Genomic DNA, 72,089 nt, shown 5'->3' with positions numbered 1-72,089 from the left:
GTAACCTAAGGGGTTCACGCGCCCCCTGTGCCCCCCCCCCCCTGCCTGCGCTACTGGTGTCTGGCAGGAACCATAGATGGTGGTGCTTGGAGGCTGAGGCTGATCCCTTAAGCTTTCTGACCTGTGAATATTTGCCTCACAAGGTTGACTGGAATATAATCAAAGAAATTCCTCCTCGCTTGCTCTCTCCGCAGCCTGCGCACTGCGGAATGCAATCACATTCATCATCTTTTCGGTCCGAAGTTCTCCGTTGCATCGTTTGCTTTGGTTTCCAAAACTGCCCTCTATGTGACATTTTTGGTTACTCAGAGGTAAAAAAATCGTAATCTATAACGTACCATTTATAAATGCAAGATGCAGCATCGTGCGCTCTGAACTGACAGGATTTTGGCAGCATTGCTGATAAATCCCAGTCAAATAAAACTCCCAGCCTTACCTTGAGATAATTCGTCAGAAAGTCTTGCGACCTGGAGACAAGTATGCGCCGGCCTCTCAAACCAAGGAAAGCTATTATATTTTATCCATGAATGGGTGCTCTTCCAGTGATATCACTGACCCTTAGTAATGCCAACAAAACCGTGAAATATTGTTACCTGTGCAGGAAAACATCCATAAAAACAACCAAAACTTGCAAACATAATTGTCATGAACTCTTTCTACAGTAGGCAAAAGCTGCAGATTGCGACTTACGATCTTTGACTAGTGCCTTACTGACGTCATATGTTGAGAATATGTTTTCATACAGAATTGCACACATCCACAAATACTAAAAAATGAATAAATCATACAGAACAAAGGCCTTTGTGGCAAATGTGTTTAAATACAGTAACATTCGCAGCAAGGGAAAACCATACAGTGTAAGTGCCCTGCAGTCGTGATGGTAAGCTGCATCTTCTTCAGACTTTGATAAACCAACTTTAGGCCACCACCTGTTCCAGTTTCGATAACTCTTGCACATCTGATACGCTGGTAACTAGCTGCTGGCTGTTTTGACCGGAGAGTGAGGCTGGGGCAATGATAGGCTTACAGTTTCCCATGCATTTCATTGATCATGGATATTGACTGTGATTTGTGGTAAATGTTTTTGTATGAAAACCAAGAAAGATTGAGTGCACCACACCCTTGCAACAACAGCCAAGTGCTGTTATGTGCTGCAGGTGCAAATAACAGCCGCTGTGTTTATATAAAAGTTCTTCCTTATTGTCCCTCAATGAAATCAGGCTATAGTTTTGAAAATCTAGGTTGTTATTCTTGAATTTTTTCAGTGAGGCGTTTGCTTAACACGCGCCCAGGTGACCGGTTGGATACCCTTGGCTCGGGGGGGGGGGTCAATTTTACCCTTCTCTGAGATCTCAGGAATTAAGAAAGCTAGAAATGCAAAATTTACAGAGTGTGTTGACCTGTTCGTGAACTCACTTAGGTCAAAGCTTGAGGTTCCTACGTCCCGACCTTTCGACGTACCGACCTTTCGGTTAAATACGGCCAAACAAGACAAATTCCAGGTTGGTCTCCAAAGGGCTCCTGGAACCTAGATACCTGTTCTAAGTAAAATGTCACATGTTTACTAAATGTCAGTGACCTTGCTTGACCTTCTAAAGGTCATGTTGCACAAAATCATGCAGGAATGCTTTGAGCTTTGCATTTGAATAAGCAGCAAAGAGTATGTGCCTAAAAAAAGTGTTGACCAGAGTCATTTTAGGTCAGTGACCTATTCTAACGTTTAAGAAGTCTATGGGAGGTGTACAATGTGGTTCCCGTTACCAATAAATTTGAAATGAACACCAGAAGCTACATTATACAGGAAGCCCTAGAGTAATAAAACTGGTTGGTTTTGGCCTTAATCTGATCTTCATGCCTGACCCTATGTATGTCAATGTACTTTTTGCATTCAATTGTTGTGTTGCCTAAGAAAGTATCTCAGAGATGTATGGCTTCGTCCAACACTCCGTTGTTGAATCAGATTGAACGATTCCCTAGAAATTGTCTTCGCTGAAACCATGGCCTGACTGACCTGACATAGGTCAGCGACCTTACATGCTACATCTAAATCTGTATGCCAGACGATCTGCTGTGTCATTGTTCGCAGCCATGCGAAATTTGGTGCGGCTGCGCCGTGCCGTTCAGAAGTCATTTTGGAAAAACCTTCGGAGGTCAATTTGTCCCCCACCCGGACCGCATGTTAAAGGTGTTTAATTTCGGCAACCTGATCTTCTGGTGTGTCATGTCTAGGTATGAGTTTTCTGTGACTGGTGCTCTTGCTGTAAAGAAATTAAAAATATGTTTGCTTCGTGATTCCTTTGTGTTTTGTAGCACACCGTGGTTTTGCGATGTTCAACCATGGGAAAGCCGACCATCGTCTACGAATCTGTCTGAAACGGTAAATGCATCTTCCTGATCACTATGCTGTGCTCATTGACAACGGAACAGACCGATTACCATTGCGGATCAGAATAGTCTAGCTGATGAAGTAAACAACGTATTTATAGCAACTGACTTGGTCATGCGTTGGAAGGACGTGCATTCTTTGCTAACTCAAGCAGTTCCTTGCAAGATAATCGCCGTGCATCTCTGAACAAGGTCCGAGAAGAAACGAGGCCGATGAACGAGAAAGCCGCCTGCAAGACGACCATGGCAGCTCCGTATGGGTCGTTTTGCCCTCACACAGAATTTTGGGATTGGCCAGAAAACCATTTCATTCGTATTGTGCGCTCGTCCTCTTGACAATGTCCCGGGGTTATCACACTTAAGTACTGTACTATAGTGCACCCGTGACTTCGCGCCCAATATTTGCAGCTGAACCTAGCCGGCTCAGGCCATGGACACGGACCCTCGTCCCCCACCCCCCTCCCCCTTCTCCCCGACGAGTGTACTGGCGTCACACCTTTTCAGGAGCAAGACGTTGAGGGCTGAGCCATTGTATTAGAGCCACACAGATCGTCAAGCGCTCAATGCACTTATAGCTCAACACAGAAGGAACTGCGGCTTGTGCTGGTATCGCGTAGTGCTTTAGTTATTACCCACTCGGAAGAAATTGGAGCCTAGGACTCACCATGCTAGTTTGCGTTGGCTGCTAACCAGGGATGATGGTGTGACAGTCCGAAATGGTTTCAGGGATTGAATGCAGCATCGTCTCTCGTCCAGACCCTCATAATGCAGCGGCTGATGGGAAGAGCTGAAAACCACCGGGGATATTTGACACCGAGACTCTGGCGTCAGGAGTGAACGTTGTGTCCACCAAATCGTGGTCGAGAGGGCTCCCGCGCCACCAGCAGGATCATGACCATGCCTTCCCAGACATTGCTTAACACGCCGCTGCTGGTAAGATGCAGAGGTGTACGATTGTGGTACCTGCCGCTGCGACACTCCAGAGGCAGTAGCACTGAATTAGAATCGTTGGTGGCGTGAAGTCTAAAGATAAAACGTGTGTGCGCAGATGGACGCGGAACGGTTGCAGCTTGCTGTGCTACAGCAGCTGAAGCCCTGTATGATATCCTTACTGTGCGCTACTCCAGTCGGTGGCCACTGCGGTACCCGGGCTCTGACCGTCACAGCCAGGCAAAAGTTGGGTGGCCTGTAAGGACGAGTCTATCGAAGATTTTGCAGTCGCTGTGAGAGCTATAACACTCGTGCTGCCCCAGCGTCATGGCCGAGAGCGTCTGTGGATGAGCTGTACAAGGAGTAACGACCCGAAGTTATCTCGATTAACACGCGTTCGGGTGGGGGGGGGGGGCAAATTGACCCCCCCCGAGGGCTTTTCCCGAATGGTTTTTAAACGCCACGGCGTAGCCGCGCCACATTTTGCACAGCTGTAGAAAATTGCATAGCGGATCGTTTGACATACAAACAAAAACAAGAAATTTAGATGTACCTTGTAAGGTCGCTGACATATGACAGGTCAAAGTCAGCCCATGGTTTCAGCGAAGGCAATTTCTAGGGAACCGTTCAATCTGATACAACAACGGAGTGTTTGACGAAGACATACATATCTGAGATGCTTTCTTAGGCGCCACAAATATTGAATGGGCAAATTACGTTGACCTAAGGTCAGGTATGATGTTCAGACCAATTTCAAAACCAACCTGATTTATTACTCTAGGGCTTGCTGTATGGGATAGCTTCTGGCGCTCATTTCGAATTTATTGACAGCAGAAGCTGCATTATACATTTTCAGTTGACTTCTTACAGATCAGAACAGGCCATTGACCTAAGACGACCCGGGAAGAACGTTTTGTTTTAGGAACGTACTGCCTAGCGTATTCTTTGTCGCTTATTCAAATGAAAACGCAGAGCAGTCTTGTATCATTTTGGTCACCATGACCTTCAAAGGGTCAAACAAGGTCATTGACCTCAAATGGGCTTGTGACCTCTTGCCTAGAGACAGTTGCTTAGGTTCTAGGGGCGCTTTGGAGACCAACCTGGAGTTTGACCTTGTTTGACCTTATTCGGCCTAAAGGTCATGATTTAGGAAGCTGAAACCTTAACTTAAGTGAGTTCGCGTATAGGTCAAGACACGCTGTAAATTTGGTGTCTCTAGCTTTCTTAGTTCACGAGATCTCAGAGGGCGGGGGGGGTCAAATTGACCCCCCCCCCCCCCCACACCCGAGCGAAATGTGTCTAGCCGGCCAACCGGGCGCGTGTTAAAACATTGTAATGTCATGACAGTATTATGAGTATAACAAATTCTTAACACCAATAATTTGATGCTGCACTTTTCAGTACCCTCCCACAGCACTTTTAAAACAAAACAAAGCAAAGGAATTCAATAGCAACATAACAACAGAAAATTCCACAAGCGTTAAACATTCAAACAAAAAAAATTGGACTCATACACATCAGCCCATCACCAAGTCAAACACAATAGACGTACTTCTGGCTTCTGTTAAGATAGGGTCAGGGAAAACGAACATCTTGTCACTGTTTCTCACAAAATACCAACGCTTATTTCCATGAAAGTAGCCTATGCCTAGCCTAAAGGGGCCTTACAACATCTCATCCTGTATAACCAGTTTGCATTACAGCAGCAGTTGTAAGTTACTAATTCTTGCACAATTCCTACTGCCACTTGCCATGCACTTGACCGGCTTAACCTAACTTAGAGTAGCCCATATGATGAACATCATCTCAACTCACCTATCTGTTGACAGCAGCACTTGTGATAAAAACATGATGTTTAAAGCTAGTTTTTGGCTGGATTCAACTTGCATTTTTATTCAGTTCATTTGTGCATCGCTAAAGTAGATAACATGCAAATCAAAACACTTTAAATCACTTTGAACAACTTATTTTGATTGTCATGGTTAGCCTATGACAAGGGCAATTATGGGTATGCTCCACAAAACAATCTGCTCTCCAAAAATAAGATAACTTTTAGATGACCATAACAGTATTGCTGCTTGCCTTTTCAGCTGCAGCAAATACGTTCATTTGGGCTTGCTTATTCATATTTAATGACAAAGTCTGAGATGTTGGCTTTACATTTTAAATGGGGTGGTCTGACTATCTGTTACATACCAATATCTAACTCATGTTACAAATGATATGCAGCTTAGAGTATCTCTGTGTTAAAAATATAGTGCGTATATACAGTACAGTCATTTGCCGGTCAGCAAACCATGACAACTATAGCAAACATCTGGTTAAAGCAGCCATGTGGGACCACTTTAAGAAATTTGGGGCAAATAACCAAGAATATGGAACAAAACAAGCCCATTGCATGCCTCGTGGCACCATAATTTGTCTTATGGCAAAACTCGATGCATTTAAACAGAAAATGGCTAGCTCTGGTTACCAATCATGCCTTGAAAGCAGGTAAGGTAAGCAATTACCTGGTCCACAGGAGATTTGCCGGCTTCTTCCTGCTCCCCCAAAAACAAAAATTCAGTATATTTTGCATGGTCTGCTGGGAGTCATCCGACTCCCCCCCCCCCCCCCCCAAACATAAATATCAATCATGCCCACCAATCTTCGAGATTAAAATACGAAACAAGTAAGAGATGTGCGTGATAAACATCTCCAGAGGGCAGAATTTGGCCATCAAACACTTCTGTATTAGTTGCGTCAGGTCTGTTCCAAGGCCCCCATGTGGCAGCATATTCTAATGCTGCCATACAGAGGCAGCATTCGGCAAGGCCATTCTAAGCCTTGCCAGGTAGCCTGGTAAGCCAGACACTCGAAAAGCCTGGATTTATCCTCATTGAACACCGCCATGAACAAACAAAAAAAACAGTTAACCGAAGGTTTAAGAGGGCAAAAATGGCAGTAAAAATAAAATCCGTGCTTCAAATTGTCTCCTTCATTCCCTGTGAATTGTTCACGCTTGGGTGCATATCAAACATGTTTGGGCGGCTGGCGAATTAACCCAATTTATGTACGAAATACGTACAAGCCTGCAGTTGGAGAATTATGCAGAGAAATTGGTCAACATTTTAAGCAACAGATGGTACCTCTAGAGACAATCAAAAAGAAAAAAAGAATAAAGTGGTATTACACTGGTATGATACCAAGAAAAACATAAGTAGCTAAATAAATAGAAAGACTGGTACTTTTCTCTCAAAACTTTGTGATCAGCTGATTTGGCTTGAAATCTGTTGATATAAGTACTCAAATGGTGATATTCATCTCGTAAGTTTAATTATAAAAAAACATTTCTTGAACTTTTCACTCATGCATTTCGGGAGCGATGCAGTTTAGCGGTCAAGTTTCCTCGGGAAAAAAGTACGTAGTGTAAAATTATCTACCAGGCCTTGCTCGTGTTTGCACCAGGTTCTGTTTTCGTGGTGTGGTGGTGAGACCAACAAAATAGGGGATGCGTGAAAACCTTGCATTCGGCACACAGCTGCTGATTGTGATGCATTTTGTAAACAAACCAAACTTAATGCGTGCAAGCGGCTGGGGTCGCTGGGATTCTTGGGCTTGGAGGTACCTGGCGCCCTTGCTCTGTGCATACATAGACATGATTCAGATGTAGGTGAGGCACGACATAGCCATAGATGTCCAGGTTTTGCGGAGCCTCGTTTAGGCTTGGTGGTTTCAAGTGAGCTCGGTTTTGGATGAGATCTGAAAACCTCAGAAAGGGAAATAGGGGTTTGGCATGTGCGATAAGACAATGTTAGGTGGAAGTAAAAAATTCACATAAAATGTAGGGAAAAGGAGCGAAAAATTCTTCCTCATAGGGTGTTTGTTTACACCCAAAGTCGGCAATTCTAGGACACTGCACGAGAATAACACGAGGCGGGACGGCCAAAACGTTAAGACGTCTTCGTATCGATATTAAACAAACTTTTATCAGCAGGTGCATATGATCAGAGGACTAATCGCCTAAGACTCAACGTCGATTATTATGATGTGCTTTACAAGTTTATCCAGCCAACCATTACAATTAAATCGGCGCGAAAATTAAGCACGCTTATGCGCAAACTGTTGCAGAGATGGGCGGCTGAGACATTGGACTGCCGGCATGCCGATAGTGAAGAAACTGCTGAGGGTAGAAGAACATATGGTCATCCGAGTGCGCATAACTCAATTGGCAGCATGATGAGGTGCTAATTGCATGTTGATATGTCAAGTGGTTTTAGTACCATACGCGTGAAAAGACAGTACGCTCATGCCTCAACTGTTGGAGATTGGTTGCCCGGACATGGGGTTATCTGCTCACCAGCAACGTTACGAGTGGCTTATTACTGGTAACGGCATATTTCCACGCACCAGCCAGTTAAAATCAAATGGCCAGCATGATTATGTGCTTTGTAATCCAACATTGAGCAAAGCCTTTACAATCCAGTCGATTTGGGAAGCGAATAGCCTAAACATTGGCACGGGTACAAGAGAGGGGAAGGAGCTACCCGCCCAACTTCCTTAAAATTTAGCATTCACTTCAGGGATGTTCACCGGAAAAGTTCAGAAAATTGCATTAGTCCCCGAACGCGAAGAACTTTCGTTGCTCTTGCGCCTATGCGGGAGTCTGCAAGCATGTTACGCTGAGCGTTGATCTTTTTTCGCGAGCTCGATTGGCGCATTGCTACGGGTAGCTGTATTCCACCAGGGAAGGTCATCTTTTCGTACGAGATCCAAATATTGTCACGGAGTGGTGAAGAAATGGTGCCCGACGCCAAAACAGGGCCAGTCAGCATATGTTATCATCATGTCGTGAGCCGTGCTCGAATCAGTGGATGTTTAGCGTAGCACAGAATTGGCAGCAGTCTGTAGTTCTTGCAGGGCACTTTCACCACACTTGTGGGATATTTTCCAATGTGCTTGGAATTATTCAACATCGTAATATACGCTCGTCGGAATGGTAGTTTTCCTCAGCATCTTGCAACAGACGTGATCAGTCTATACGCGGCGTTTGAAATCGTCGTGCCATTTCACGGAAGTGACTTCAAATGCTGTCGATGCAGTTGGGAGCTGTGTTTAGTGAGTTCAGGGGAGGTCGTATGCACCCAGGGTAGTGAATACCGGATAGAATGAAGTTAAGTATAAAAAACAGCAGTGCGAAGCTTGAAATACGCGATATTTGCGATACAGGCTAGACTTTTGTTCATACTAAATATTTGGTAGCCGGTAACCGAAGGTAGCTTGGCGTAGGTGCCACAATAGTGAAGGTATTTAAGTTTAAGTGAATGTTTACCCAAACTTTTTGAAAGAGATTCAAGGAGCTGTGCACTATATAACATTGACAGTATGCATTGGTTGATAGCCAACAATTCGACACATTTTGTAGGCGACATCTAGAAAGCTGTAAAGCGTCGTGTGTGAAAAGTGTGGCTTCAAACCCACGACAAAACGGTTACAAAACCACCTCGTTACTGATTGAGCCGCTGAGACCAGCATAATTACAGCGGGAGTCGGAAAATTTCCGGCGTCCCAAGCACGGGAACTTTGACTCGGTACGCCTGGGAGTTTGGTTTTTCTGGACAAAAGTGGTTATTGGATCGGCTCAAGAGAATTGAACAATCTTTCGTTTGGTGCAAGGTTCGTCAAAATTGGCCCGATAGATTTCGATTCAGAGCTCTGTGAAAAGCAGGTCTTTAATGCGTAAACCTTATGGACTAGTAGGAAAAGTACGCCGTGGAGCGGTTTTGCTACCAATATACTTCGGTGGCGGCTGGTATGTACCGCTGTGAAAGCTGTCGCTCGTTATGTACTTGTGAAAGCTCATCGGCTTGAAGGACGTAGGTAAGTTTCACAACCGGCATGACTTCAAAGCGCTGGCGCTGACATCTGGCTCTTTCTGAGAGCAGTTTTGGGGTATTTGATGATGAAAACAACCCCATCGTAACAGGAAAAACTGCAAGTGAGTCATTCTGCAGTCGTCATTCATATCCATAAGTGCTTTGCACCGTTGCACCAGTGAGCATGTCATTTGCATGGTTGTAAAGGTAACATATTTCATTACTACGTTTGCTAACACTGAAGTGAAGTCTTTTTCTGACGGCACCCCGAACGTAATTACCATTTGTATTAAGTGCAGGTTGTGAGGGATGACAGCGTAACTCAAATGCAGCCCACACTGGAAGGAAGCAATATAGCTTGTCTGATTGTGCATCATGTCAGGGGAGTTTCCATATTTCCAGTAGTTATCTGATTGTGCATCATGTCAGTCGGTTTCCATACATGGTAAGGGGAGGGGGTGGGAGTGAAGCAAGCCATGGGCCCACAACCTCCCCTTCCCCAAATGTGTTTACCAACAAATTGAGTCTGCTTGGTTTTGACTGCGGGTAATTTCTTTTCAATGGTTTTTGTTTTGTTTTATTTTTTTAAATTATTTGAGCAGCATTGCAGTCATGGCCGGTGAATAAGTCCCAAGAGGATCGGCCTTGTGCTATAGCTGCTTCTTCCTTCTATTATGTAATCTCCCAGCTAGAAGTATTGGAGGAAGAAAGACCAGCATTAAAGGGGCCCAAATCAACATTGGGGTGTGGCAGGGCCCCCCCCAAAAAAATTGAATTTGCATCCCTGCATCGTGCATGACAAGAACCACAAGAGCGCTTAGATTCTTTGCTACGTAGTGTGCAAGGAGCTATTTTGGCTTACTGATTCAATCAGTACCAATGTATGCATGCTGGTAATGTAAAGTGTCATTCTGATGTGCCAGCCAAATTGTTTACGTGGCCTAAAATCCGGATGTTTACAACAGCATGCGTAAAATGAATAAAAAAGATGGTAGTAAAAAGTGTTGAACTGTCCTTGACTCGCCGTTTTTGCTTTTTTATAACGCGGACTGAGTTGAGGGATGATACCCCCGCCATTCCCAAACTAAGTAAGGTAAAGCGTCACACAAACAAAACAAGAATGTATTGTTCTCAACGAGATCTCGCTTGCTATCATAAGTTGTATGTTGCTGCTTGACCAAGTCAATGGTAAAATGCTCCTGAAAATCAGACTAGTTCAACTTTGCATGTTCACATGTACAAAACCATACCGCGTAATTACACGAAATTCAAAACAGTGTACTCTGTTTACATTCGGTGAAATAGTATGTAGTTTTATCTGTTTTAAGCCTCCGTTTAAAACGTTGGGCTCTGATATTATAACAGTGCCAGGTCTGCACGCTCGGTCCGCAGAATCGTCGGTTGCCCGCGCTGGCCGTGGATCACTGTGCAGTGCTCCAAAAAACTGTCGTTTATCAGAAACCAAAAGTGGTAGACACACGTTTTTGTTGTCAAAGTACGTGCAATAAATGCCCCAGTGGCCACAAGAAATTGGGCGCGACTACAAAGCATGATGGACTTGTATCCTCAGAAACCTTGGAAGGGTGGGGGGTCGCATCGGTTTCCCATATGAGGCCGAGGGTTGATAGGCTGTTCAAAAAGAAGCAGCAGGTGAATGTGAGGCTGTAACAAATTTAAAGCCAATTCCCCTCTTTGTGGCAGCTGCTGCGTGACAACTTTTGGATTAGCAACATAAATACCTGTTTTAATGATGGCTGACTGGGGTAATCTGGTCTGACCTGAGCTGATTGCACGGGGTCGTTTTAGTCACCTAAACACTCGTCTGGCTATTGAGGGCTCAGCCGCCGGAGGGATTTGGTCATCTTCAAAGTGCTCTGGACACCTGTGGTCTTCCCAACTGCTCAGGACTCTTTTGGCCAGCTGGAAGGTTCCCTCCATTACTCAAGAACCCTTCTTCCTGCTCAATAAACTCCCTGACCGGTCAGAGGCACTCTGGACACTCAGAGGTTCAGTAAATGCCCAAGGCCGCGTGCCAGCTCAGTGTCCCCTCTTGCCGCTCATGGATCTTGCTCTTAAGGCGTCCTGTTTAGCCATTCAGGGACCATTTGGCCCGTCAAGCAATTTTCCAGTCACTGACATTTCTGTCTGGCTGCTCAGAGTCCCCACTGAAATAGCCGTCAGAACCACCTAACCAGAGGTCATGGCTACGATCCTGTGGGGTATGGGGGTGGGGGTGAGGGTATGGCGTCCATTTTCCCTGACGCCGTAAGACGCAAAACTTGGGGTTTGCGGAGCTGCTCGCAGGGCTGTTTTTGCTGCGTGCAGCGTGAAGAAAAATGTCCGTGCTGATTGAGAGGAGCCATCCTCTGCCTACTCACTAGGACCCATTTGGCCAGCCAGAGGCCCCTGTACAGGTACGCGAGCCTCAGCTGGTCGCCGTGTGCACTCGATCCGCTAGCTACGTCCCTCCTGCCACTCAAAAGTCCCTTCAGCACATAGAATAGCGTTGGAACTGCGCAGGCCTTTTGGACCGTTTTAGTGTGGTGGTTAAAATGCGCAGCGGGGAAGCTAGAGGTACAGGGATAGAATCTACTCTGTGCCTACCGTTTCTGCCAGGATGAGGAGCAGGTGACGCCATTTAGCATAACGTCTCAGAAGCTCCGTGCGACGTTAAGCCCAGATGGCAACATCCGTTCACGGGCCGTGCTGACCTCTCGACCCTCTGTGTATCCAGGGCCCCTCTGGTTCCTCACGAGCCGTTTTAGCTGATCAGTGCCCTTCTGGCTGCTGAGAGGCCACTCTGGCTACTGACAAGCCTCTTGTGGGTGGGATCCCTTTCTGACAGCTGAGGTACTTCACTAGTCACTCAGGCCTCCTGGTCACGAAGGGGAATTTGTGATCGTTTGTGGGCCCTTCTGGCCAGCGAAGAATCCGTTTGATTGCTGATAACCCACTGGCCTGTTCATCGACCCATTTGGCCGTTGGGGCATATATCTATGTTTAAATGAACATTTTGGCACCTGTCTTAGGGGGACGATAAGTTCTTAGGGGCTTTTCAGGCTACTGTGGGACCGCCGTCGGGCCACTCAAGAGCCCTCGAACTACTGAGACAATCTCTGAGTTCTCAGAGGCCAGGGTCCGCTCAGGACTTTATTTGGAGCTCAAAACCCTTTATATCCGCATGACCCTCTGTATACTTGCATGAGCCTTTGAATGCAGCGGGTAATAGAGGCGCAAGGATCGCCGATAGCTGGCTTTTGTCGTGTTGCTGGAAATACTTGTCATTTCATTGTGCAAACGGCAGGAAACCATTAGGCCCGAGCCCGGAATTTCTGTCACCTTCGGTTCGTCAAATCACTTGACAGTCTTGTAAAGGTGGGCTGCAGCCGTAAGTGATTGGTTTTGCGTGTATTTTGCTCAGCATGACTATAATCTGAAACAACCGACATTTGTGTTGCTCAAACATCCCTTTCATCGGACATAATCTTTTGATCATAACCTTTTTCTTTTGAAAAATTCTTTATCTGAAAAATCTCACTCTATCGGGCATGATCATGGAACCCTATGATCCCCTTTTCCGCGACTCCGATGCAGCCTTCTTCCAGCACGCCCCCACTACCTCTTGTGCAGCTCTTGCGAAGTTGCCTTCACCTCAACCTGAGCCCGACTCGGAACCCAATATATTGCCTCCTTTTCAGGCAGCCTAGAAACCCATCTTAAGCCTGTGCAACCAATTGCTGTGGCGCATCGAAGGGCGTGCACCAGGCAACACATGTCGTGCCAGGCTTGGAGCATGTCTAAGGTGTGGTGGAGAGTATGATGATGGTTGGGATCGAACTCAAAGCGCAGGCGTGGTTTCCGGAAGGAGACGTACCCTCGAGGCGGCTCGTACGTTTTACGTGATCCCTCAGTGCCGCCTGCCACCGGCTACAATTTTACCATGCACTCAGCTGCCCTGGTTGTCGAGGTCCTTCACCATGTCTTTCGCGGTCGAGGATGGCAAGTTCAGCCATAGATCGAACTTACACGTGAGGACACGGCAAGTCCTGGGGGTGAGGGAAGATTGCTCCTGTGATTGAACTATCCCATGGTGTAGGGCCGGTGTGCCTGTATGCTTTGCAGCAACAGATATGCTGGCATTAGTGGAATAATATGGTATAAATGAATGTGTCAGGTCATGTGCATGATATTGCAAGTTGCGGTGACAAAAGAGGCTTTCGGTGATACGCCGATTTCTGATTACGCTGCTGGGCAAGGAGGTCATTACCATTTATTGTCATATAGCACGCGTTGAGCTGCTGGCGACAACTTTGGTCGCAGAAATTTGGTCAGCGATACAAAATACGTTTCTACCACCCCTGTTGTCACCGACGAAATTTGGAACAGCCGAAATCATCACCTGGAGTCGCATCTATCTCGAACTGTTGCAAAATGACTTGGAGGGCCGTACACCGAGCAAAAGATCATGAAACAAAAAAATTAAATGAGCTGCGTCACAAACATAACAAACTTTAGAATGAGCACCATGTCTGTTTCGGGAGCTTCATTTGAATCAAACTGTCACTTGCTGGTCGTGTCAAAAGTCTCCGTGGTCCCGACGTCTGAGCGCGCGGCCAGCCCGCGCTGACACGTAGCTGGCGGGCTTAACGTCGATATGTACGTCAGCTTGGTTCAATCGTAGGCGTCGCCTGTACCGAGTAAGGCATGAGCACGCATAGTCAGTGGCCATACTATTACCATAAGTGGTGCGTAACAAGCCGCATGTACTATTGCATGGCATGCTGAGGCACTTCTAATGTTAGAGAAAGGGCTCTTGCAGGGTTTCATCCACATGCAAAAAGACACTCGCCACGGCTTTGCTATCAGATAGTTCACTTTTCTTTAGGTGACATCCACATTTTCCCGTTTAAGGCGTGCTGCTTTGTGTCATATTATAGCTATAGCTTGTGGTTAAAACTGCAGTGTCCGAAATCACAAATGACTGCAGTGTTCATGGTTTTCTTCACCACCCAAAGTTAATATTCCTAGCCTTTACGGTTCATCTTTGTGACAGTTTTTTTTCGCTAATCCAGAACCATCAATCTATCATCTATGTATCTATCATCTAATCATCAATCGGTCTGGGCCACACGGATGGTGAATGAATGTGAATGTGATGGTGAATGTTCGTGTAACGAGTCGTTTTAGCGAGGCTGGTTGGCTATTTCGGGTTACGGGCGCCGCAACGTTTTCGTCATATGACAATCCTGTTTAGAGTTACGCAGCATTTATGCTTTCAGCGACGTTCATGAAACAAAGTCGCATCTTTCTTAAGTAGTATTTGGGTAGCTTACACATATAATCACCCATAACATTATAAGTTGCTACCACTTGTACTAACTGTGGTTGGGTAACAAGAGGTAACGACCTAGCAGCAAAGCGAAATCTCTTTAGCACGCACGTATCTAGCCCGTCATAACTGAGCCACGCACCAGCAACGTAATACTGGAATTAATTCAGTACAGGAGCATAAGTATCAAACTTACTATTAACGGAGGCACAAATTAAGAGGATATGCTCAAACAGCATTAACTGTACATCATGGCTTTTGCAATTAACAAAAACACCTGTTCAGATGTGGTACCACCACGAGGCACGGCTTGATACAACGCGCACATGAAAGGGAAAACCGCGGGTTTCGGGAACACTTGGTTTTTGGCCTGAGTTCATGGACTCAATTATTGACTTCGCAACATAGAATTACTGCAAACACGAGACATCGTTGAAACCAATCCTTTTTTGCAAGACTCATCTCCCTTTCGTTTCAAAACAGCTCTCCCCTCCCCAATCAGTCCACGTTATGAAAAGCGTATAAGGGTGAGGGCCAAGAAATGAGCTATGACCGAACATTATCTTTGACATCCTCATTGCGTAGTTATTATTTTTACCGGTGCAGTTTATTGACATTATCATTACGCAAAGAGATAAGATGTCTAAAGGCAACCTTATAAAAAAATTACCCATTAGCTTATCGTGCATCGTATTACTACATCATTGTTTTAAAGTTACTTATGCAGAGTCAGCTTGGCTGACAACATTGCGCTTCTTCAACATTGCGTCATTGTCAATCACACCATCATCAGAGTCAGCCTTGCCGGCGCCAATGCACTCTACTGGGGTAAAGAAACCCCCATCATGTTTGCTCCCTGATGTGTTAAGGTTTCAGAGTTTGCGCCGCGGGCTTTTTGTGTGGTATGCGTCGTGCAATGCTGGAGGAGTAGGTTGGTTTCTGGATTATGTGATTGACAGGATCAGGTTGGCATGCTTGGCAATTGTTTGGCGACCAGGTGACTTCTGAGTGGCCACAACAAAGTCACTAGAGCTGGGAGTTCTTTGTGAAAGGGATAGAGCGGGGATAGAGCAGATCACAGTTTATATGTGCAAATCACAGTCTTAGGAAAAGTGCGCTCTTTGATCCTGCCTGCCACCAGTAACTCACCCTTAACCAGGCCACAAGTCAGCCTTTTCTACCGCGGAGGTTCCACGTGAACCTTTTTTCACTCTGGTTTAGCTAACCGCACGACGCTGTGGTTCTGAGCCTAGCTACGAGTGTCTGCTCCATTTTAGAATTTATCGTCGAACGTGTCGTGCGTCATTTTCAAGGCAGCTACATTGGTTGTTGTGATTACCTGTTGTGTTATTGAATTCAGTGCGCTGTGCGTGACTCCTCCTCTGTGAGCAGCTCATAGTGTCGTAGCCGGGACCGTAGCGGACGCGATCTGGGGTCCCGTGCTGCTGCTGATCTGTGGACGCTGCTGATCCCGTGTGAGCTGCTGCCGCTCCGGCGTCCGCTGCCGATGGCCCGGCGTCCTGCGCGTATCAGCTGTGTCCGCTCCACTACCCCGATGATGACGATGACGATGGATGATGATGAGGATGAGGAGGTGATGATGATGATGATGATGATGATGATGATGATGATGATTGGATTTTAGGGCGCGCCGACTTCTGTGGTCATTTTGCGTCCATGTTTTGCTGCTCGGCGCACCTGCGAGGTAACCGTTCTGTCGCCCCTGAACCAGTGCATTTCCGTGGCCCTCCGGGCTAGACTTCAGTGGCTAATGGTTGGCGACGTAGGTCGTTATTGGTATCATCGTGGGCTTGTCGCTGACGCAAGCCCATCGAAACTTACAGGTTTAGCTCCGCGTGACCAGGGGTGCATGGTGACCATGTGCACGTGTTCAAATGGTGCAATGATGCCTATTTTTTGTTATTAAATGCGTGTTCTACACTTGAAGATATTTAAGCACGCATCGACTGTGATGACATATGCTCACTTATAACTATTGGCATGTTTTTAAGTGGAAAAGACCGCTGTAGACCGCACAAGTTCTCTAGCAAATATGATGCCCAATGTGTTTTGGTTTGATTACGTCATGGTGTCTTTTACAACATTGATTAAGAGCCAGTTGACGTTCGTTAATCTGTAAATCGTTCTCACGAACGTCAGATATGAACGGCTTGACGAATGCATTTTCCTTGGCCTTGATTGCTACATGACCATTGGCATGGCAGGATTTAAATGGCACTATTATGACGTCATGGATGCCTGGATGACTTTGAAACAATCTCCTCGAAAAAGCCTTCAGATCTTCGCGGGCGTGCAGCTCAGGAACTAGAGAGGATTAGGTCTTAAGAAGGACGGGGCTGTGAACCGCACCGAATGATCTTTAAGACATCTTTTTCGGTTCAAAGCCCAATAAAAATGTTAAACACTCGCTTTAACGGTATCGCGTGCTGTATGTGACTAACTGGCGGTGGGTGCCAGCAGCTTTAGTTCTGCGGCGTTCCGCCGGATGTCATGATGGCTACGTCAACAGGTCGTGGCCGGTCAGCCGATCGCTTGCGTACGTGAACGAAAGTTACGTACGGTAGGTGAGACGTGTGGTAAAGGGTGACCTAAACTCCTCACATGTCGGCAGTGCGAGATCGCGCGCTCCACCTGGGAGGTGGGGATTCGAGCGGAAGATGTAGCCGCTGCGTGCCGGCGAGTGATGTGCCCGTGTAAGGCTACATGCCGCCGTGCCCCGCGCGTCTGTCATCAAACGTACATACAACGCGATATTTAACATGGGTTCAGATGGGACTTGCACGTAGCAGATAGACAAGAACCAGTCTAGAGATATATTTCCTGGCACTCTGATACAGCGCAAGGGAAAAAACACTCAGTTCTGCCTGGAGTAACCTACAGCATAGTGGCCATAATATCGGCACCTAAATATCTACATCAAAACTTCTGTATGGATGTTGCAAGCTTAGGTCGGGAAGACAAGCTCCGAAGTCAACAAACGTTTGCAAAATTTGTGCAGTTTTTGTGCGTGACCCTGTTACATGCAGCGGCACAGCCATATTCCCGTAAAGCGTGCTTAAATGCCCAACACGACACAAACGTGCACCACACGACTTGCCTGAAAATTGTGCGCAAAACATTAGCCATAATTCTATGGCGACGCCACGTACGCGGAGAACAGGTTGATCCTGTGTTTCTTGTTGCAAACAATGACAAAGAAGGGACGATCTGCAGTGAACTGGACGGGTGGAGGTGGCACGCCGCCCGTGCCAAAGACAACGACAGCTCCGGCTCCTGCAGCTTCCGTACCTTTCTCCGTCACTTCTATAAACACCTTGTGGATTATTTCGCTGACAGCTAGCGGCCCATCGGCAATATTACCCAGATCTGCCTGAGCCGTGAAGAGCCTTTGAATTCCCAACTGAGACATGGTTTTCTTCAGTTTGTAACTCGCTGTTATCTTGAAACGAGGCAAACTGATTTCAACGGGCGATGAACGAACCCTGTTCATGATATTGGCGACATCAAGGGAGTCAAGGGAGTCCCTTAGACGTGAAACGGCAGCCATGTTACGTGTCAGTGGACGTAGGATCAGCATAGCATAGTTTTTGTCCGTGTACGACAAGGAGATCGCATCAAAGTCAGCCATTTTCACGTACGGCACACTGGTGTTGAGCTTCATCATGTCGACCGACTTCTCCCCTGAGGCCGTCAGGAACGGCTCGGTCACGGTCTTATTGAACTGGGTCAGCCACAGGCCCTTGAAGTACAATGCGCTGACCAGGACCATGACCGCTTGCTGCAGAGCACCCGCTGACACAAGATCCTTGATGCGGTTTTTCGTTGCTTTGGCCACGTCGGAGTTTATTTCCTTTGCCGCCTTCGCCGCAGATGAAAACTTCTTGACGTCAGCGTAGTAGTAATCTCGTAAAACATCCTTAAATCCCGACTTAATGCTGAAGCCGTGTTTGATGTAAATCCGGTTAAAGACGCCGGTAGTGATGTTACTAGGACCATGGGATAGGTCACTGATTGCACGTTTGTAACTCGTCAAAAAGCTGCATCCATTGTTTGTCCTTATGTCTAGGACTGATGTCATCTGTGGGCGAGACATTGAGCCAAAATGAAGTCAGCTACTCAAATGGCATGGATGCTGCTATTAAAAAAAACAATGATCAAGACAAATGAATCATCAACGCATCCCAAAAATGAATCAATAAGACACGCCGTTGCCTAACAAGTTATCAAGTATTTATGGGATTACATATAATATAGTTGTTTAGAAGCAAAGTAAGAAAAATTGCACACACATGCCGAGCGTTACTCCCCGCTCCTGAAAAAGAAATTTATCACATAAGTTCTCACAGGTGTTCGATTGTCAGACACTGTGAAGACAAGTCAATCATGTGAAACATTCTATACGCATGCAAACTGTTTACCAAGTACATCACAACATTCAATGAATTACACAAAGGTATTTGGAGCTTTGCTTCACCGATTGGTGTACGCGGTTACATGATGTTGTATGGCAGGGGTGACAGTAGCCGCCTAAACTTTCCTCTTTAAATACATCGCGGTTAAAGACTCTCAGTCTGTTACCACCACTTTTGTCAGCATGCTCCATCCACGTACGTGCCCTGGACTAATCCAGCTGGCTAGCTAATTTGAGTTAGCAGTGCCGTGTGAAGAGCTTGTTACCCGTACACGTACCTCGTTCCTGGTGTCGCCCCTGGCTCCCAGCCAGACCTGTGTCATCAGCGTAGACATGACGAACGGGGCGATAGACTGGTTCTTGCTCAAATCAGCCGTCAATGCCTTCAGCAGCTTTAAGTCCAGACCATTTGGGACACAGGCTCCACCTAATGTAGCCACCGTCAGTAAAATTAATGTGGGTCCTGAAAACAAGATGATAAACAAGTGATGTTATTCTGTACGCAACAGGTGCTCGGTCGCCGACGCAATACAGCACCGTGAAGAGAATCTGGACAGGAATGAGATTGACGCGAAAAATCGTCACCAATATTTTGCTGGCACTGACATCAGCAAGACCCGTTCCTTACCCGTTACAGACATCTTACACGAGAGTTAGGATGCGATAAACGAGGTAGGATAAGTGTTTGTTGCCCTCGAAAGCTTAGGAAGTTCGACCGTCATGTCGCAGGATGTTTATGGCCACCTGCGTCACTATACAGGAATAGTTATGGCCACCTGCGTCACTATACAGACGCGGACATCCTGTTAACTACAATGTTGATCAACCGCCCAAACACGCCAACAACATTAGAGAAAATACCAAGTGAAGGGTCTTATTGTGGTGTTATGAGGGTGTGCCGACAATCACGCTGACGCAAACATTGCTGACAACAGACTTACGTACGCGACACGTACTATGTACGTGACATTTCTCCTAATGCAAGGTTTTCAACCTGTAAATTTGCACTAAACAACTGCAGAACTGCTAACATCTACACTACGTCATTTCTTTATGTTTATTTCTATTTTTATTTTTATTTCTATCTTTATTTCTATATTACATTCACGCGGCAAATCATTTCGGGCAAAATTTACCCCTGACCTCACTTCTAAAGCATTAACTTTTAGCGCATAAACTTCTTCGCAATACAACATCTAATACAAGGGCTTCATCACAATACTTCTACGCGACAAAACTTCTGACGCAAAAACTTCTTACGATACCACATCAAATGCAGAAACTTCTGACGTATAATGTTCTATGCAAGAAATGGTCTCATGAAAAACCTCTGCACATAATTCATTTCATACGACATATTGCCTTACGTAAAATCTTATGCGCAACATTACTTCTGATGAAAAACTTCTAAGGCCTAAAATATCATACGATTGAACTCTAAAGCAAAGCTTCTGCGCAACATTGCTTGTACGAGGCATGAGTTCTAACAAATTTAAGTTATATTACAAAACTTCGAATTAATTAGAAGGAAAATAATTACTTATCCAATAATGCATAATGTACTAACTTCCACACGACATACTCTAACGTATGAAATTTCACGCGACACGGCTTCTCGCAAGGAATGTCAATCCCCGTTTTCTCCACACTTCCGACATCCCGGGAGGAAACATTGTTATGGAACAGGGTATGACATTGATCTGTACTCATAAAGATAGACGCACCTTTAAGTTATAGATGTCTGCATAGGCCTCAATACGCAACATTAGTGCACGTCCAGCGCCTGCAATTGCTGTTATGGAAATCATTTCATATTTTGAACATGGTTTCTACTGAAATTCCTATGCGCAGTTTGATTTCACATTACGTGCCAGCTACCCTCCCCCCCCCCCCCCCCCCTCCATCTTGGGCTACAACCTGGAATCTTTGTGACTAAAGTGGGCAAAATTCAGGGAGAACCCCGCTTGACACCGTATTTTGGGTGCACGTTACGACACATGTGTCATTGCTCAGCCTCCTCCCCCCCCCCCCCCCCCCCACACACACTCCTATTCATTCTGCGAAACTACGCGCCCACCATAAGACAATGAGAGGGCTGCTCTGTGGATCAGGGGCCCCTGGCACTAAACAAAGTGGTTTCATTCGGTATCGATCAGGGTCGTGCAAGCCACTGGGTCTATTTGTCAAACTGGGGAGGATCCAGGAACCCAGAATGTTATTTAGAGGATCGCAGCGTCACTTGGGACCCCGTGACGGTGAAACAACTGACTTATAGGTCAGTTCCTAGTTCTGACCTACTGGTAAAGCCACCAGTTACCAGGCCCTGGTCGCGGTAGTGAGCTGAGAACCCTGGTATGGAAAAGGGACCCAGACCTCGCAGAGGCGGTAAGGAAGCTTTGTCCGCGAGAAACCTAAGGTTCGAACTTTGGAACACACTTCTCGTAATTCAGTGGGAGCCCACTAAGGCTATTCGCGTTGCAAGCTCATGAGCCAGAAGCTTTTTTTCGCCAAGCAGTGTATGCGTTAGAAGTTCCTGCATTGGAAGTGACATCGTGTAGAAGTTTTTGCACCAGAAGTGTTTTCCCATAAAAGTTTGAAGTTACGTGAGACGAAGTATTTGCGTTAGAAGTCATGCCGTGAAAGTTTAGTCGTTTAGCATGAATTGCATTAGAAGCTCTGGTTTGGAGCCGTTGTGAGTTTGTGGAATTGTTTGTGCAGTGAGAGTGCACGAAAATAAACAGTGCGCCTTGCCAAAATCATGCATTACTTTTGGCATGTTTCAATCCCCCAGAAGGCTTAAAAACGCCAACTGAGAACGTCGAACTGTCATGGTTTGCACCATTTTCCATCGCAACAGTCGATCAGTAATGGACTAGCGTGGCAGTTGGCCATCTGGACGGGTAAATGACAATCATTGCCTGTAGCTTGGGGTCTCTTTGGAACGCAACTCACCACGGGATGTCAAGCTGATGATGATGTTGGTGTGCTTTTAGGATTTGTTAATACATCTTTTTCATGTCATCTCCTATATGGCCGTGGTTGTCTAGTGGTCTGAGTTTTCGTGTCTCGTCGAAGAATACTTGCCCGGTATATTAATGCGACCGTTGAAAGCCTGATGTCTGAAAATGGGTAGAAATACATGCAGAATTTATGTGCAGCTTTTCATTGCTCACCATGGGGTGAAAATGGGGTTTTATTTGTGTACTCCAATAATACATGGACCTGGAGGTTTGGGATATTGCTTTAAGGGGCTGACTGGCTGCTCTACGTGAAATATGCATAAAACCGTGAGTGGCGTGGGCGAGGAACTTCAGGGATATGAATGAAGAGTCAAGAAACATATGGGAACACTGTGGGAACATCTAGCAGGAACAGGTATTTTTATGATGGTGTATTATCAGCATGATGTAGGTAGCTGCGAACAATATATGATATTGGAGGCTCAAAACATTGAATGTCCCTACGCATAATAAAGAATTGCAGAGACATAACAAGGGGTTAATTTTTGCCTGGCTCGGAATGTTATGGGCATAATGGGGAATATCGGGAAGATATAATGCGAGGTGAATATAGGGGCATCGGCTTAGACAAACGCTGCAGATCTTCCTCAAAAGGAATGCTTTTTGGTTTCCAGGGATGTAAGTCAACCTTGTGGTCTGATGTATTAAGACATACCTTTTATGGTCGCTGACCTAGAATAGACTCAAGTCAGGACATAGCTGCCAATAAAGAAATTCTTAGGACAGCCTCAAACTAATGCCAAAACAAGTTTTAGATATTCATACAATGTATTAACCTGAACCACTTATCAGCATTAGCATAACTGCATTCACTAAATGGCGTTTTCTTTCACATTTTTACAGGACAGATCAATATCCAAACCAAACGGTCCTTTTCACGAGTAACTTGTAAGTCATCCAACAACCAAGTTCGAGTCTTAGACCAAACGGGTCATCAAAGCCACCATGATGCACAAAGTCGACAAACATCTTACTAACGCAGTGCTTCCAGTATCGCACCGCCGCAGTGCTGAGCTACACGGGCTCCCAGGAAATCACAAGCTCGACGTGCCGCTCCGCCCTATTGTTTCTCCGTGCGGTGACCCGACTGATGCGTGAACCACGCTACTGGAACAGATCACCTCTCACCTTATCCCTCACGCACCCATACACCTACCGAATACAGACGCGCACCTCCAACACTTGCGATCGGCGTACTCCGGAAGGGTACCGCCGGGAACCATCGTGTTCAAGGTCGATGTCAAAAATTTGCGTGGGCAGATACCAATAGACGAGGCGGTCAATTCAAGGAAAAAGCGTCGCACACTGTGAAGCGTCGAGATGCGCACCAATGTTACGACGTGGGTGGAGGCAGTGCGATATTGGCGTCAACGACGGTAAATCGGCCCAATTTCTCCTGCATCGTTACTGTTCATGAGGACTGGGTGCTGCTCGCTTTCTATTTGACGAGGCTGGCTACGCTCGTTCTCCGTTACGGTCTCCCACACAGAAGATATCCCTCTTGATTTTCGGAGGCATATCTCTCCACGGAAAACAAGATCATAGTTTTCAAGCAAGGTGCTGCCGGATTGGTTGGTTTCTGGAAACAGTTTCTGCGGGAATCGGGAAAAGCTGCCGCCAAATGCGAAAACCAGCGTGCCCAGACTTACCCAGCGTATGAATCAATAGTGCACGTGACCTCACTCAGCGTATGAATCAGTAGCGCTCGTAACCTCGCCCAGCGTATGAATGATCTCCGAAACAAAAAACAATCAACGGTTCCAGGAAGAAAGTTATATTTGACTGAATCAATCGCGGCTGCAAATTGACACACGTCAATATGCCTGGTAAATCATGCTCGTTGCAACGGCACGTAATATCTGAGATGAGCCCGGGGTTGTGACCAATACTCGCGCCTCGCATGAGGCCTGTCTGCTCTAGTGCACCAACTCGGCAATAATTAGCTCGTTTTGCTTGGTTAGCACTTTGGCTGCAATCTTGAGTACTATATTGGATAATGCTACTGGCCTCTTGTATGAGAGCAGCCTCTGGTTGATCTCATGTTAATACACGTCAATTTCCGGCGCGTTTGCGCCGCGACCGGTACCCAGTTTTAACTGCGTGATTTACACCCTAAGCAACCATTACGATCTACGCTGCGTCACAGATTAAGAAACCCTTGTGGAACCGAATGAACTGCGGGTCTTATTTTCCGTCATTTAATAATGGACAGGTGATGGCAAAAGTTTTCCCTCACCCTACTTGCTGCGTCACCTGTTACCTTCTCGCTTTGATTCATACGGATCTTTGAAACATTCGGAACAACTTGGTGATGCATACTCACTGCCAGCGTTCGCTATCGATGTGGTCGGCATGTTGACTTATTGCTCTGTGCCCTCTATTCCTTACTGGAGCTTCAGGAAATCTATCGTCGATGTTTGTCTTCTTCTAACCATTTGACTCGACTACACTGAGTGACTCTGGCCACGTCTTTCTGTAAAGCGTCCCGACTATACGTATTGGCATTTATTCTTGCTCTCTATTTCCTGCCTCTAGCATAGCAATAACATAGACAGGGGTGTATTTTCCTATTCAGTTGGGGGCTGCAGCCTTTCACCCCACCCTACCCCCCTCCTTCACCGAACAGTGCGAGAGGGGTGGGCGTAAACCGTGGAGAAACCCGTTTGTCGGCGATTTAAGGGAAGGTTTCCTGCTATTTTTACTTTTTTACTGCTCAGCTCTACAACTCAGTTACGAAACTACGCCCCTGCTTTACTCCTCGAGCTGGAAGATATTTTTCCTCTCCACGTCGTCGTGCCCATCCGAGTGTTACAGCCAATATAACCGTGCACACACTAAAACGTGTTTGGACGTACCTTGCTTTGAACGCAACATGACTTCAAAGCGATGGCTTGTGGATGAAGACTGACGTAAAAACGTGAATTTATGACCTCCAACTACTCAGGTCGTCAAAACCACGACCAGAACAGCAGCCAATCAGCAGCTGGAGCCAACTCGATGGAGCTCAGGTTCCACAGGGGATCTGCTGCCTTTTGGAGCCCAACTGTCAGCGGCCCGGGTAGTCGCTTCGCACGGGTGCCGATGTGCACCCGAGTGCCGATGACTAGGCGGTTACATCATGTGAACTTTGTGCGACATTTCTGATTCAGCTGGGAATCCCCTGTGCCGGCCATCGGACGGACCTGATTTCACCCCTTGACATGTGATGCGCAGCATGGCGACCATTGGATGATAACCAAAATTACAATAACTCGCATTTGGTGGAGGCTGGGCGTCGACGCGTTTGGAAAGTAGGCACTCTGGTATAGGTGTAAAAACTTGAGCGTGAGAAAGACTTGTCTGCATGTTTTTTTTCCGGCGACTATCAAGGCACTAAAAGGAAATCACACCCGATTTTCTAGAACGTCTTTCGGACCGTTTTAGCAAGGTCCAACAACTTGTAACCCGATGCCATTTGATCAATTCAGCACCTTTTGCATTGAGCTCTTTAATAATTTGGGTTGGGTCACGATATTATAGCGTAATTAATCAAGACCAGCACTGTTATTTCGAATTTCGCAGTAAAGACAGCAATGCACAACTACTTGGCTCGTTTTTCATTACTTTGATGTAATCTATCGACTAGTTTGAGTACATCTCACTGATAGTCAGTCATCCTACACCAGGTCAAACAAGACCACCAACACAGCTGATGTTAGGTCGCATTATACATCAATAATCAAAATATGTTTTGTCGCTCATATTAAATATGTGAACGGTTAAATCGTTTTATGAGGAAAAATGGCCCTGATCTGCGGTTTTTCATCATGCACCAGAAATGCTATGTTGACGCGTCCCGTGTCATATACACAGCAGCGGCCATGACGAATTTGCTTGTTTTTGACCGTTTTCACGGTTTATACCATACCTTGGGAGCCTGGGAGGTTGGAGGCCGTGAATCCAATTTCAAAGCGTCGATCATCGTACCGTCTGCAATTCATGTGGACAATACGAGTTTGTGCGATACTTGATTGCGCCAGTAATTGTCAGACTTATCGGGAATGTCGTAATTTTAAAGCACAGGGCGGAATGTAATGCCCTGTCGTCGAAACTCTTACAAGGATCGTGGTGGAGATTTACAGCACCGCATACACAGATGTATAGCCTGCATTTGCCAGCCGCTTACTCGTCACTCTGTGCACTCCCTCGTCAAAGCTTGAACTGCAATAAAGGGATGCAGTTCCACATTTCCGCGTCGTTCAAAGGCACTGGCTGCTCGCCAATTCGCCGCTCAAAGGGCGATGGTCGCCACCAGCGAGTGTTGAAGTCAAACCACAGTCACTGGGCCTACAGGTTATGTGGACTTGGCAACCAATGACGCACGCGCAGGGATTAGATGTTTTACTGGATGCGGCGTCTTATCGGCTGGACTGCTGGGCTGACGCAGCTTTCCTCAATAGTACGGCCTTCTAAAAATTATTGTAATACAATTCAAAAACTTAGTAAATGCTGTAAGATATTGACTGACCTTTGCTATTCAAATATATAACGGAGTTAAGCCGGAGCAATCTAGCATATACTTCTGTTGCATGCCCAAACATTTCGGTTGTGCTTATTTCATACCTCTACAAAATACATTGCTATTGTTACCGTTATCATGGTTACGGGTCTCCGCAAACTTAAAGCGCTACATGAGTTCGCGAAATAAAGTTTGACGTGTATAAAAGTGCTGTTTAGATTATTCACATCGCTTAAGATTTGCAAGATTTGCTGGGCAGAATCGTGCCTAGGTGCACCGTGAAACGCGCGCATACTGGCCACCGCCTCGTTATTATTTATCAATGAAATCAAGACAAGACGCACAATACGACACGGTTTCGTGCCCGCCAACATGTAGCGCCTATTCAAAATTTTAAGAGCCAGGGCTCGTTCGAAGCATTTTATTGCAGAAGGGATCTGAACGCACTTTGAAATTTCAACTACTCCATCCCGAAAAAGGCCTAGATTTTATCCCTGCGTTCAAGCCCGACAGGAACAAAGTGAAGGAAGCACTTCCAGGGGCGGCGCCAGCCCCTGGGCTAGCTTAGGTGCTGACACAAGAGCTGGCTATCCAGGCAGACGCATCGCTATGACTTATGCATGTTTTTCACTTCATGGGCTCCTAAACTAGCTAAGTCAACCTTATAAAGGGTCGATGAGGTGGAGAATACCGTTTAGGCACCCGTCCCTTCCCTGAGGTTTTTGAGGATAGGTTTCTGGCATGTTGTGCAATCTGCCCAAGTTTCCTGTGTCATTTGGCGCATTCATTACGCGTATTTGGATACAAAAATGTGTCCATAGCATCTGGCTTCTGAAAAGTGACCGTTCTAAGAACACTGCATGGCAATCTTCTGCCGGCGCGGGCGGCGGGCGGCAACTGACAAAGCCACTGTTCGCGGCAGCGGGAACGTCAACTGGTATAGTATTAGAGCCCTACGTTATACAGATATGCTCAAAACAGATGACATGCTCAGAATGAAACAGTTGACATGTTTGTGTGACTTCCGTGGCGGGATGGGTCGCGTCGATTCCCCCCCCCCCCCCCTCCCCCATTCCTTCCTTCATCAGAGTTCGTGTTATGAAGAACAGCGAGTCAGGGTGAGGGTTGAGCCCTCAGTTGGCGTTCAGACGTATGAATGGTGTACCCTGCTCCCCCGTATTCACGCCAAAAATATTGGCAAGTGCCAATTTCAAGTGCGGGTGATAATGACGAATAACCAGGCTCACACTGTACATGGTTGGACAAGATGTTGGCAGTACCTTGGCCCCAACCCATACTTTTAGCCCCAATACTGCACCTGTCAAGCTAGCAGCATATATATGTCAAACCGTCTCTCGACATCTCGGACTGCCACAATTAGCCTAAAAATCGACAGGCTAATGCAACTTGGCCCATGCATCTTTAACTACGAAAAGTTAAGTTGAGCATACATAACTCCGCAAGATATCATATGCTTAAACTCAATGTTTTAAGACCTTTGGTGACTGGTATCCGAGTACACATTTTGAGCTTCATCAAACGACATTTTATTGAACTCTAACCTAAAATTTTTCATGAAGTTTCGCATGCCCGCCTTACCTCTTCAAGTTTTGGAACGCGTAGGCTGAGCATTATTAGCCGAGCAATTTTTTGCCAGGTAGTAAGTCTTGAATATTGATGCATAACTTTTGTTCTCGATCACATTTTAGTAATTCTCGAGCGTCCCAACGTTTACATTTCTACTTGTTTTGAATTCAAACATCCACACAATGATACATGACAACACGCGCGCCGCCCTGGGTCGCAACAACGTCCCCTCACGCCGTGAGCGCCGCCCCGTGAGCCACCGCGGCAACCTCCGCAGAGCAACATGCGCCGTCCGCCGGTCGCGCGAGCGCGCGAGCCGGCCAGCTGTAGACGCCGCTAGGCGGCAGGGACAGTCAGCCTCGCCCCCAGCCGGCAGCCCGGTCCCGCAGCTCCCTCTGAAGGGCCGAGCGGGGGGGGGGGGGGGGGCACGGCAGAGAATCGGCGCGGGTAATGACGGCATGCAGAATGATAGCATAGACACTCACTAGCACGCTTCCACATGCGCATACGCAATCGAACGCCAATGGCAATGTGCCCGGTACTAACGGTGGTTTATCGCTAACTGCCTCATCTGCACGATTTAAGTGCCCCTCCGCTAACGTGCTGCTCAACCAGCTGAGAGCACAGCCAGTCTCCAGGATCACAGACCACGTCTGGTTATAAGTGTGGATCGTGTTGGTGCTCACAGCCACGTGCCCCTCTACATCGGAGTACCTTTGAATAAGCCCAAAGAAACCTCGGCTATATGGGTCACACGATGCATTGTGACACTGCCATATGTACTGCTTGCCCAATAGCAAGCCCAGTCGAATAGCGGACTCGGTAAGTGTCCCGACCGGAAAGACAGGATTGTAAAGGCTAGTGCTGAGGTCATATATAGTGAATTATCTGTAGAGTCGCACTCGCGTGCTCAAGCCAGTCCAGAAAGTTAGCGACGCAGGGCAGAACCAGAACACATGTGGTATATCCTCGTTATGGCTCTGGCAGCCCGGACGCTGATTCGTCTCTTTGGCCCCATAGAGGTGTAATATGCGGTTCGTCGGTAAGATCCTGTGGATGATCCCAAATTGCAACCACCTTAGTTTGAAGTCCTTTGTTGTATCGTACAGAGCTTTGTACATTTTTGTCCATTGTTCTTTCCCCATAGGTGCGAGCCTAAGTTCCCATTTCGTCTGAGCCTTGTCAGGTAGGGAAACATGAGCCGAGGATAGGAGCTCACTATATCCCCACTTCGCTGTTTCCACGCCCTTGCTAATCTGCACATAAGCGCATCGAAGGTCTACATTGGTGGGCTTTTCCTGTACGAGCATTTCCTTCCAAGAACGGGGTATAGAATGCAGTATAGACTGCCATGTGAGAAAATGCCCATATCCGAATTGCATTTGCAATTGGTCTGCGTTAAGGAGCTTTCGGTCCTGGTGGTTGTGAAGGTCTTTCATTTGAACGAGTGAACTGTGGATCAGTTCGTGCTTGTTCAATGATACATTGTGTTCCAAGTTCATATCAGTGCTATTCCATATGACTTTGGCCGGTATGTTTGGTCCCGAGAGTTTGGGCTGTAACAAGTGTACGATTTACATCCAAGCAATTAATGCTTCTGACCAAAACTTACGTCCATCTAGTAGATTTAATATTTTGGGGGGGATTGGTATCGCGGTGTAGTAATGATATTACGGCATTTTTTTGTGTTGCAGTATTTTCTTCCATTTATCGTTGTACTCTGGATGATGCAGCTTCTTTATACAGGCCATATTAAGACTGTTTGCCTGTACTGATGATCGGGCACCCTCAGTCTTCGCACGAAAAGATGGTTTTTCATCACCGACCGTTTAATTCTATCTTGAGATCGGTTCCAAATGAACCGGTATATCATTGTTTCTGTCTCCTTTAAGGACGCATGGTTTGGCTTTTCTAAGACAGTCATTAGATACATAAGTTGCGAGAGAGCTTCTGACTTTATCACGTCTACCTTCCCGTATGCAGTCAAGCCGCGCCCAAACCATGGGTTAAGTTTGGCTTTCAACCTTTCTGTTTTTTCCGGATAGCCAATATTTTCCAGGTCTTCGCATGTCGGGGTAAGTTTTACCCCAGGGTAATCTACTGAGTTACGCTTCCACGGCATTTCAATCTCTGGACAAATAGCATCTACTCGGTTTCGCTGCTGACCTATCCAGAACCCTCGCGTCTTTTGTCTGTTCAGGGACAGGTCCGACACATTTCGATAAGCATCCAGACATTTAAAACATGCCCTAAAGGATTGATCGGAACCATCCATAATGATAGCTGTATCATCGGCATAGGCTGAAATCTTTATTTCTGCGTTACCGACGGTAAGCCCGTTAATGTCGCTATAGCACTTGGTGTCATGTGCCAAAGGCTCAATTGAAATCAGGAAAAGAAGGCAGCTGAGTAGACATCCTTGACGAAGGCCTTTGGCTATCACGTAAGGCTCTGACAGATAGCCGTTTATCTGCACGCGAGCACTGCTCTGGGTGACTCCAGTCCGATCATACATCAAGTTGATCCATTTCTGAATAGTAGGTCCGAAACCTAGAGTTCTGACGACACTTTTCAGACAGCCCCAGTTCACTGAATCACACGCCTTACGCCAATCGCAGAACAGTGTCAATCCAGGCGTATTGTGGATCTTTGCATACCGGATTATATCGATAGTTAGTCGCACATTTTCGCCTGTAAACCTACCCGGAAGAAACCCTGTCTGATCTTCGTTTATTATTTCATTTACTACTGTATTTAGTCGTCGCACCAAAGCTTTTGTTAATATTTTGTAGACAACGTTCAACAGGGTAATTGGCCGAAGACATTCCGTTTGTCTTTGATCTTTGTTCCTTTTCAGTACTAATACAGTTCTGTTGCACTTAATGGCATTCGGAATAGTTCCTACATTAAACATTTCAACCATAGCAGAAGAACTGAGCCTTTTTAAGTCATGCCAAAACATTTTATAAAAAGGTACGGTAAATCCACTTGAACCCGGATTCGTTGAGGTTTTCATCAAGAGAACCGTTGCTTCTAATTCGTCCACAGTCAGTTGACCCTCGCAGAGCGATGCGTTAAGGTCGTCCGGGCAATGTCCTAGAATTGCCGACTTTCGGTGTAAAGCAACACCCTACTGAGGAGGAATTTTTCACTCCTTTTCCCCATCTTTTATGTGAATTTTTTCACTCCTGCGTGACATTGTCTAATCGCACATGCCAAGCCCCTATTTCTCCTTCTGAGGTTTTCAGATGTCATCCAAAATCGAGCTCACTTGAAGCCACCAAGCATAAACGAAGCTCCACAGAACCTGGACACTTATGGCTATGTCCTGCCTCACCTACATCTGAATCATGTCTATGCATGCACAGAGCAAGGGCGCCAGGTACCTCCAAGCCCAAGAACCCCAGCGACTCCAGCCGCTTGCACGCATTAAGATTGGTCTGTTTACAAAATGCATCACAGTCTGCAGCTATGTACCGAATGCAAGGTTTTCACGCATCCTCCATTTTTGTATTCTTTTTTCTTTTGTCTCACCACCACACCACGAAAGCAGAGCCTGGTGCAAACACGAGCAAGGCGTGGTAGAGAATATCGCTTCACGTATTTCTTTTTTCCCGAGGAAACTTGACTACTAAATTGCGTCATTCCCGAAATGCAGGAGTGAAAAGTTCAAGAAATGTCTTCTAAATTAAATTTGCAAGATGAATACCACCATTTGAGCACCTATGTTAACAGATTTTAAGTCAAATCAGGTGATTGCAAAATTGTGCCAGAAAAGTACCAGTCTTTATATTTATTTAGCTACTTTTCTTTTTCTTGCTATCATACGAGTGTGATATCACTTTATTCTTTCTTCCTTTTGGATTGACTTAAGAGGTACCATCTGCTACTTAAAACGTTGACCAATTTCTCTGCAACATGCTCCAACTGCAAATTTGTACGTATTTCATACATAAATTGGATTAATTCGCCAGCCGCCCAAACATGTTTGATAGGCACCCAAGAGCGAACAATTCACAGGGAATAAAAAAGACAATTTGAGGCACCGAACTTATTTTTACCGCCATTTTTGCCTTGTTAAACCCTGGGCTAACCGTTTTCTTGGTTCATGGCGGTGCTCAATAATGATAAATTTAAGCCTTTCGAGTGTCTAACTCACCGGGCTACCTCGCAAGGCTATCGTATGCTGCCATATAGAGCCTTGTGACAGACCTGACGGAGATAATACGGAAGTATTTGATGACGAAATTCTGCCCTCTGGAGATGTTTATCATGCACACCTCTTACTTGTTTCGCATTTTAATCTCTTCGGTTGGTGGGCATGATCGACATTTATATGTAGGTGGTGAGTGGGATGACCCTATCTGCCAGCAGACCATGCAAAAGGTACTGAATTTTTGTTGTGGGGGAGCAGGAAGAAGCCAGTAAGTCTCCTGCGGGCCAAGTAATTGCTTACCTTACCTGCTTTCAACACATGATTGGTAACCGGAGTTGGCCATTTTCTGTTTTAATCCATCGAGTTTTGTCGTACGATAAATTATGGTGCTGCAAGGCATGCAATGGGCTTATCTTGTTCCATATTCTTGGTTATTTGCCCCAAATTTTTGAAAGTGGTCCCACATGGATGCTTTAACCAGATGCGTTCTATAGTTGTCATGGCTTGCTGACCGGCAAATGATTGCACTGTATATATGCACTATATTTTTAACACAGGGATACTCTAAGCTGCATAGCAATTATAACATGAGTTAAAATTAGTACGTAACAAACTGAACTTCCCATTTAAAATGTGAAGCCAACATGTCAGACATTGTCATTAAATATGACTAAACAAGCCCAACTGGATGCATTTGCTGCAGCTGAAAAGGCAAGCGGCAATACTGGTCATCTAAAAATTATGCCACTTTTGGAGAGGAGAGATTGCTTTTTGGAGCATACCCATTATAACCCTTGACACAGGTTAACCATGACAATCAAAATAAGTTGTTCAAAGTGATTTAAAGTGTTTTTATTCGTGTTGTCATTTTTGTCTGATGTCAACAAGTATACACCAATGAACTGAATAAAAATGCAAGTTGAAACCAGCCAAATATCAGCTTCATCATGTTTTTATCACAAGTGCTGCTGTCAACAGATAGGTGAATTTAGATGATGTTCAACATATGGGCTACTCTAAGTTAGGTTTAGTTGGTTAAGTGCATGTCAAGTGGCAATAGGAATTGTGCAAGAATCAGTAACTCACAAATGCTGCTGTGATACAAACAGGTTAGACAGGATGAGATGAAGTAAGGATTCTTTAGGTTAGTCATAGGCTACTTTCAAAGAAATAAGCATTGGTATTTTGTAAGAGAAAGAGACAAAAGATTTGTTTTCCCTGACCACATCTTAACAGAAGCCAGAGGTATGTCTATTGTGTTTGACTTGGTGATGGGCTGATGTGTAGGATGTTTTTTTGGATTTTTTGTTTTGTTTTTTTGTTTGAGTGTTTTATGCTTGTTGCATTTCCTGTTGTTATTTTGTTATTGAACTCCTTTGCTTTGTTTTGTTTTAACAGTGATGTGGAAGGGAATTGAAAAGTGCAGCATTTAATTATTGATGTCCATAATTTCTTATGCTCATAATACTGTCATGAAATTATTATGTTTTAACACGCGCCCGGTTGGCCGGCTAGATACCTTTCGCTCGGGTGGGGGGGGGGGGGGGGGCGGAGGGGGGCAATTTGACCCCCTGAGATCTCGGGAACTAAAAAAGCTAGACACCAATTTGACAGGGTCTCTTGACCTACACGTGAAGTCACTTAAGTTAAGGTTTTAACTTCCTAGGCCATTACCTTCAGGTCAAATAACGTCAAACAAGGTCAAATTCCAGGTTTGTCTCCAAAGCGCCCCCAGAACCTAGGCAACTGTCTCTAAGCAAAAGGTCACAAGGCCAGTTGAGGTCATTGACCTTGTTTGACCTTTTTAAGGTCATAGTGACCAAAGTCATACAAGACTACCCTGAGTTTTGCATTTGAATAAGCGACAAATATTACTCTAGGCAGTATGTTCCTAAAGCAAAAAGTTAGACCTGTTTCATCTTAGGTCGATGACCTGTTCTGACCTCTAAGAAGTCAATTGAAGATATATCATGCGGTTCTTGCTGTCAATAAATTCGAAATGAGCACCAGAAACTATCGCATATATGTTAAAAACAAAATAGTTTTATCAGGTTCCTGATATTACGTCCATGCCAACTTGAAATAGATGTCTTTGTTTGCTGAAGCATCAGTCACGAGCTCATAAGTTCCATCGTTTGTGAATTGATTTTTTTAATCCCACACGGTCTTTTTGCGATGGAATTTTTCACTCCCACCCTAGTTCAAAAGCGATTCTAGCTCCCTGGTTCCTGATGATTTGCTTTGAGGCGTTCACTTGGTCGTTGAGTTTTCCACGAGGTCTTCTCGTGCGGATACGTGCTCTTCTAGGTCCGCTACTTTCTCTTCTAGTCTGGCTTTGACAGCTTCTAGCTTCGTTTCCATATTTTTTCATGGCCAGCGAGAATTCGTTTCTGATCTCAGTCAGAATTGGTTTGCGATGTCTGGCATTTTCCAGCCGGATCAGGTTCATGACTTCGTCAAATTTGGAGGGGAGCAGACTCTCACTATATGAGCCGTGCGGGTCTCGCCACCTCTTCTGGCGCTGTCTCATCTCGCTGGTTTCTATCTTTTTCAGCATATTTTTAATTGTCTTGTGAGATTGACTTGTCTTACTCGTCGCTTCATCAGGCTCAACAAGCACGTCGCTTTCTCCATCCTCCGCCATGGTTTGACCCCGCGAGCGACGCACCTGTTGCAGCGCTTGGAGGATTCACCAGCTTCTGGCGCCTCGGGCCACGGTCTGCTGATGAGAGTGGGATAACATCCCTTCTATCCACCACATTATGTTGTTGCAGCCTCTAGCAGGCGTGGGCCCTGGTTTAGGCACGCACTGACACCGAGCTCACGCCACACGAAGAGCCGCCGACCGGAGCCGTGCGGCGGAGCGCGCGAGGGGAGCAACCGTCCCGGTCCAAGGTCACGGCCGGAATGCTGATGTACAACCTGACGTGAAGCTGCTGTTAGTTTGACAGGCGTTGGAAAACTTGGCTAAGGTTGGATCAGGCACCCTATAGCGCCCAAGATCTCGGCGCGCTGCCAGGCCATGCTTTTAATGGTAAGTAAAGTAAAATGCTATCAAATTCTTCTTATGGATATGTACGCCATTATAAAAATTAAGCGTAAATTTCGCGGGCCGCATGGGGCATTATAGGTCGAGACGACTGCAGGCTATCACATCCGTTTAAAATGTGAAGTAAAAACGACGCGTGATCACCATCTGAAATAATTTAATAAATATATATTATTTTTTAAAGATGCTGCAGCGGGTTCTAAAATTTGGTTAGGCGGTACCACAAGTGTCTTAAAGGAAAAGCTGAGTAATTGATGTGTACCCATTGGATCGGCAGTGGCAGTTTCGGGCCGATCGAACCAGCTTCTGTTTCTCTGGTTGAATATAGGGAAGGGCTTATCAGGCTCCACGCCAAAGCACGCTTCCTGAAATTGGTGAGCACGTTTCTGGGACGCGTGTTTCTGGTGCGTAGAAGGCGGGTGACCCCTTTCCGACTACACCATGCTGCTGTCAGTTAGCCTGGACGCAAAGGCACCGGTGCGTCTTTGTGTCTCAATGTAGGAAGCATGATGCCTTGCTTGTCCATTGATACAACCTTTTGGTATTGCTGCTGCTTCCACCGCCTCCGGCATTTTGTGAATATATCATTATCTGGTATCGTGTTGCATATCTGTGTCGTGTTTCTAGTTGGCACATGCCTTACATCCGTTACATCGCAAGATGTGCACTGCGATTATTAATTTGCTCGAGGCTGTTGTCTTCCTGCAAATGGCTTGCATCTCATATACGGGCAGACTTGTCGTTTTTCAGGTTCGAGTTATTCTTCCACCAACCTACTTACCTGATGTTGACGGTGAGTTCGAAATGTCGCATGTCGATGTCACACGCTCAATAGTTAGCCAATTTAAGAGAATTGAAAGCGTCAATCATGCCAAGAAAGCTGGCAGATTTTAGACTCAACTGCAAACTTAGCAGGTTCACACAGCCAGGTGACCAATACAGTGGCGGAACGTCATGTGACATTTAGACTGAAACTGGCAGGCAATAAGGCCGTCAAGAATGTGCCTTTGGTGACCGAACAAAATAAAGATAAAATATTTGCACCAAAATGTTAAGATATCTCAAACCCAACAAGCACAGCTTGCATTCCGACATATAGAACGCTTCGAGAAGCAAGATGCCAGTTTCTAACAAAGCTGGATGAGTAGCATCGGCCCACAAATAGCACTAGCGCCATCTATAAACCAGGTGTTGGTACCAATAGCGCCACCTAGACTTACGTTGCAACGCCTGTGTAAAATGACTTGCAATTCAAAGCTAAGGAACTGAGCTTCAAAAGCACACCTGGCGTACGAGAGAACGCACGTTTTGTGTGATACTATAGGCGCGTCAGCCATCTATACCTCCTCAATCTGCCCAAAGATTGTCGCTGAAAAAGGCCCTTTTCTGTGGGCTTACAATACTGTGGCTCGTTCAGGCGACCCGCGGTGACGTCACGGCGGGGTTGCCAGATAAATTTTGAGGGGCCCTGAGTAAAACGACGAATCGAGCATGCACCGTTTGTTGCCGGAGCCTCGCCGCCATCATTCGTCATTCGTTCACTGATTGGTTGTGGCGAAAAAGATGAGTAATAGTAATGGTAGAATGCACTACTTCAACCTCCTGCGTTAAGAGATCTTAGAGGAATCACACGCGTTAAATTTGCGAAGGATGCATTGAAATGATTCATGAGATGTAGCTGCTGTAAAGTGCACCCCGTTGCTGCGGTAAAACAGCACGCCCAGTGGCAGAAGTGGCAGAGGCGAGACTAAGGAGATCTGGCATTTGCACTGGTAGCAAGTGCGGTTTTCCTGGAGATCTTAACAGCACTCCAGTGGTAATATAACTTTGGAGAGAAAGATTTGAAAGTTGGCCAATGTCTGATTTTTCCTAGTAGCCACATTGTGGGCTAATAACATCACAGTGCCTTAAATGATGCTTCCGGATACATTTATGTTGCTTCTTTAGTGTGCCTCATCAGCTCCAACACATGACTATATGGCACGAAATCGGCGAGCGCTGTCAACAGCCTTTTGAGACAGATAAAGTGGAGCATCTGTGACAACCACCTCCCTGCACGCGCACAAATGTAAAGAGGAAGAGGAAAGGGACGAGCAGTGGCCGACCGATTTCCGTTATGAATGCAAACGTCTCTTTATTGCTGCACACAACACTAGTTTCCAGACGAAGTTCGTTTCCTATGAGCCACATATGTCCCTGATAGGAAGCTCATCTCACCATGTTCCCGTCAGGTGTCCCGCCAACCAGAGGTCGCATCGGCCAGAAAATCCAATGAATGATGTTGAATTCAATCAGAAGTCATGAAAAGAACTGATCGTTCATAGCACGCCACAGGTCTTTCCATGCGCTTTGAAAGAGTCAACTTCGCCGCTTCGTGAAACAAGCCTGCAAGCATCTATTTAGAGCTATTTCTTAACGTGCCTAGCCTAAGCAATGCTGTTGATGATCATTTTTGGATCATCCTCGTGATTGTTTCATAGAATGGAAACGCTTTCTTTGAAATTTAGTGTTTTTTTTCGACCACCTTTTTTTCCTCGCATAGCGTACAAGTTTTGTCCCAAACAGTTCATTGCATGGCTCAAAATGTTCTTTCATATTTAAGATATCGCTTGCTGAAACGTCTCTCGAACCTCACTAAGCCGAACGTTTTGCACAAGCATGCGCACACGTATCTAAACATGAAGAATGCACTACGAACACTGACAAAGTGGAAACAAGACACCAGACTCGGCTCCTCATCGGCAGCGTTGACACTTGTAGGACATGGCACTACGCCTAGCTATTGCCTAACGCTGGTCTTTCCGCGCGGATAAATAGCGAGTGGATTGGTGCGGTCAGGATGATACCGCAGCTGATGGCTCTTCTGCTGATGGTGCTCACTCGGGGGCAGGTCATCTGTTCTGGACAACTGGACAGAGTCTTGCCGTTTCGTTAAATGATTCACTTATGTGCCCCCAAGCTTTTTCCTGCATGTTCCTGGTGTTCGCTGAAACATGGCCTAACCGGAATCTGAGCTTATCTTACAATGATTGCATGAACCGTGCACAAATTACATTTTAGACGGTATCCAAGTTTTTTTACGGCTTTTGCCCGATGGATCTCAATAACAGCAGACTAGATTTTTCCCTGCTGGGCATGGAAGAGTGTAAGCGAAAACGGTTGTAGCTTTTCGGCATTGCTTTGCTTTAAGCTAACGCGCCAGATATGGATTCCTCATATTTGGCGCAACAATGTCACATTGTCATGTGACGTGCGTCTTGGTGTTAGTAGCACGGCCACGTTAGTCTTGGGCTCTTTTTGCTTGCTCTGAGGGGCCTATTCTTGTTGACGAGAGCCACTTTGTTGGTCTCTTGCCGCACCCATGATCGCTCAGGTTCCATCCCTATTGGCCTTGGTGCCTTCATCTTAGAGCAGCAGTCGAATAAGCGCCGATGAATTTTTACCCGCGGTTGCCGAACGTAATTTTACATGCCGCCGACGTCGTGTCATTTCCATTGGCTATTGAGTGTATGACACTTATTATGCTAGTGCATCATGTTCTTAACATATTTTCGATGTTTGGATATGTTGCATTCGTTTATAACAAAGGAAAAATTATGCATTGCCCATCAGCAATCAGCTGATTACATCGCCCAGCGGCTAGCCGTAAATACATAAGCTAGGAATCAAGTCAATATTTGGTTTCGGTGGTTGTTAGCAGCCAGCTCTCGTTTATTTTTCCTGTTGTTCCGAAACACTTAGCTTCAATATCACAGCACCTAAAATGATTTGTAGAAAATGAGTCATATCTATGCGTATGCATGCGTGGCAGGCGTATACTTTACAGGGCTGTGCACAGTAGGAGGGATTTCCGTGTTTATGAAATAAATGAAGAAGTAAACACATACAATTATGTATAGGTATATATATATATATATGTATATATATATATATATACGACTTGTCTTAAATGTGATGACCGAAATGCAAGGATAATTTTTTGGGGGGACCCCAACTCCAAGGGCCCCTCAATGTGCGTGCCCCCCCCCCCTCGACGAAATCCTGGCGCCGCCCTGTAGTTACTGAGAAGCGCATTGGTTGAAGTTTGAGCCAGTGTGTCGCTATAGACCATGTGCTACTCGTTTCCCACAGGCAAAGTGCGTCTCGAAAAGAGGCACGGCGGTGAACGCCACAGAAGGGAAATCAACGCTAAAGTATAACGTTTCGTTCAATTCGCGGAACAATCGCCCGATGTTTGCATATCTGTTGCTCCAAACAGAGCGTTTCAAGCTCCCGTAGCATTTAATATGCAAGCATTGTGACTAATTAGGCTGTTGCTAACAATACAGAGCGTACCCGTTGGAACAAGCAGGGCGAATGAAATGTATTGCTTTTATGGTGGTGAGCAGGGAATCAATAAAGCTTCTCCCGCAGGAACAGCTACTTTAAATCGCAATTCCGAGCTATTCAGAAGGACTTACGAGCAAACTGGTAGTAGCGATCAAATCCGACACGTCTGATACAATAAATGAGCTGGCAAGGTACAAAAATGGCATGCTCTCTTCAAGCTTACATTACTTCTTACTTATTGGGTACCGTTAACCCTGGATTTTACATGTGATATTTGCATGCCTTAAAGAAAGTGTCCCACCTTTGGGGTATGTCTCGAAAACATACTGTAGTGAAACCTCATGACTGGTTAAGTCTGGTAAAAGCACAGGACAGTGCCACTGCAGTGCTGTCAAGACAATATGGTTGTAAATCATGATTGTTTTCGAGTCCAAATTACTATGTCAACGCCTTGCAACAGCACTACACTTCTTCCCTGCAGTCGCTACCGTCGTCGTCATGACAACCGCCGTGCGTACCTCTACTGGGACGAGTAAAGGAACGTTTGTGGTTGATTCGGCGTGAAAGGGCCTGTCACCGAGAAACGCATTGGTTGAAGGGTGAACCGGTGCATTGCGTGGATCATGTGATAATCGTATTCTCAAGGCCAAAGTGCGCCTTGGAAAGGGCTACTCTGATTGTAACAACAAGCGAACAGTACAAAAAGGTGGAATGACCCCTTAACACGCGCTCGGAAGGGAGTCAAATTGATACTCCGAAGGTTTTTACAGGATTTTTTTCCCGAGCAACGCAGCGCAGCCGCGCCAATTTTTGCATAGCTGGAGACGATCGAATAGCGGATCGTGAGGTATCAAAAAATTAGATGTGCCTTGTAAGGTCACTAACCTACGTAGGTCAAAGTCAGGCCATGAGTTCAGAGGAGTCAATTTCTGGGAAATCGTTTAATCTGTTTGAGCACCTGGAGTGTTAGGAGACAAACTAAGCGTCTCTGCGATACTTGCATAGGAAACAAAAAAATGAATGACCGAAACTACATTGACCCTAGGGTCAGGTATGAAGATCAAAAGGCAAAGGTCAAACTTTCTAGGAAATCGTTCAATCTGTTGGGGACAACTAAGTGTTAGGGAAATGCTAAACATCTGAGATACTAGCTTCAGAAGCAAAAGAATTGAATGACCAATTTACACTTGACATAAGAACAGGTATGAAGACCAAAAGGCCAACGGTCAAAACCAACCTGCTTTATCCCCTTAGGGCTTGTTGTATGGGATAGTTTCTGTCGCTCATTTCGAAATTAATTGACAGAAGAAACCGCATGAGACATCTTCCATGGACTTCTTTAAGGTCATTATAGGTCACTAACCTAAAACGATTCAGTTCAAGATTACGTTTTTAGCAACATGCTGCCTAGCGTAATTTGCATCGCTTATTCAAATGCAAAATTTAAAGCGGTGTTTTATTATTTCCGTCACCATGACCTTAGAAAGGTCATAAGGTCACCGAACTTAAATGAGCGCGTTATCTTTGGCTTAGAACAGGTGTCTAGGTTCTGGGGACACTTTGGAAACCAACTTGGACCTTGGCCTTGTTTGACCTTGTTTGACCCGAGGGTCATGGCCTAAGAATTTCACATTTTGATCTGATTGCGTTCACACACAGACCGACACAGCCTATAAATTTGGTGTATCTAGCCCTCTTAGTTCCTGAGATCTCAGGTGGGTTTCAAATTGACCTCCACCCAAGCGAAGGGTACCCAACTGGACGCCCGAGTGCGTGTTAACCCTCGCCCTGAACCGACCTGGGTGATGCGCCCCCCTAAGGCATTTTTAGCATACCTCTCCGGCATGCGTCAAAATCGCCCAAATTTTCGTTAGCTGATAGGGACATCTATTGCGCTTTTATACCCAGCACGGTTCCTAGTTTTTTCTGGTTTCGGAGCAGCGGCGGTTTGGGAAAACACTGCCAAGGCGATCTATGGCCGGCTCGGGCGCGCGGGGCGGCAGCAGACGATATCACGGAAACACGCTTGGGCGGGTCGTCATGTTACAGTAACGGGAGCCGTTATCCTAAATTGGTGCTCAAAACACATAACAGTATACACCGTTTGTACTTAGAATGAAACAAGGATCACACCTGTTTAGGTTTCGTGTCGCCAAAGGCATGTTCTTGCCGGTATGATAGTAAAGCTGAAGGGTGTCATTTTCGGGGTAATTAAACATTTCACCTGCCTAGTTAGTTATTGTAGTAGTTATAACGTTATATAGTATTAGTTATTAGTTATATGTAGTAATTAGATATGGTTTAGTTTTAGTTAGCATAGTAGTTAGTTATTAGTTATTGTATTAGTATAGTTAGTTATTGATCTAGCAATATAAAATTGGCACCAATCGCGAGATCTTCGTTGAGGTCAGCCAACTGGCGTTTTTCACTGAGCTCTATCTCCCCTTACTTTCGAATACCAGGGTGGTCGCATCAAGTCCCCTATCAGTCCCGCATTAGTGAAAACGGCGTATCAGGGCGTAGGGCTAAGCAGTTTTGCTTTAAGCTCTTTCAGTGAGGCTCTAACTCGGCTGGCATGATGATCAAATGTTTAGTTTAGTTTGTGGGTGAAGATATTCCGCGAAGGACTGCGTAAAGTGTGATGAAGGTAACTGCTGTTGTTGCGATGAGTTGCTGTCATTGTTTAGCCTTGGCCGTCGGCCGTAGCCATCGGCCAGTAGATAGGTAGGCCTATAGCCTTTTCGATGTCCGTTCCTGTGGTCTATGCGCTTGTGGACAGTTTCATGTACATCAAAACGAAAAATCGGTCAACTGCTTTACTGTGGGCTACAGTCTGCTGCTAACGTGTGCCCTAACATCAGAGCCAAGCTCTGCTCGTCTGACCTTTGACTTGACGCTGTCTGAACTGTAACCGATCGGGTGAATTCCAGCAGCGGTCGCTAAAGGTTGGCAGGTGGCTCGGTGGGGTACGCTGCTCGCTGCGCGAGGGGCTACAGAAATGCGCTTATGTCGCGTCTGCTTAACGCTCGACCACCACGTGAAAATCTCTCATTCGTCTGCGATTCACGTGAGGCTGTGAATACATCTTCCCGATTAGCATTCTGTACTGGTTGATAAAAAAAACAGGCCGGCGAATAACTTACCTGATAAAATAACGACCGCGGACGACGACGAACTTGTTCTTGTGATAAAAGGACTTGCATTCTCTGTTCACTATAACAGTCACCCGGAACCTTGGTGATCGCCATTTGCTAAATCGTTGTTAAGGTTAAAACATCCGTTTTCCACTTCTTGTTACCTTCCAATGTAAATTGATACACGCGGGCGCTGTTTCAATCATTCTGCCAAATGTAGTACAGGAAACAACAGACTGTTCTGCACGTGGGAATCCATTTGGAACAAGCGTGTCCTAGAATGACTGGGGCTTCATTGCGATGGTTAGTTCGGCAGACTCCCACTGTGAATCCATTGGAACAAGCGTGTCCTAGAACGACTGGGGCTTCATGGCGCGATGGCGGTAGCTGCCGGCAGAACCTCCCACGTGGGAATCCACTTGGAAACAAGCGTTGTCCTAGAACGACTGGGGCTTCAGTGCCGATGGGCTAGGTGCGGCGACTCCTCCACGTGGGAATTCGCCACTTGGGAACAAGTGGTTCCTAGAAACGACTGGGGCTTCATGGCCGATGGCTAGTGCGGCAAGACTCGCCACGTGTGAATCCACTTGGAACAAACGTGTCCTAGAACGAGCTGGGCTTCACGGGGCCGATGGTGAGTGCGGGAAAAAAAAACGACTCACACGTGGAATTCCATTTGGAACAAGTTGGTCCTAGAAACGAACTGGGAGCTTCATGGCCGATGGCTAGTGCGGCAGGCTCCTCACGTGGAATCCACTTTGGAACAAGTGGGTGGTCCTAGAATAACGACTGTGGCTCTCATGGCCGATGGCTAGTGCGGCAGGCTCCCACGTGGGAATCCACTTGGAACAAGTGTGTCCTAGAACGACTGGGGCTTCATGGCCGATGGCTAGTGCGGCAGGCTCCCACGTGTGAATCCACTTGGAACAAGTGTGTCCTAGAACGACTGGGGCTTCATGGCCGATGGCTAGTGCGGCAGGCTCCCACGTGGGAATCCACTTGGAACAAGTGTGTCCTAGAACGACTGGGGCTTCATTGCCGATGGCTAATGCGGCAGGCTCCCACGTGGGAATCCACTTGGAACAAGTGTGTCCTAGAACGACTGGGGCTTCATGGCCGATGGCTAGTGCGGCAGGCTCCCACGTGTGAATCCACTTGGAACAAGTGTGTCCTAGAACGACTGGGGCTTCATGGCCGATGGTTAGTGCGGCAGGCTCCCACGTGGGAATCCACTTGGAACAAGTGTGTCCTAGAACGACTGGGGCTTCATGGCCGATGGTTAGTGCGGCAGACTCCCACGCGGGGATCCGAAGTCCGTACCCTGGCTGAGCTAAGTGCCCTGACCGCTAATGTGGTCGATGCAGTCGCTGGGGCTGCATATAATGATGATGATTGGGTTTTAGGGCGCGCCGACTTCTGAAGCCATTTTGCGCCCAGTTGGGGCTACATATAAGGAGCGTGGCGAAGCCCATTATATATTCTCCTTATGGCATAATACAACCAAACACAAAAGAAGAATCCTTCTACCGACAATGCCGACATAACATAAACTGTCTTTTAAAGCTGTGTGGCCGATGGGCAAGGCAGGAACGTGGGATAAGGCAGTTATTCACTATTCAGCTTAAAACCCTTGTTCAAGTTGGTCCAGAAGCGTTGTGACCCGTCCGGGTGGCATGCTCTTTCACATGCGACTATGTCTATGATTATTAATAATCTTCCTCATGTTGTGCTACTGAACATCACTTTTCTGTACCATATGCTATACAATAAGTTTAGTTGCATGCACCAAATACCTATCACCCCCCGCCGCTTTCATGCATCAGCGATGTCAACCCCCCCCCCCCCCCCACCTACGGCGGTTTTTCTACCTTTGCCTTACGAAACGTTCCCCAAGCCCCGTCCCGAACTGTAGTGTATAGCTGTGATTTAGCTATGTGAAATGGGACCTTTGACATGTCTAATCAAGTCATAATAGGTCAAGTTAGCGCTTTTTACCCTTCCTGTCATCTCCAAAGTAAGCATGCTACAATGCCGAAGGACGGTGTTCAACAGCTCCAGGAAAAGTCCATGGCATAAACATTGTTGGACAGCGACACGTGTGATCTGTGATATGTCATGTCAGGTCAACTGGGTGAAATCCGCTGTTCCATTGGCCCGACCGGTTCTATTTAGAACTAAAAGCGTTGCGTCGATTAGAAAAACACTGCTAGAAAGGCCATACAAACCAGTCTGGGTCGCAAAGGTATCGATCATATGACCATCAAATGGTCAAATCGGGTCAAAAATGTCAAAGTAACTCTAGCATAACCTTGGATTATCTAATCTTGCAAAGGCCACCTTACTAATAGCAACGGAATTCAAAGTGATCCGAGGTACGAAAAAGTAGATCAAATCTGATTTAAGTGCAATTTCTGAAGAAGGTGAACGTTATTTATACATTTTAGGCAGCATTATCATTAATCAAGCCGTCAGATTATGCCTGCTAGTGCATTTCGCAACAGTTTTCAATAACCTTCAGTGAAAAAACAACGACAAAACATGCTTATATATTTTCTCAAGCGGTGGGTGTGAACAGAGACGAAAAGAATGTGACCAATGCCGTCGCTGCTGCTCTATAAAAAGAGGCTTGACGACGCACACTACGTTCCCTTTTTAAATTATTAAAAAAGACTCACGGCATATTTCTGCCTGAAATACATTGCAGCACAGCGAGCATGCTATCGGCTTCTCAACGTTGAGTTGCAAACTTCTGCACAAATGTAACCAATTTTGGACAAAAACGCTACCGCATTGAGTGCATGTTTTTGTTGATCAGTATCCAACTTATTTGAAAGATTAAATACACAGGTTACGGTGATCATGTCAGTTGGTATTTTGTAACCGTGAACTTGGTCACTTCAATTTGTTTGGGTTTTAGTTTTCCCTCTAGTGCGTGACAGAACTGGTAGCAGCTGCACCACCAGATGCACTTCTTAATTACTCACACCATGCACACTTGCGAAAGCAAGAGCTGTACCAGAACAGTTCCCAACATGCAAGCCACACATCTATTGTGAAGCCATGTACACTGAGAACATGTTGATCATGTGTCTCTTATTCCAGACAATGGCAAAGAAGGGACGATCAGCAGTGAACTGAATGGGTGGAGGCCGTATGCTTGTACTTACGATAGTAACAGCTCCCGCTCCGGCAGCTTCAGTGCCTTTTTTCCGTCACCTCAATAAACACCTTGTGGATGATGTTGCTGACAGTCAGCGGCCCGTCGGCAATGGGGAACAGATCTGCTTTAGCCGTGAAGAGAGTGCGAATTCCCAACTGGGACATCGTTTCCTTCCTGCAGCTCGTAACTTGCTGTTACGTTGAAACGAGGCATACTTATTTGCACTGGATAATGAGCGCAAACGCTTCATGATATCGGCGACATCGAGGGCAGTCCAGAGAGTCCTCAGACGGAAACGGCAGCCATGTTACGTGTCAGTGGACGCAAGATCAGCATTACATAATTTTTGTCTTTGTACGGCAAGGCGATCGCATCAAAACTAGACATCTTTACATAACGGCACCCGGGGTAAAAAGCTTCATCAGGTCGACCTCCTTGTCCCCTGAGGGCCGTGAGGAACGGCCTCCTTCACGGTCTGTGCGAACGGAGTCAGCCACAGGCCCTGAAGTACAATGCGCTGACCAAGACCATGACCGCTTCCTGCAGAGCATCCGCTGACACAAGATCCTTGATGCGGTTTCTCGTTGCCTTGGCGACATCGGGGTTTTATTTCATCCGCCGCCTGCGTCGCCGATAAAATGTTCTTGACGTCACTGCGGTAGTAATATTGCAAATGTCCTTAATACCGGATTGATGTTGAAGCCACGTCTTATGTAAATCCGGTTAAAGACGCCTGTGGTGACGCTACTGGGGCTGTCGGAGAGGCTTCTGATTGCACGGTTGTTAACTTATCACAAGTTGTTCCTCTTCTGTCCTTATGTCCAGGACCGATGCTATCTGTTGGGCAAGAGATTCATTACAAAATTGATAATTTATTCAAAAGACATGGGTTTTCTTTTGTGTAGCATTAACCAAGCCGTATGCTTAAGATACACATCTCTAAAATGCATAGAAAAATGTTTCTGTTATCCCAAATGTTTCAACGTATGTGGCGGTTCACAGGGCACTGAATTGATCAGAAGCAGCCATGAAAATAAGGCATGTGCACCCAAACGTTACTCGCCGCTCGAGGAAGAAACTAGCACACAAGTGCGCCAAGATGTTTGCATCTAGACCTTTTAAAGGATAAGGCCAAATGTGTACAATCGTATTAAAACACATTCAATTTGCATCCAATTTAGTCGCAGCACTCAATAGATAACACTATAGAAAGAGCTTCCCTAACACGGATTAGTGCTTGTGAGAGCGGAATGCTTCCCAGTAGGTGTAGCAACCGGTCGCAGGGACTGTAGTTTTCAACACATCGCCATTGAAGCCTCGCGTTTCTTTTTTGGTCACCGCCGCACTTTCTATCACGCTCCACGAATGTACGAGTACTTGACAACCTGAATCAGTGTGTCAATACGTTTACAATCTGAGTCAGTGGTACGGTGTATAGAGCTCGTTGCCTGGCACGTACTCGTTTCTTGGCGTCGCCCACGGCTCCCAGCCAGACCTGTGTCACCAGCGTGGACCATGACGAAACGGGGCGATAGCCTGATTCTTGCCTCAAATCAGTCGTCAATAGGCCCTTCAGCACATTCAAGTCCAGACCATCTGGGACTTTGGCTCCAGCCAACGCAACATCCACGATCAGCAAAATGCATGTGGCGCCTGCAAACAGGATTATTTTTGTCATGAACACCTAACTCATGGTATTCGCTAGAGCGTTTCACCATGGCCCGGCCCTGGCCGTCAATGAACATCCCCAGCAACACTATTATAGGTGTACGAAACAGCTCAAGTCAAGAGTGTAAACGATTCTTCTATTTGGGATATTTCAGCTAATGGTGCTGTTTTGGGCACGGAACATATCCTGATTGCCTCAGGGAGTTAGAGCACCGAGCAAAAAATAAAAACCCAAGAGTAGTACTGGGGACATTGATCTGAAAAAATGCTTGTCGCCTTCGCTTGATTATTGGCGTTAGTCTTTACCCTTCATAACGTGCCAGTTAAGCCTTCTCAACGTGCCAGGTCATCTAGCACGAACGGCAGAGATAAACGGTGAGCAGGTGGGAAAACGGGGCGGGGCGTTTGCGCCCTCGAAAACAACGGAGTATCCGATGTTAGTGGCTGCCACGTTTGGTGAGAGGAAAAGTTGAAAATGCGTGTCCGCGTTTTCACAAGACGTAACGCAAATCCTTCTTTATATACAGTGCGGATTACTGCTGAGTTACGCCGTGGAACCTCATCATGTGGTAACGAGTGACGGGAGGGAAAAGAGGTCCAGTGCCAATGCTGTGGGTTCGTAAGATTGTTGCGGTGCCAGTGGCTTTTTACGTGACGAATTCGGCATCTCCCAAATTGTGTATCTTTGTAAGAGTTTAAAAGGGGTACTCGGATGCACATAAACACGCGCTTGAGATGGGGCATCACTTGAACCTCTTAAGTTTGTTCATCGTGATACCAAACGCAGCGAACGCGCCAGGTGAAGTTGGGAATGTAGTGAGGGTTCAATTTTGTATAGAGCTGTATACAACCAAAAGCTATCTATAGTAAAAGCACTAAGAAATATCGTTCAGTGTTACTACCTGTATCGGTTAATTCACGTTATATAGTCGGCAAGCGATGTCAGAAAAGGCCGATATCACTACAGACTTTTGAAAAAGAATCATGCAATTTTTACGTGGTGTCTTGGAAATTACACTTGAATATGAGATCTAAAAAAGTCATTGAACTTGAGCCATTCATAAAAGACAGATCGGTATTCAAGAAAAGCAGTTATTTGGCTGAACTTGATTTTTGAGATAAATTTTGCGCCCATTTCGTGTTCCTTGGCCATAAAGACGTCACCCACACTCTCTGTGTTGAGGTAAAAAAAGCTCAAGGTAGCATCACTCACCTTGATGGCCGTGATCATTTTTTCGTCCAACAACAGTGCTCCCATAAATTTTCCTACCGCTGATTGGGTAAGCAAAGCGTTTATCTCGGATTTGTGTCGTTGTTACTTTTTTAGGGTGGGCGATAAGCTCAGGTACGGGGTGAACTGAGTCGTTCCGGGACGAATTGTGTTTATTAAAGGGTTTCTGGGTGCAGGTTGCTGCATGAGAACATCTATAGGCGTCCATTAGGCCATCCTGAAGAACTTTATGCAGTTTTTGACCATTTCTCAGCTCCCATCCCGCTGGTTACACCGGGTGAAACCTATTTATCAGTGAATTGATTGTGTAATTAGCTGTATGTGTGCATAGCTGTGGATAGCGTAATAAGCAATCTTATGGTGGAAAACAATACGAAATATTAGCCTTGTTACCAACAAACAAAGTTAACACCTGGTAACAATGTTAAAAAACATTGCTACCCGGACCCTGTGCCGGTTAAAAGCCTCACCATGTGACCACCAGCGTCTAAAGCTAGCACAAATCACAGAGCCTCAGAAGAGGTCGAAACAACTTTTGCACGGTGCCTTGGAAAAATTAAAAGCAATCGAAAAGGCGACTTAAAACAAGTCATACGGCAGTGAGTTGTTCATGAAGGACAGGTAAATATTAAAGCAAACAGCTGTTCGACTAGAACGCTTGTTTTAGTAGCTTGGTAACAACAAATGGGTGTAAATGGGTGTAACGAATGGGTGTAAAGGCTACTTTTGTTAGCTTTTTGCACACATTGTTGAGTTTTCTTGGTTACGGCGACATCATCACGTTTGTAATTGTGAGGTCATAAAGCTCGAGGTATTCACTGACCTGAACGACCTTGATTAAACTTTTGAGCCCAACAATGGAGTGCGTACGATTTTTATGGCTCGTGTTCGTCTAAAAAATTCACCGACTCAACCCCGTGCTTACATTTCCGGTATGTCGATTCAGTTCATGACTTTCAACAACCCTTCAAACGTTTTGATTCAGCTCAGTTTCAGACTCACTGCTTTGCATTTAATCATTTGACCCTCACGACTCATACAGCTAGCTTCAAACCGAAAAGATCTAAATTCAGAATTCTGGGCCTCGTTGCCTGTTTGAACTCGTGAGGCCCTAGGACTCATGTATATATATATATATATGTCTAGATTATATTATAGATATATATGTAATAATATTATATACTCATATATCTATATATCTATGTATCCTATAGATATATTATATAATATATATATATATATAGTATATATATATAGATATATATATATATATGATACATATGTGTGTGGGTGGTTGTGTGTGTGTGTGTGTGTTGTGTGTGTGTGTGTTGTGTGTGTGTTGTGTGTGTGTGGGTGTGGTGTGGTGTGTGTGTGTGTGTGTTGTGGTGTGTGTGTGGTGGTGTGTGTATGTGTGTGTGAGGTGGTGGTGCGGGACTGTAGTTTGGTCGTATTTATATGCATGATGATCCCGCAAATGCACTTAACAACTTATGATAGAGGTTCTCCAGGTGCAGAAGTTGCGTGATTCTGTTTCCAAATTTTATCATATTATGAAAACTGAAGCTGGTCGAAATTGGGACCCAAAAACGCAATTAGGTTATCAGCCGTTACATTTGGAGGAACCCTTGCAATGTGCTGACCTCCACTTTGACGTGAATAATCGATGGAACAGCTTCGAGAACCACACCGACACCAGCCCAGACCAATGTATAGCGGCAATCGCCCGACAACGTGCATAGCGAGGATGGTGAGTTGCTGCCAGCACCCCGCCTTGCGCCTACCATCGGGGGGGGGGGCGTGGCAACCTTTAATAGTCGCACACATCTTGTACTCGTTAATTCCGACCCTGCACACGTTTAAGAACGTCTGAAGCCAAAAAAAAAATCACCCCACGCCTTATTGCCGGAACCTGCTTCCGCCAATCGACGCTAATCAAATGACGATGATGCCCAATGTCAACATCTTCCGCAATGATGGAACAGGGAAGCGTGTTGGAGTAGGGGTGTAGCTCCTTTTCGGTTTGGGGGACTCAAGTCCATAACGTTAAGCAAAAAGTGGGCCAACTCCGGGGAGAAACGTATTGTTAGCGTATTCATGGTTAATTTTCCCCGCTCAACCCCCCGGCCTATGTTGCGAAGTTGCATTGCTGTGGTGGAGGCGCATTCACCGGCAGATTATTTCAGCGTCAGGCCTGAGACTCAGGGCCCATTTTTCAGGCAGGGGTAAGGCCGGGCCAACGATTTACATTGGCCGAGCCCCCGAGTCAATGAGGGACCCCCGTATCGGTCTGAAAATCCGAGTGCCTGACAAGGATCCTGTATAGGTAAGGGACCCCAAATTGGGTAGGGGCAGTGTCCGTTAGGGCCTGCAGAGGGACCGAAATAACCCTCGGCCCTGACGATTAAGTGCTTGATTGGAGGGCACGAAGAGCTGGCAGAGGATAAATTGAGGACTCCGACCCGCATGGCTGGGCCCGAGAGTATCAGTCATAGGGCCTCTTGTGCCAATGTGGAACACCCTAGGACGATGCGGGCCTCTATATTGGTCAGAGACCACCAACACCAGTCTGCACCAGACCACCAACACCAGTCTGCTCCGTGTCAGTCTGAGCCCGGGGGCCCATTCCCATAGCAGAGAAACGGTCGGTACCCGCGGTTTACATCGGCGGGACCCCTGAAACAATACGGCTCCGGTGTGGATCAGGCCCCCACAGTGCCGAACAGAGGGTCCCATGTCGGACAGTGACCTGGGCCGGCAAGGGTAGCATTTGCTGAACAGGATAAGAACGGGACCCCGAATGTAAGAGGGCGTCTTGTGTTTTGGGAGGCCATCTGACAACGAAAGTGGATTTGAGAGTGTACGATGAGAGGTCAAAAGGAGGTATTGGAAGGCCCAGTGGCAGTCAGAAGCCCCAGTATAGAACGGGAACTCGTTTCAGACAGGGTTCGTTTTGCTGGGCTGGATGGAAGCCTCTGTGCCAATTGTTGGGACACCTCGACGACGACAAGGGAATGTTGTACGTCATTGAAAGCCCTGCGTTAAGCCCTGACTGGGAAACTAGGTTAAATATGAAATAAAATTAGGAGTTAAATAGGGTGAATCAAAACGAGGGAAAAACACAAATGAGGACGTCTACGAATCAACATGTGAAACAAATTACGTAAAAATATTGAGATACTTTAAACTCATACCATTAGTCACTCTATGAGTTGGGGCGTCGAAGATGGCAAACCGCGCTTGCGTAGAGTAGAGTGCTGTACGCCCGGTTCTCCATGCAGTCCAAAACTAAGTTGCTACTACTACAACTACTACAAACCACAACTACTACAAGCCACAACTACTACAATCACAACTACTACAAACCACAACTACTAAGCAAAGGCTCCCTACTCGCAAGTTGCGTGTTGCGTTGGAAATAAGATATGGATGTAATCTCCGGATGGCCGCATTCCGCGACATGCAATCCGCTTATAAGACAAGACACATAGCCACTATTGCTCTTTATTGAACATGGCCTCGGCAATAGCATGATACAGCAGTTCATGGGCGCAAGTAATGCAATTATAACCTCTGCAAAATATGACGTTTTGGCCTATTTGATCCAAAGTTGTACAACCTGGATAGGTCAAACGTCCGAAAAGGAAGTCCATATGGACCTATTGTCCTATCTGTCCTGTCTTACACTGCCCTGTCCATTGGGTTCTCTAGCTGCCCCTAGATGGTTCTCTAGATGGCCCTTTTTCAGACCCTAAAGGGTCGAATTTGCCCCACCCCAACCCGAGCGTGTCGTAACCAGCTGGCCACCCGTGCCAGTGTCAGAGTCGTAAGAAAATTGCGCGCGCAGAATATCGCTTTGGACTTACCTTGCTTTGAACGCAGCATGACTTCGATGCGGTGACCTGCTGATGCAGGCTGGGGTAAAGCCGTCGCGTGATGACCGCTAGCAGCTGCTACGCAGAACGGCAACGGCAGCCACCGCCGAGCAGCGCTCCACTCGGTGGAGGTCCCAGGCCCCACAGAAGAATGTGTCGCCGCCTGAATCCTGACTGTCAGCGGTCCCGACGGCCGCAGCGCACGGCTCGGTGCCGATGCCGGCCTGTTGCATCATGTGGCCTTTGTGCGACATTTCTGTCAGAGCTCATGATCCCCGGTCGCCCGCCTGGCCGCGCTGGCGGTTATCCACCCGTGAAAAGTGACATAGCTGCCCTTAAATGGTAGCGAAAACGCAACGATAACTTAAGCGTGATGAACTCTGGACGTAAAATTCATTCGGAAGGTAGGCCATTTTGTTTCAAGTACTGAAACTTAAGCTGAAGATAAACATGTAGCTACGGGAGGGGCGATAAATTTGTGTTTTTTGGAAAAAGCGATGCATAGGATGCATAACACAAGGGCGAAACCGCGTGGAAGGGGCGTTGGCAGCGATGCTGTGGGTACTAGTGGCTCCAGGATATCACCATGAAAGGGCCATCAAGTCATGAGGGCTTTGACCATATATGGGTCATATTCCGGGCCTCGGGCTACACTTAAATTTTACCACAAAATAAAAAGGGAAAGCATTCGATTTCGGACACTTCATTTTCAGAAGTTTAGTCATTAAATGTATTCTGTCCGAGAAGTGATCGTGCTTTAAATGCTATCAGTTCTGTGAAGATATTTGTGCAATGAGACTGTCTTATTTTGCATGAACCCTTAGTCATCTCAGCATGAACACTCTTTAAATTGGAACTAAACTTTGGTCCATTGAAAATAAAGGGTGTAGACCATCCTGCGTTACTTACGCCGCCCGCCACTCCGGAATGGGGTCTCCAGCGGGGCAGACAGCGGGGCATAATTTCCACATTTGAGAGCCGATAGCAGAGAATTCTGGAGCTCAAATGGTACAGCGCACGCTTGGCATGTGAGAGGCACGGAGAGCGTTACCCCGAAGCCCCAAATGCTGCGTTTTCAATAGAGTTATGTATGGAATGAAGCTGAAGAACCGCCTTGGCACTGGGCTCTTAAACTCAAGTACGTTATTGTCGTCGCACATTTGCAATATCTCGATAGCTTGCGTAAAACATACAGAATGTGTGGAGCTCGCAGTGTTCCACTCACCCCTAAACTTCCTCCCACACATGTCCCGTGTGCCAAAGCTTCCATTTTTGGAGCTGCGGGGTATCGGTCCCCGTACCTCTCACATGCTAAGCGAGCGCTCTACACACTTGAGCTACAGCCCCGTAAATAGCTATCCGTGATGCCATGTTCCTGTTCACTTCAGGGGACCGCAGACAGACGACCTTCTCTGGCACTGTTCCCCAGATGTCGAGACCACGCCTCCCGGTTCCCTTCACTGTCTGGCCCTGTCCGGCAGGGTGGGTCAATGCGGACAACAGATGGTTGTAAATCATGTAACCAACAGTCTGAGAATTTTGAAGAGTTACCAGATAGGTTTGTGAATGAACCCATTCTCGCCTTAATGGAATAAGAGCATCATGTATTGGATCATATTCATCATATCGTTGTTTATATCATATTACATATCGTTACCTTCAGCACATCATGCCATGATATTCTCGGAAAAGGTACCTATCTGAAGCGCCAATGACGCACACCTGTGCTCCTTTCTCTTCAAACGTTTCCCTCAACACCACAATAATCTTGAAAGACAAGAGTGGTTACATTATTTTAAACAGTGACGCAACGGTAAACAAGAAGTATTTACCCCAGTGTGGGCTGTGTTTGCCAGTGACGAACGGTTTCCTACCCTTACCCCCTTATATGTTAAGTGAAATATAAAGCATACATCATATATACATTGCAAATCGTTTCCAATTTACCAATCGGTTGCTTCAACTCGTACAACGCTGGGCATATCATACTGGCACGGGGCCATATTGGCAGGGGCTGTAGCAAATTATGCACTTACGACATGCTTAAATGATCGGCACTAATAAAATAAACGTCATATGACCTGTCTAAAAACAGAGCGCAGAATGTTACCATGCGTCTATGGTGAAGCAACGTGCGCAGAGAACAAGTTCATCATTTGGCTTTTGTTCCGGACAAGGACAAAGAAAGGGCGATTCGCAGCGCATTGAATGGGCAGATGCTGCACGCTCCTGGTCCCGAAGGTGATAACTGCCGCTCCAGCAGCGTCCATTCATTTCTCCTCACCCTTTCACCGGCATATTTACCTTGTGGATGATGCTGTAGACGGTCTGTAACCCGCTGGCAATTTCAACCAGATCTTCCACCGACGTGAAAAGTCTGAAAATTTGCAAATGGAATGTGGTTTCTTCAGTTCGTAGTTCGCTATCATCTTGAACCGAGTCGCGCTCAACTGACCAGACAGTGAACGCAAACGCTTCATGATATTGACGGCATCAGTGGCATTCGTACAGTCAATCAAATGACGCGAGGGGTCAGTCATTTTGTGTGCCAGTAGACGCAGGGTAAGAACGACGCACCCTCAGTAGACGCATGGTCAGATGGACGCGGCCTGGTTGTTGGTGACGGTCGAGCCGAAGTTAGCATTGATCGCGGCACGGCAGGGAGATCGCATCCAAATCAGACACTTTCACGGACGCAAATACGAGGGGAAGGTATATTGTATCAAACAGGTGGTGCATCGCAAGACGAAAAGATTCATCAAACAGTTCTGCTTGAAATGCACTAGAAGTAATCTGAAATACACAGCAAGCAATCATAACATCGTCTTCTAAAGATAGAAAACTACTGTGCAAATTTTACAAACTCAGATTGGGCTGACGTGTCTTTTAATGGAGCACACCCTTTTCTAGATTCGCACCAGTATTCTCGGGCAAATGAAACCTAAAGGCTACGGCACGGCTGTGATATCAGAGGACTTTTTGCAACCTTCCACTTGGGTGTCACAACGTGAATGGTAATAGGTCTCCTATTCAGTGCGCGACCATAACGAAAGCAGGTGCAACATGAAGTGCACCCAAAGCATGCTTAAACTATTCACAAAATACCAACGGGTGCAACAAAAGTCGCTCGTGATCAGCTCACATAACGTTAGCCAAACGTCTGCGGTGAAGTCATGAAAATGGAGAACATGTTGATCCTGTGTTTCTTGTTCCAGACCATGGCAAAGAAGGGACGATCTGCAGTGAACTGAATGGGTGGAGGCGGCAGGCTTGTAATCCCGACAACGACAGCTGCCGCTCCGGCAGCTTCAGTACCTTTTTCCGTCACCCTCAATAAACACCTTGTGGATGATGCTGTCAACAACTAGCGGCTTATCGGCAATGTTACCCAGATCTGCCTGCCGCGTGAAGACTTTGCGGATTCCCAATTGTGACATGGTTCCCACTAGTCCGTAACTTGCTCTCATCTTGAAACGAGGCATACTTATTTGTACGGACGAGGAACGCAAACGCTCCATAATGTCGGCGACCATCGAGGGTATCGAGATCGTCCCTTAGACGTGAAACGGCAGCCATGTTACGTGTCAGTGGACGCAAAATCAGCATAACATAGTTTTTGTCCGTGTACGGCAAGGCGATCGCATCAAAACTAGACATCTTTACATACGGCACTCGGGTTTCAAGCTTCATCATGTCGACCTGCTTGTCCCCTGAGGCCGTGAGGAACGGCTCCTTCACGGTCTTGTCGAACGGAGTCAGCCACAGGCCCTTGAAGTACAATGCGCTGACCAGGACCAGAGCCGCGTTTGCAGAGCACTTGCTTGGACTAGTTTCTGGATGCGTTTCTTGTAACCTTAGCCACGTCGGCGTTTATTTCATTCGCCGCCAGCGTCGCCGAAGAAAACTTCTTGACATCTGCACTGTAGAATTGGCGCAGGAGGAGCTTAAATCTCGACTTGACGTTGAAGTTATCTCTCAAGTAAATACGATTGAAGACGCCGGTAGTGACATTACTAATGCCGCTGGAGAGTTCTTCGACTGCATGCATGTAGCCCTTCAAAAAGCAATATCCCTTGCTTGTCTCTATACACAGGACTGGTGTCATCTGTCGGCAAGGCAGTCATACAGAGTAATGCAGCGATCTATTCAGAGGGCGCTGATGTACTTTTAATGAATGGTCGATAGCCATTTTGTGGAATTATACCTTAAGCATTTAGCTTGATCAAGCAGTTCGTTTCCCAAATGTTCCAACGTTGTTTTCTTTTCTAAAATGCTCAGACATACTTTGAAAATTTACACAAGCATACAGCAAGTTACACTGGGTTTCCCTCGACAAATTAGCTACGTAGCGTCAAAACACAGGCAATCAGAGCTTCATTAAACCGAAACACGTACGTAGCTGGAGAATGCTGTGTGACATGTGTTGCAGCTGCCACATAAATCTCCATTGAAATTGCCACAAATTTATCAATTGGCTGTTGAAGGCTTGTCATCTGTGCAATCGCCCACCAACAGTGATGGCGGCTAGCCGGTAGCCAGGTCGGCCACAAGCCGACCCGGGACCGGCGGCTGACCAGCGATTTTGTGATCAGCTGACGGGCTCGTGACATATGCAGTCCCAAAATTGTTGTTACGACTGGGTATGTAGTAAATGTAGTTCATTTTGTTTGAAACGTCATTAAATTAATTTTTACGAAAGGATACACAGTCTTAAGCCGATTTCCTATGTGCCTGGAAACCTCCCAATGACGTGGCAAGACTTAAAAATTGTCATGGTTTTCCAGACAGCTCGATGGCCAGATAATGCCTCACGTAGCACATTTCTACTCCATTTAACTAAGTAATCCTGGAGATGGCGAACAGAAATCCAATAACTTATGGCCCTACATTGAGAACACACTTAATTCCTATATTATCGGTGTATTGACAAAAGTTCCACATACTTAAAATTTGCTACGTGTTGCATCTATTGGTTTCCGACAAAACCCCCCAAAAAATCCATGACCGTGTTTTATTCTCGCGTTCTAGTTGCGTGTCACTTAAAGGCCGCAACCCAGACTCGTGTAAAAAGTTAGCATCTGTATCAATCCGTGATCGTGGTGAAGTCGACAGTTCACCGGATTTGCAGGCATCCCAAATACTACGCTCGAATCCGTGCGCACGTACTTTTCAACAACACCAGCCTGCCACAACGGGCCAGCCGGGCCTGCTAACGGCTCCCTGTGGCCGTCCAATGGATTGGCAGTTAGCAAAGCAGCCGAAAAGCAATCTTGCACCCGCTTGGCTCAGCATTCTCCCTTCTTGCACCCGCTTGGCTCAGCATTCTCCCTACATGTGCGTGTACTGGACAATCTCAGACAGCACGTCGGTACGTGTGTGATCTAAGCCAGTAATACGGTGTGCAGAGTTCGTCACCTGGCACGTACCTCGTTTCTGGTGTCGCCCCTGGCTCCAAGCCAGACCTGCGTCATCAGTGAGGATATGACGAACGGAGCGACGGCCTGGTTCTTGTTCAGACTGCTCGTCAAAGCCTTCAGCAGCTTTAAATCCAGGCCAGTTGGGACATTGGGCTTCAGTCAATGCAACCAAAAGCAGCATAACCCATGCGGCGCCTGAAAATAAAATGGGATTTCGTAACGAAAATCCATGCTACGAATATCAATAGTGTTTGCAGGGGTGCTTAAAATATTTGTATTCTGTCACCGACGGAATTCCTTCAGACAAAATTGTCGACAGCATCATCACTCAATAGGATATTACAAATTGGCGATGAAGTCTATGCTCGGAGGCGCAATCATGCTCTGGGTTTTCTTGACGAGCACCGAGAGCCTCTCTCACCACCCCAATTTCCAATATATGTACGCAACTGGAGCGCTCATTTACGCAATGTCATTCGACTTATGTCAGAATAACTGCTGCCTCGAGGAAAGCAGGCGCGTTTTCTCAGTTTAGGGAATAGTCCAATCCCGAAGGAGATTTCTTCCGCCCTCGAAACTTGACGAGGATTCAGGTTTACTGTTGACCTGCGGCTGACTTCGCTCCCACAAACGCGAAAAATGCGAGGAATCTCGGCAGTTAGGGCACCCGAATACATGACGGAATCGGAACCGGTGGCAGGCCGCACTAGGGGATGAAATCTGATGCTCGGGTTCATTCAAGACCTTGTCACCTTACAAAAAACCCCGTGTATGCACCGAGCCCAAACCCAACTACCATCATATCTCCGCCATACTTAAGCCTTTAAGCCTTAATACTAATACTTCAAGCTACTAAGCTTCAAGCCTGGTGGAACATGTGCGGCCTGCTAGGCGCCTTTCGCCGCACCCCAGCAGTCGGTATATACCCGTCCTAAAGTGGATTTATGCGCCTTAGAAGGAATGAAGAGTATACTGGGTTGCAGGGCAAGCTCAGACTGACTTGAACGCGGCTGCGCAAATGCTGGGCGAGAGGTAGTGGGAGTGTCCTGAAAGAATTATTCATTAGGGCCAGAGAAAGGTGAGGTCACAAAAAGGTTTAAAGAAAATACCGATTCAGTAGGTTGTGGAATGCATTTGGGAGGAGCATTCCTCACTAACATGAGGCAGCATGGTTAGCATTATTCCTCATCGAATAACCAGAAGAAGGGAGAGATAGATATTTAATACTCATATCACTACTCATCGTTTTGGTGAAGAAATATAGCTCAAAAATGAATGCAATTTTTCTCCTTTCTCCCAGTTATTTTATGAGGGCCAATGCTAAGAGCATTCAGCCCCCCCCCCCCCATTAAAGTACATTAGCAGCACAACCGTTCCACTTTCAAAACTTTTCCTACTAGCACAACTTTTCCTACTAGCCCCATAGGGTTAAGGCGTTCAGGGCCTGCTTTTCACAGAGTTGTGAATCAAATTTTATCAGATCAGTTTTGATGAGCCCGGCATCAAACAAAATATTCCTTTTTGGTCTTGAGCCGATCCACTGCCCTTGTTGTGTACCGAAGCAAAACTCCCTCGGTGGATCGGGTACGGGCTTTCGTGCAAATTATGCGTCAGGAATTTTTCGACTTTTGTGGCGTATCTTGTGGTCTCAGCAGCTCATTCGGTGAGGCAGGTTCATAATTGAAAGAGTGGGCCTTCGAAGCCGGTTCTTGAAACTTTCTACCAGTCTCTATGGAATAATCAGCCAGAGGAGGCAGGAGGCAGCTTGCCTACATATATCGCCACTTGGGTATCCTCCGAATAGAAGATATTCGGTACCCTCCCGATAGGCCGGATACTGTCCAAGCTTTGGTTGTATGCTATTAAATATCAGCAGCCTCTGTAACTATTTGGCATTTGGCTGCTATTTTGTTATCATAGATATCAGGGTTATCTGGCTGAAGTAGGAGGATGCAAAGCATGACTTTGCATCATTGAATACAAATCAGGATATCGGTACATATATCTCATTAATTTGCTCAGCATTGGTATTGTGAATAAATAACATTTGTAATCACCCGTCCTAAGTGTGGCTAGCGCAGATCAGGTCAATTCAGTCAGTTGCCACTAAAACGTGTTGTTATAAGGACTAATAAAAGTATGTACTGCCGCGCCATGAAAACTGCCATGAAGCAAGTAAACTGCATTTAAGTGTAAGGGTGGTTTCATGGCAGCGTGCTACCTTTCCTAAGCGATATATCTTATCACTTTTCTTGACATATTTCTATGTATTTTCACCAGCTGTTTAACGAATGCGCGTTCCGATTGTGGGGAATCAGCTGGTGCATGATAATGGCACTTTTCATTCCAAAAGACACGCATCGGTACCACCGTGATCATCAAACCAAAATAGGCTAAATAACTGAATACACTAAATCACACTAAAAACACTAACTACACTAATACACTAAATAAGGTACACTTAATCATAAACAGGTTAATGAAACCTGTGATACTCGATACATAGTCCGGAAAGATCAATTCAGATGTTTTTGTTTTTTGTTTTTTGTTTTTTTGTTTTGTTAGAATTCTGTCCCCTGCCAATGTTAATTGGGGTCTCTCAATGTTGTTTCTGCTCCGCCCCCTCCCCCCGCCCGCCATGTTTCCTGTTCAAACATTAGCAAAACTAAGGAAGAAAATAAGGATGACGCAGAGCTCATGTTCTCTGGGCATCGTTTGCTGTCTATGATGATTATACTGCTCAAAATAAAAGAGTTTTCAATCAATGAGGAGCAAATAAAATGACAGGTGTCCCTCGTTAAAGCAAAGTGGTCTAAACCTCTTGATAAGCGCATCTTCAGGGGAGAAGAAATCGTCAGGCCTTTGGCTCCCTTCCTCATCACTTATATAAGCAGATACCTCTGGTGCAATGCCTCCTCCAGGCAAATCGTATCGGTTTCTCCTACAAAATATCAAAAGTGCACGCATTCATGTATTATGCTCATGGGGGCACAGACAATATTAGGTAAGAAGCATTGCAAAATGTTTCTTCTAGAGCCATTCCTGTTATATTAGGAGTCCTATATCAGGTAAGTAGCCATAATTTTCGTCACAGGGACGTCAAATATTCACTGAACCTTAGGCCAATTGTGTGCAACCAAATCATGCACAATTTCCTGTTATCTGAACTAAAAATATTGGGTTAGGGGCAAAAGACTGCTCCTCCGTTGGGCCTTGGGTACGCCTCTTGCTAATGCCCATCATATTCATTTCTATGAGCCATGGTTGATATTAATAAAAGGTCCAACTGGTAAAAATTGGCATTTTCAAGCTGACGATGCTTACTGAAATAAATTGCCGCTCAATATCAGTGCAACTGATATGAGGACATAGATTCAAAACAAAAATGACATAAATTGTCCCTGTAGAGCCACTTTCATCTCCCAACCATTTGCTTGCGCCAATAATGTCATCGCCCTCCAAAATGGAACCCACGATTCTGTTGTAAGGAGGTAAGTATGGTTGCTTTCAACTGCTATGGTGCGTCAACGGCCTCTTCTGTGCTATGAAAAGGCAGTCTAGATAACCGTAGGTCACTGTCTAATTCCATCAGATCATCTCACCGACTTATTCTGAAATGCCCATGCCTCTGGTCGATGAGGACATGACGCTCTATCGCGACAATCGACAACGAATCAGCAACGTCAAACAAATTCAACGTGGCTCTTTATGAAGCTGCTGCCGCCTGCGAAGTCGCATGGCAATGAAAGCCACCGCGCACCTCCGCATCGCAACGATTGAAACGTACCCTCGCGGCCAGATGAAGCGCCGTCTCCAGATGCTTTTCAGCATTTTCTACTGTCTTATATGGGCCCGCCCATAGCTGGCTGGTGGAAACAGCGAATCGGCTGATTGTGCGGGCCGTTGGAAACGCACTGATTTGTCGTCGACCCGCCACCGAGTCGAGCGACCAACTGAACATCGTAAGGTATGTTGTTGCCGGGATGGGGTGAAGCCTGACAACGATACCATGGTGCTGTATGGTACGGTAAAGGGCCTTGACGTAAAGGTGTGCTAGTATTGTGTGACGCAACGCGTTTGCTATGGAAGCCGCATGTTGTGCCGTGCAACGTGTGCTGCAGCATTTTGTCGTGGCCGACTTGAAACGAATTTCAGCCAGAAACACTTTAGCACCAAGTAGCACCTCATGAAATACATTTTTGTAGCCGACCTTTTCACCAAGTCGTAACGTTTTACCACACCTCAGTGTTTAGCGCTCCCGACACTGACCAGTAAATGACATAGCAGCGATCGTTTACATAGTTTACAGAAGCTTAGCGTAAGGCGTTAGTAAGCATAGACCCAATGTCCGGACATTTTCACTCTCGCCATGTACCCCTCTAGGCCGCGTACTGAATAGTGCATAGGGCAAAAAATCGGGAATCAGCGAGTCCGTTCTCCATGCGCTATAGAGATCCCGTTTGTTGACAGCTATACGGTGGATGGCAGTGGAAGGTAGATATTTCTCTTTCAACACTCTGGGATTCCGACCTTTATGCCGCACGGTAGTAAATGGGAAAAAGCAGCGACATGCAAACAGGGATGGGCGCATGGACGCGGACTTGGCACCGCTTACAAAGGTCGGAAAACAGTTATAATGGCAATCTGACTTCAAGTGCAACTACTGCGATACTTAAATTAACTTGGTCACACAACGCTTCATGAGGGTATATATATATATATATATATATATATATATCTATATATATATATATATGTGTGTGTGTGTGTGTGTGTGTGTGTGTGTGTGTGTGTGTGTGTGTGTGTGTTGTGGTGTGTGTGTGTGTGGTGTGTGTGTGTGTGTGTGTGTGTGTGTGTGTGTGTGGTGTGTGTGTGTGTGTGTGTGTGTGGTGTGTGTGTGTGTGTGGGTGTGTGTGTGGTGTGAGTGTGTGTGCATATGTACATATATTTTTTATATATGTAGGACTTTTTATTTATCGGCTGGCATGTCGTATGACGGCATGGAAATGGTACAGTAGCCCTTTACAAGGTAGCATCGTGAGACATAGACCTAATTTAGAACCAAATCTGATTTCACAAATACCAAGATAAACCAGATAGAAAACTCAACTTTTGTGTTTAATTCTGTCAAAATTGCCGGCTATTTTTACAACGAAAGCGTCTTGTTTAGTCGTGACTTATATATTTGTCACTTTGCGTTTGTCAATGCGTTCCTATGCAGCCAGGTTATCAAGTACCGCAAACGTGAAATGACTAATGAGCAGACGAGGGCGAAACAAAAACGTGAAATGACTAGTGAGCAGACGAGGGCGAAACAAAAACGTGAAATGACTAGTGAGCAGACTAGGACGAAACAGAAACGCGAAATGACTAGTGAGCAGACGAGGACGAAACAAAAATGTGAAATGACTAGCGAGCAGACGAGGACGAAACAAAAGCGTGAAATGACTAATGAGCAGACGAGGACGAAACAAAAACGTGAAATGACTAGTGAGCAGACGAGGACGAAACAAAAGCGTGAAATGACTAGTGAGCAGACAAGGACGAAACAGAAACGCGAAATGACTAGCGAGCAGACGAAGACGAAACAAAAACGTGAAATGACTAATGAGCAGACGAGGACGAAGCAAAAACGTGAAATGACTAATGAGCAGACGAGGACGAAACAAAAACGTAAAATGACTAGTGAGCAGACGAGGACGAAACAAAAACGTGTCTGGGGCAAGATTTGCCGACTATTTTGATAGAGCTGACGATCTATCTGGGCTTCTCTGATGCGTATGCCAGTTTTCGTGCCTTTCCAAGTTGGTTTCATATCAGGTACCGGTATAATCATGCCAGCGTGAAAACAGTATGGGCATAAAAATATGAGCATACAGACCTGTCTTCATGCGCTCCATGTTCCGGCTGTCACTGAATAGAAACAATGCAGACAGAAAACTACAGAGCTGTGTGCTACGCGTCACTCGCGGTCGGTATGAGCTTGTGGGCTGCGTGAACCCCAGGTATATGCGCTGGCGCTGTCGGGGGGCCCGACGGACAAGTCCACCTCTGACAGAAGTGACAACAGGACGTGACCTTTGACCGTTGTATGATTGCATCAGATCCGAGCGCAAACGTCAAACCGTACCAACAAACGCACGGCCTTGTTGCCGCACGCCGTTGCGCTGTATTTTTGCAACCCTTGAGCAGGCCTCGTGTTTTCACTGTTTGAAAGCACACCACTATTGGGATGGCGGGTGCAAATGTCGGAAATCGTCGCCGTAACTCGGAAGAAAAAACAAGCTTTGATTATGTTGGAGCGGCGCAAACCTACTGCGTCACAACCCTCCTTCTGTCGCTCCCCAGCAGGAATACATTAGCCGCAAGCGGGGCGTTAGAATCCGCCTCTGAAAATGAACAGCGCAAACCGACTTCAAAGCCAGGTTGCCCTAACTCTGCAGGGATTTTGCTAGTACTGAGTGAGCAATACACGTAAGGGCAACTTTTTCACGGTGGCATGAAAAACACGTCATTGACTGCCGCACCGTAGGTCACCTGCGCTGCAATGCACACACCCCGCACTACGACCCAGTGCCCATGGCCATGTCAATGCCAAAGGCTCATAGCACCACGGGTGTCTCCAAACCATTACAGACAACTTGAGAGGCCCCTGGGCGCGCCTGGCCCTTGCGGGACCAGGGACTAGTTTCGCCAGCGCCGGGTCAGCAGGCAGTCCACACCCAACACGTGAACCATCGATGACCATGTACGGCTCAGTCCAAGATGAGTCAGTGACTCGTTTGGCGGCCGTTTCGCAGCGCTTCGTCCGAGTCCAACTGTCAGCGCTGGGGAGTGAAGCACGCTGCAAGAATACAGCGTCATCCAGCGGCGCTTCGTCCGAGTTCAGCTGTCAGCGCTGGGGAGCGAAGCACGCTGCAAGAATACAGCGTCATCCAGCGAAGATTCGTCACGTGATCGCTGCAAGAATACAGCGTCATCCAGCGAAGATTCGTCACGTGATCGCTCCGTCTACGGTGCGGTTCGCACAATGAGCAGACCCATGATGTAATCCTAGCATAAGCAAAGTTGCCGGCTGGGCTGTACTTACGCCTGATTCAGTCCCACATGGATGGATCGGTCACGGCCGGCACTAAATGGATCTGAATTGTGATTCAAATCAAATTTTCCCTTCAAATGGATGGTTCATATCAGCGGTTCAGTCAAGCAAATTGCCTCGCATGGTTTTGGCTCTGGTCCTCAATCAAGAAGAATCGAGTCAGCCTCATCGTCAACAGTCGTTTCAGCGCCATCGTCAACAGTCCAGTCAGCGTAATCGCCAGCAGTCGAGTCAACATGGTGCAAGTCAATATAAATGTCACCAAGATGAGAATGCGTAGCAACAGCGTCTAAATTTCAAAGCTGGTCGTGCCATATTCAAAAAATGTGATCCCAGAACTGCTAGAGTTTTTAAACAAGCGTATGTTCTCACGCTCTATGCAGCGTTATATCACGCTCCATGCAGCGAAAGATGCCAGCTTTACTCACGCGTCTGGGAAGATACTGTGGAACAGCAAGCCCTCATCCACGGGCTCTCAGGTTATGTAAGGAGAACATGCATTGCAATGTAAAAAACCGTGAACGCTTTGACTACAACTTTGGCATCTCCAGCTTAGAGCATACGCAGTTGTGTCTATACGCGCGCGTTTATTGTGTGGGCTGAATGATCTGTTTTGTATCATCGGGATTTATCGAAGTTTGAAAGAGCGCATAGAACCTCTATATGGGTAATATCCGGCTGTTGAATTTCCTTCAGCTATCACAACTATCGTGTTATCGTGCTTTGAAGCATTTTTGTCACGACCTGGTGCTCATTCCAATCTGGCAAAACTCGATTCACTTGAAAACAGGAACCAACTCAAATGTTATTCGTGTTAAAATATAGATACCTAGATCAATTTTTATTTCTTATATTGCCGCGAAAGCTTGATCAAATTCCTGTAAACTTATCAAATCGGGCACAAGCATGATTTTGATAAGGTTTGTAAGTGCCTTGAATACCTTTGCGTTCATAGAGTGCTCAGGAACGGCGTTCTACTGACATCTGGTGGCCAGCTCATAAACGTCTAGTTAGTGTATGGTTCGCGATTGCTGGGAAACCGTAGTGATCGAGGTGCAATCAGTGGGCGTAGGAACAGGGGGGGGGGGCAGAGGGGGGAGGGGGGGGTCATGCCCTCCCCCCCTACACACTTTTTAAGGTGGGGGTCCAGCTATGTTGCCTGCTCCCCCCCCCACACACTTTTCAGATTAATGTTGCGTTTGGCTTACTTTTGCACTGCATTAAACATGCATGCCGATTTACATAGTTCACCAACCATCTCTCTTAAGATGCGTCATCTTTTTCGTTTACTTATTGGTCATTGCTTAGTGTTACAGCCGCAAGGCCCGCACCGCACGGCCTGGAGACTGCAACGCCGGCCGTCGAGGCTGTTATTGCTATGACTTGCGAACATGCATGTTCAGCACCATATTACGCAGTTTTCTTATCAGTAATCAGCTCTGACGGATCTTGAGCATTTTAAGACAAACACTGGGTTAGCCGTGTCAACACAAGGAACCCATCTCATCTACAATCTACTGTCAGGGAGAACTCAACATCTCTGAAGAACACAGAAAAACACGGAATTGGAAACTATGTGACAACTATCGGACTACCTATGGTAATCAAGGGATGTTGTTGCGTCAAATGAGCGTTTCCTGCCGCTGATCCGGGGCCACTGCGCGGGTCAGAAGGCCTTCCGTGCCAGGGATGGGAACAATGTGATATGGTAGACTCTGCTAATCCCCTCCGGATCAGCCAGGAGGTCCCCGCCCCGTGCCACCAGAATGATAACCAGAAGATGCTTCGCGATGGACGGAATGGCTCTTCGGCCCTCGACCGGGAACGGTAATATATCCCTGGTGTTCCACTCAAGAGGCTCCTTACCCGGAAGGAAATAGGGATCTTATTGTTGAGCAGAGTGGGGGTCTCATTAATTGTTGACAGGATGGATCGAAATAAATTTTAAAAATCAGCAAGGTCAATGCCATGTTTGCCTGGGAGCGTTATTTTTTCAGAATGATTAGTGGAAAACACAAAAACTTAAAAGTTTTGAAAAATGCCCGCCCAAAACCTCGAGCGCGTGGACAAGGATGGCATGGGCTAACAGCTTCCGTAAAACCGAACCGCGTCAGCCATTGCAAATGCCACCAGACGGCAGGTGCCGTGTCAACCTGTCTTCTGGATACATAAATAGCCGAGAAGACACAAAAATAGAGATCTTACCTTAACTCTTCCAGTTCAACCACCAGATTCCAGTCCCACTTCGCGGTGCTTTAAGGGCCAACCGGTTCTTTACATCAGTCTAAAAATTGCACACGTGAAATATGCGCTCAGACTGCTTTCTAAGTGCAAGATCTGGTGTAAAGAAGTGTCCAAGGATACTTTTTCAGAGGCGTAGTCCTTTTCGTCCACCCGATAGCCACAACTTAATATCAACTGCTAGGCCGACGCTGCGCGGCCGACGGAGACTGCAACGCCTGGGGTCGAGGCTTTTGTTTTTAAAATTTTCGAGTGCGCATGGTCAAAATTCCGTCACATAACTTGTATTACTAGTCGATTTAAGTGTTTGAAGGTAATTAATTGTTAGCGAGGTAACGGGCCTTAGCTGCCGGCGCAGCGGCGGCGGCTCCGCGAGGGTGTGAACTGCCTCTCTGCCGATTGGTTCCCACCATCTGGAGCCCATAAACCCACGTGGGTTTATGGGGACACGCGGGCGGGGACGCACGGCCCCTGCCGGACAGTCCACGTTCAGACTCCGCCGGCGCGTCTTGACGCGAGCCGCGACAGCGTTTACGACGACGACGACGACTTCGGAGTGTGCGACGCCGCCCTTTCAACCCCTTTCTCACCTTTGCCTTGCAACTCTTTGGCTAATAGAGACTCTTTCCTTTCAACGTCTCAAGTCGATGGTCCTCCGGAATACTAGCGGACTCTTCCGCACGAACAGTAATCATTTCAGAAGCGTCATTTTCGTCCACCAGTGGGACATGGCTAAATGTTAGCTACTGGGCTAACGCTCCGTGGACTATGGAAACTGCAACGCCTGGTGTCTAGGTTTTTGTTGCTAAGATTTGCGAGCGCGCATGTTAAAAACGTTACATAAATTGCATCACTAATCGATTCCGACAGAATGGTGAACACTTTCAGGCAAACGTGGCTTGGTCATGTTAATACACATTGTTGACCACTCGATCTGCAATCAACTTTTCATCTTCAAATTTGGGTCAAACATATCGATCTACAATCTCCCCTCGCGATGTCCTCAATGTCTTTGGAACCCAGATAAAATATTTTGACAAAGCTTCTGAATTCTATCGGTTTAGAAAGAGTCAACTGACCATTGTAAATTAAGAGCGCCGGTGATTTATTCCATGCAGTCGTTCAACGCCTGATTTCTGCAGTTTATTTACCTCAAAATGCAAACAGAATTGAGCTCACGGTAACTCCTGGATTCTGTTCTGGTTACAAGGTAGAAATAGCAATAAAGTGAAGAAAACCATGTCACTTATAACCAAGTAAGCTACACCCGGGGATTTGGGGGAATCACCATAAAATGGGCTTTAGTCAACCTTGTGTTCCCCCTTGGCAAGGCGCCTGCGAAATGAAGGCGCATGAATGATCTGTCTCACTGTGAGTCATCGATCTACTTTCAAAATTCTCACCAGCCTATATCCAGACCGTTTTTGGCATCTTCACTGTGGAGGCAGATGCTTCCTGAATGACTCAAAATGCCTACCCGCTCGTGGAATTTCGCCTCCCCAGGAAAGACAGTGTTAAAAAGGACGAATAATCTAGGGAAGTTGGATGGCCTTATTTGCCAAATGACAGATAAGTCGAAAGGCAAGATTGTGCATCAGTGATAAACAGCTCTAGATACATATCTAGCATAGCAGCCATGACATTTGAATAAAGAGCGAAAACAGCCTCTGTTCCTATCCCCCCCCCTCGCCGGTCATCGGGCTCGCTTTTCAGAAAAAGTTCCTGAAGTAGACCCTGAGCTTGCCTCCCCCCCCCCAACTTCTTACAACGTTCCTACGCCTAAAGGTACAACACGAATCTTTTTATTCGTGGCCCGAACCCTCCCTGCTTTCATCCTAATGTTTATCCATGTGCTATTGTCCTCGCGCTCCCTGTGAATCACTACGTTTAGATGACTGCACACGATGGCGCAGATCAGGGTTGTGTTTTTGCAAAATGGGTGTGGGGGTGGGGGAAGTTGTAAACAGTGAAACGTGAAGAAACCTAACACAAATTACGCCAATAATGGTTTTCTCCCCAGCTTTGTTCGGGCACTGGAGCCCAAGTTTGTTTGGGGACGGGGGTTGATGCCTCCCACCGATCGAATAGGAACAACACCACTGGGCGATGATATCTTCCCGTACATCCTCAAAAATTCCTGTTTGATCTGAAAACGGTGTTGAATTCGAGCGCGAATGAGACGACATCTTGCCGGACTTGTACTTATGTCGACAGCTTGCCGGACTTACTTATGTCGACAGCTTGCCGGACTTGTACTTATGTCGACAGCTTGCCGGACTTGTACTTATGTCGACAGCTTGCCGGACATATACTTATGTCGACAGCTTGCCGGACTTGTACTTATGTCGACAGCTTGCCGGACTTGTACTTATGTCGAGCACCTAATGCGAACAAGTAGGAGGATCCCCTGCCCCTGCCTTTGACCCAACCATGACCAGCCCTGGGAACTCTCCCATACTTTACGTAATCGTCAATGAGAGTGCTGAAACGACTGGCTTTCGGAGGAGAACCCGATAATTTGTCATGATGCAGCAGGCATTGACTTCTTCAAGTCATCGTCTTGCTTTGTTATCCCCCCCCCCTTCTCAAAATTACTGCAAAGGGCGTCATTGGCAAAAGATGCAGTTTTTACGCGCTCAGAGACCACAATTTGATCCAACAACCGTGACTGCTTGTCCGTGTGTAGTAGCCATCCACTTTGCACCAGTAGGAAATGCATATACACTCCACTGTACACAGGCATCGACGGTGGAATACGTTTTTGGAAGCGCGCTGCTTTTGATAAGGTGGTTGAGGCAGATGTTCTTTCCATGAAAACACGATGTAAGCGGCTTTTATGTAATGTTAAAGGAACAAGTTCCCATCCCCGACTTGACCATGTGGCTTCGGCGTTTTGCGGATTGTGCAAATATGTTTTGCGATAATTATAGGTCCTTAAACATGGAAAAAATGTTCCAGGACTGGAAAATGCAATCCACAGCCATCACTGTGAATTTAAAGACAACGTTGAACATGTTGGAATGAGTGTGCCAATGGCTCTGTGTTTTTTTCCGTGGGCAGGAACTGCTTACTTAGCATTCATTGGCAGCTTGGCAGTGTCGATGCCGCCGGTTGTGAGAGGATCCTCCCGTGTCCGCTGCTCGCTGCGCCCTCCTTCCTGCTTGATGAAGGCAGGATAAAGTATCTCCCGTTGCGAGAGTGTGAAGATACGTGATTCTGCCTCCAAGGTAGGCACTTTTATTTGTTGAATCCACGTAATGGTGTAACCGCTTTTGGTGCACTTAGCTTCAGTGCATTTTGAAGAAAACAAATCAAATCAACGACCGATAATACGGACGCGGGACGGCATGTTCCAAACTTGATAAAAAATATTTTCTCCGCAAGCACACATCCATGCCAGGTCGTTTGCAGCCTAATTTGTCATTTACAATTGATGGATGTTCCGAGTCAGAAAAGCAGAAAAATTGGAACGAAAACCAGGGAGCAAAGTACCACTGACCTTACTGGTAAATGACGATAAGCCATAATAGCACGGGACTGTTTGCTGTTAGTGACTTGCATGCTGGCACACGAGCGCAATGGGAGGAAGAGTTAAGGCACCTCCTTGTTTCGGCGCTCAGCATCATTTGTCACCAAGGCTAGATGGAATGTGGATGGATGGTGCGCATTTAAAGGGCGGCAGGCCGTGTGGGCCAGCGTTCACTGGCGGCGATAATCTCAGTACGATTTTTACAGGGATTGAGTCGGATATTGTGAGGAAAAGGAAATCCTTGTATGCTGTAATGCAAATGAGGTATGTGATGCAGAGTAATTTAATTTCGGGTGATACAATGCAAATTTGGTGTCGGATGCATTTCACTGCTCATTTTTTTAGGGATCTAAATATATAATAGCTATGTAAAGCTTTGAAACCACCTGTTAACACCCTTAGGATGGCAGCGGATTAGTCAAAAGAATTACGTACCTGAATAAAGCCCGAGAGTGTGCAACATTTCAGGTATTTGTGGTGTAATGCATTTCGTTGTTGTTATTGGTTTTCTATGATGTACTCGGCTGTGAAGGCTATACAACGTCGCCAAACTCTTGCCTTGGCGGGAAGGGCACGCATCGCGCGGAATCGAACCCTGTATCCCTGGCTACCCAAGCGCGCACCGTAACTACTACTCTGTCGGAACGTCCAATTTGATGGGGTTTGAAAACCGTTTGCAAGAAAGCAGCCTTACTCATTTTAAGAAAGCACGACATTATGCATAACTTGAGAGGACCAAATTGTTCGAGCACGGCGGACGGGCGAGCGGACAAAACTGGTCTTGCCACGTATTTTGTTTTGGTTCCAGCGTCTATGACGAAACCACGAGCACGGAGATCCCTAAATTTAATTCAGGTCGCGTCTTGCGATTGCGATTCGTTATTCACATGAATATGGTGCTCCTTACGCGTGACGTCACAGGCCGGGCGAGTCTCAACGTGAACTTAATGGGAATGTTGAGGCGCTAGGCGCCGGACCACTGTCAGGGATGAGCGTAGTTCGAAATATTGCGTGCCGTTCATGTAATCGTTGCTTAGCACTATAACATCGTTTAATCAGTGTCTCCCGGTATATTCAAGGCTGTCCATACAGCGTAAGAACGTTGAAATCAAAATTGTTTACAACAGGTAGAACAGTTTAACACGCGCTCGGGTGGAGGGAGTGGGTC

The 72,089-nt window shown here is 46.3% G+C and overlaps 1 protein-coding gene across 2 annotated transcripts; it reads right to left on the bottom strand.

Moving 5' to 3' along the window:
• Nucleotides 1-17,325: 17,325 nt before the first annotated feature.
• On the bottom strand, nt 17,326-42,820 carry LOC119110485 (serpin B6). Of its 2 annotated transcripts, none has more exons than XM_037234325.1 (3): nt 42,714-42,820; nt 19,210-19,394; nt 17,326-18,598 (listed from the first exon to the last, which is right to left on the bottom strand). In XM_037234325.1, the coding sequence occupies exons 2-3, from the start codon at nt 19,264-19,266 to the stop codon at nt 17,651-17,653; spliced, it is 1,005 nt and encodes a 334-aa protein (XP_037090220.1). In that variant the 5' UTR covers nt 19,267-19,394; nt 42,714-42,820; the 3' UTR covers nt 17,326-17,650. The 2 variants fall into 2 exon arrangements, with proteins under 2 accessions (XP_037090220.1, XP_037090219.1); XM_037234324.1 differs by lacking the exon at nt 42,714-42,820 and adding an exon at nt 24,807-24,981.
• Between the last annotated feature and the right edge of the window lie 29,269 nt (nt 42,821-72,089).

The sequence above is a fragment of the Pollicipes pollicipes genome, unplaced genomic scaffold (genome assembly GCF_011947565.3).
Source record: "Pollicipes pollicipes isolate AB1234 unplaced genomic scaffold, Ppol_2.1 Scaffold_7231;HRSCAF=8579_pilon_pilon_pilon, whole genome shotgun sequence".
Lineage (NCBI taxonomy): Eukaryota > Metazoa > Arthropoda > Thecostraca > Pollicipedomorpha > Pollicipedidae > Pollicipes > Pollicipes pollicipes.
The sequence above is the reverse complement of the archived record's forward strand: the minus strand, read 5'-3'. Positions and strand labels throughout refer to the sequence as shown.

Bases quoted from the DNA above. Each gene is read 5' to 3' on its own strand.
- LOC119110485 (XM_037234324.1), bottom strand. The intron at 18,599-19,209 runs GTACGTGTACGG...TCTCGCCCACAG, and splicing joins GGGGCGACACCAGGAACGAG to ATGACATCAGTCCTAGACAT.